This window comes from Chiloscyllium punctatum, chromosome 47, assembly GCF_047496795.1.
Source record: "Chiloscyllium punctatum isolate Juve2018m chromosome 47, sChiPun1.3, whole genome shotgun sequence".
In the NCBI taxonomy this organism is placed as follows: Eukaryota; Metazoa; Chordata; class Chondrichthyes; order Orectolobiformes; family Hemiscylliidae; genus Chiloscyllium; species Chiloscyllium punctatum.
In genome coordinates, this window is record NC_092785.1 from 5,087,917 (window position 1) to 5,160,005 (window position 72,089).

Sequence of the window (72,089 nt, forward strand, 5' to 3'; positions counted from 1 at the left end):
AATGCGTTCGTATGTGAGAAAGAATGCGTGTGTGCATGAGCGAGAGAGAGAATGAGTGTGGGCATGAGAGGGAGAATGAGTGTGTACGTGAGAGAGAGAATGAGTGTGTTAGAGAGCGAAAATGCATGTGTATATGAGAGAGAGAATGAGTATGTACGTGAGAGAGATAATGAGTGTACGTGAGAGAGAGAATGCTTGTGCACGTGAGAGAGAGAATGCATGTATATGTGAGAGAGAGAGAATGAGTGTGTGCTTGAGAGAGAGATTGCGTGTGTACATGAGAGAGAGAATGTGTGTGGGGGGATGGTGGTGGTCCTCTTGAAGATGATAGGGTCTTCACCGTGTTGTAGGGAGAGTTTGAAGATGTCAGTGAGTGCCCCAGCCAGTTGTTCCATTCAGGATCTAATTGCACGGCAGGGACTCCATCCAGGCCCAATACTTTCCTTGGGTTGACTCTCAGGATAACTGTTCTGACGTGTGCAGTGGTGAACGAGAGAGAGTATTCATTCACAGAATTAACACGATTGGGATTAAAACCATCAAAATGAGAGCGAACCACTTAAACCCCAGCCACCTGGGATCAGTAAAATAACTTGACTTTGTTCGACAATACCACTGAAGAACATTGTCAATTATCCTCCCAGGTTGAAAGCGAAAATAGTAGGGAATGTTTTTTGAACAGAGTAGAATGCTGGTTGCAGCCAGAGCCACAGCCAAGTCTTTCTCTGTCCAACATTTTCTCTTCAGTTTCAGACAGGAAATGGCCACAAAACGTTCAAAGGAGAAAAGGACAGTGAACCAGACGGAGCAGTCTGTTGCTGCTCGAGGTAAGGCATAGACAGCACTGCACACAGGAGTCATGTTCAGGAAAGATCCTGGGTAGTAAATGTATTTGAATTGCCACATAATGATCTCAGTGAGAATGAACAGGAGATCCCATGTTGCCATGGCCAAAGAATTGTGCAGTTAGAGAGGCCGCATTTTTCCCATGCGAGAACCAAAACCGCCAGCAAATTAACTGAAAGACACAGGAGGTAAACTGCAAATCAGAAATTAATGATCAAATATTCTCTGCGTCGGTTCAGAGAGCAATAGAAGATCTCAGCACCGAACTGGGCCAGCTGGAAGTGTTAAGATATCGAGTTTGAATATGACATCTTCAATGGCCTGACACATTGGTTGAAGCAGCTCTATCCTGTGTTTGACTACTTGTGGGCAGGCAATCAACAGATGGTAGAGGGCATCTTCTTTAAGATGAAAGGGAAAAGGTTTAGAGGGGGTCTTTGCAAGGTGTTTCACCCAGAGCATGGTGAGGGTGTGGTAATTCATTCCCTGGAGGGTGATAAAGCAGGAAACCTCACAAACCTGAAAAACTACTTGTATGAACACTTGAGGCGTCATTTTATTGGAGACGACGTGCATAGTGCTCGAAGCTGGGGCGGGTGTAGATTTCGTGTCGATTTTATAACACAAACTGAGTGGCACGAAGCACCTCTTCGGTATCGTTGGATTTTATTATTCTAAGAATTACTTTTGGGGGAAGATTGGGAAGTGAAGCATTTTAATGCAATAAATGAAAGGTATTTGAATGCTGAAAACGTGAAACTGAATGAGGTATAACTGGCAAAACCCAACAGGTATGGCAGAATCTGTGGGGAGAGAAACAGAGTTAATGGAATCACTGTTGATCAGAGCATTTTCATCCAAAATGGATCATTGAACTCAAACCATAATCTCATGTTTCTGCGCACGCAATTCCCTATCATTTCAACCAAAAACATAGGGATCTATTTCAAGAGACAATTGTGATTGAAAGTGGTGATATTCACCTCAAAATGGAACATTTGGTAAACTGCTATTCACTTACCAGGCATAGTTCGGGTCAAAAAGATATACAGCACAGAAACAGGCCCTTTCGACCAAATTGTTCATACAGTCCATATATCCTAAATTAATCTCGTCTCATCTGTCCCAACATCTGTCTAAAATCTTTCTAAACGGTGACCCATCCAGATTATTTTTAAATGTAATTATACCAGCTACCATCATATCGTCGAGCAGCTCATTCCACACATGCACCACCCTTTGCATGAAAAGGTTACCCCTTAGGTCCCTTTTAATACAACATAGAGCATAGAGCATAGAAAAATACAGCGCAGTTCAGGCCCTCTGCCCCTCGATGTTGCGCCGACCGAAGCCTACCTAACCTACACTAGCCCAATAACCTCCATATGCTTGTCCAATGCCCGCTTAAATGACCATAAAGAGGGAGAGTCCACCAGTGCTGCTGGCAGGGCATTCCATAATTTTTCCCTTTTCACCCTAAACCTATCCGCTCGAGTTTTGGACTCCTCAAACCCATGGAAAATAACTTTACTACTTACCTTGACCATGCTCGTTATGGTTTTGTAAACATCTATAAGTCACCCCTCAGCCTCCGACACTCCAGGGAAATCAGCCCCAACCTCCTCAGCATCTCTGCATCGCTCAAATACTCCAATCATGGCAACATCCTAATGAATCTTTTCCGAAATGTTTCAAGTTTCAAGATATCCTCCCTTTTGGAGGAAGACCAGAAATGCACACTATATTCCAAAAGTGGCCGAACCAAAGTCCTGTCCAGACACAACATGATCTCTCAATTCCAATACTCAGTGCTCTGACCAATCAAGCAAACTATACTAACCGTCTTCTTCACCACCCTAGCTAACTGAGACATCACTTTCAAGGATCAATGAACCTGCACTCCAAAATCTCTTCGAGTCATAGAGACATAGAGATGGAAAGCATGGAAACAGACACTTCGGTTCAACGTCCATGTCGACCAGAGATCCCAACCCAATCTGGTCCCACCTCTCAGCAACCAGCCCATTAACCTCCAAACCCTTCCTATTCATATACACATCCAAATGCCTCTTAACTGTTGTAACTGTCTCAGCCTCCACCACATCCTCTGGCAGCTCATTCCATACAGTTGCCACAATCTTCATGAAAAGATTGCCCCTTAGGTCTCTTATATATCTTTCCCCTCTCATGCAAAACCTATGCCCTCTAGTATTGGACTCCCCGACTCCAGGGAAAATATTTTGGCAATTTATCGTTTCCATGCCCCTCATAATTTTGTAAACCTCTATAAGGTCACCCCTCAGACTCCGATGCTCCAGGGAAAACAGCCACAGCCTGTTCAGCCTCTCCCTATAGCTCAAAACTCCAACCCTGGCAACCTCCTTGTGAATCTTTTCTGAACATTTTCAAGTTTCACAACATCTTTCCGATAGGAAGGAGACCAGAATTGCACGCAATATTCCAACAGTGGCCTAACCAATGTCCTGTACAGCTGCAACATGACCTCCCAACTCCTGCACTCAATACTCTGACCAACAAAGGAAAGCATGCCAAACGCCTTCTTCACTAACCTATCTACCTGCGACTCAACTTTCAAGGAGCTCTGAAGCTGCAGTCAAAGGTCTCTTTGTTCAGCAACACTCCCTAGGCCATTACTATTAAGTGTATAAGTCCTGCTAAGGTTTGCTTTCCCAAAGTGTAGCACCTCGCATTTATCTGAATTAAACTTCCACTGCCACTTTTCAGCCCATTGGCCCATCTGGTCCAGATCCTGTTGTAATCTGAGGTAACCCTCTTCGCTGTCCACTACACCTACAATTTTGGTGTCAAGTGCAAACTTACTGAATGTACCTCTTATGCTCGCATCCAAATCATTTATGTAAATGACAAAAACAGAGGGCCCAGCACCGATCCTTGTGGAACTCCACTGGTCACAGGCCTCCAGTCTAACAAAACAACCCTCCACCACCACCCTCTGTCTTCTACCTTTGAGCCAGTTCTTTATCCAAATGGCTGTTCCCCATGTATTCCACGAGATCTAACTTTGCTAATCAGTCTCCCATGGGGAACCTTGTCGAACGCCCTACTGAAGTCCAGATCGAGCTCATCGACTGCTCTTCCCTCATCAATCTTCTTTGTTACTTCTTCAAAAAACTCAATCAAGTTTGTGAGACATGATTTCCCACGCACAAAGCCATGTTGACGATCCCTAATCCTTGCCTTTCCAAATACATGTACATCCCGTCCTTCAGGAATCCCTCCAACGACTTGCCCACCACCGAGGTCAGGCTCAGCTGTCTATCGTACCCTGGCTTCTCTTTACCACCCTTCTTACACAGTGGCAACACGTTTGCCAACCTCCGGTCTTCTGGCACCTCACCTGTGACTATCAATCATACGAATATCTCAGCAAGGGGCCCGGCAATTAACTTCTCTCGCTTCCCACCGAGTTCCCAGATACACCTGATCAGGTCCTGGGGATGTATCCACTTTTAACCGTTTCAAGACATCCAGCACTTCCTCCTCTGTAATCTGGACATTTTACAAGATATCACCATCTATTTCCCGACAATCTATATATTTCTTATCCTCTTCCACAGTAAATACTGATGCAAAATATTCATTTAGTATCTCTCCCATTTCTGTGGCTCCATAGGAAGGCCGCCTTGTTGATCTTTGAGGGGCCCTCTTCTCTCCCTACTTACCCTTTTCTCCTTTATATATTTGTAAAACCCCTTTGGATTCTCCTTAATTGTATTTGCCAAAGCTATCCCTTAAGTATACTCCTACTTTCTTTATACTATTCATCTAAGGATTCACTCGATCTATCCTCCCTGTACCTGACATATGCTTCCTCTTTTTTCTTAACCAAACCCTCAAGTTTTTTGTCATCCAGCATTCCCTATACCTCCCAGCCTTCCCTTTCACCCTGACGGGAATATACTTTCTCTAGATTCTTGTTATCTCATTTCTGAAGGCTTCCCATTTTCCATCTGTCCCTTTACCTGTGAACAACTGCCTCCAATCAGGTTCAATACCGTCAAAATTGGCCTTTCTCCAATTTAGAACTTCAACTTTTAGATCTGGTCTATCCTTTTCCATCACTACTTATAAACAAATAGAATTATGGTCGCTGGCCCCAATTGGCTCGCCCACTGAAACCTCACTCACTTGCTCTGCCTTACTTCCCAAGAATATGTCAAGTTATGCACCTTCTATAGGATGTACATCCACATACTGAATCAAAAACATTCTCCTGTCCACACTTAAGACTTTCCTCTCCGTCTTATCCTTGAAATCTATGGTAGTCCCAGTAGATGTTTGGAAAGTTAAAATCCCCTACCCTAACTACCCTATTATTCTTACAGTTAGCTGAGATCTCCGTACAAGTTTGTTTCCCAATTTCCCTCTGATTATTGGAGGGTCTATAATACAATCCCAATAAGGTGATCATCCCTTTCTTATTTCTCAATTCCACCCTAATAATTTGCCTGGATGTATTTCCGGGAATATCCTCCATTTGCACAGCTGTCATGCTATCCCTTATCAAAAATGCAACTCCCCTTCCTCTTTTGCCTCCCTTTCTATCCCTCCTGTAGCATTTGTATCCTGGAACATTCAGCTGATGGTCCTGACCATCGCTGAGCCATGTTTCTGTAATTGCTATGATATCCCAGTCCAATGCTTCTAACCTTGCCCTGAGTTCATCAGCCTTCCCTGTTAGGCCGCTTGTATTGAAATGAATGCAGTTTAATTTATTATTCCTACCTTGTCCCTGTCTGCCCTGACTGTTTGACCCACTTCTCTTCTAAGCTGTTACCGTTTCAGATCGATCACTTTCCTCACTATCTCCCTGGGTCCCGCCCATCACCCGCCCCCAACCGCCAAACACCCACCCCCGCCCTCCCCCGCCCATATCTTGCCAGTTTTAATCCAAGCAGTTCTTGCAAATTTCCCTGCCAGTATATTAGTCCCCTTCCAATTTAGGTGCATTCCGTCCTTCTTTGACAGGTACCTTCTATCCGAAAAGAGATTCCAATGATCCAAAAACGTGAATCCTTCTCCTGGACACCAGCTTCTCCGTCATGCATTCATTTTCTATATCCTCCTATTCCTGCCCGCACTTGCTCGTAGCACTGGGAGTAATCCAGATATTAATACCCTTGAGGACCTCCTTTTTAAATTACTAGCTAACTCTCTGTAATCTCCCTTCAGAGACTCAACCTGTTCCCTTCCAATGTCGTTGGTTACAATGTGGACAATAACCTCCTGCGGGCCCCGCACCCCCGGGAGAGCATTCTGCACTCTCTCTGAGATATCCATGATCCTGGCACCAGGGAAACAACACCCATTGTGTTTTTTTTCTCTGCTGGCCACAGAAAAGTCTGTCTGTGAGAGAGACAAGCCTGAGCCGATCCAAATGTACTGTCTAAAACTATTGGTCAAATCCTAAGCATTTGTACCCCTCTGTTCCCCACCTACTCATGAATTTGTCCAGATGCATCTTCACCGAATCTGCCGTGCCTGCCTTTCCACCTCTGCTGGCATCGCGTTCCAAACGACAACCACCCTCTTTGTGAAGTACTTGCCGCGTGTATTCCTCTTAAACTTTCCACCTCTCACCTTGATAGCATGACCTCTCGTTATTGAATTCTTCACTCTGGGAAAAAGCTTGTCTGTATCCACCCTGTATGCTTGTCTGTATCCACCCTGTCTATACCGTTCATGATTTCGTAAACATCAGTCAGGTCCCCCTCAATCTCTTTTTTGCTACTGAAAATTAAACTAACCTCTTCAACTTCTCTTCATAGCGAGCACCTTCCATACCAGGCAACATCCTCGTAAACCTTCTCTGCACCCTCTCCAAAGCGTCCACATCCTTTTGGTAATGTGGCGCCCAAAACTGTACACAGTATTCTTCATGCAGCCGAACCAATGTCTTGGATAATTTTAACATGACTTGCCAGTGCTTATACTGAATACCCCGTACAATTAAGGCAAGCATACTATAGAACATAGAACATAGAAAAATACAGCGCAGTTCAGGCCCTTTGGCCCTCGATGTTGCGCAGATCCAAGCCCACCTAACCTACACTAGCCCACTATCCTCCATATGCCTATCCAATGCCCCTTTAAATGCCCATAAAGAGGGAGAGTCCACCACTGCTACTGGCAGGGCATTCCATGAAGTAACGACTCGCTGAGTAAAGAATCTACCCCTAACTTCTGTCCTATACCTACCACCCCTTAATTGAAAGCTTTGCCCTCTTGTAATAGCTGACTCCATACGTGGAAAAAGGTTCGCATGTTCAACCCTATCTAAACCCCTAATCATTTTGTACACCTCTATCAAGTCACGCCTAAACCTTCTTTTCTCCAATGAAAACAGCCCTAAGTGCCTCAGCCCTTCCTCATACGATCTTCCAACCATACCAGGCAACATCCCGGTAAACCTCCTCCGCACCCGTTCCAGTGCCTCCACATCATTCCTATAGTATGGCGACCAAATCTGCACACAATACTCCAGATGCGGCCGCACCAGAGTCTTATACAACTGCAACATGACCTCAGGACTTCATAACTCAATTCCTCGACCAATAAAAGCCAGTACACCATATGCCTTCTTCACAGCACTATTTACTTACGATGCAACTTTCAGAGATCTGTGTGCATGGACACCAAGATCCCTCCACTCAACCACACCAGCAAGTATCCGACCATTAGCCCAGTACCCCATATGTCTTCTTGACCACTCGATGCAACTCTGCAGCATTAAATGGACCTGGACTCCCAGATATCTCTGTCCATCAACTTCTCGCAATGCTCTTCCAATCGTTGTATAATTCGCTCTAGAATTACACTTACCTAAATGCATCACCTCATATTTGTCTGGATTGAAAGCCAACTGCCACTTTTCTGCCCAACTCTCCAGTCTATCTATATCCTCCTTATTTTCTGACAGTCCCTTATGATTTCTGCTACTCCACCAATCTTTGTGTCATCTGTAAACTTGCTGATCATAACAACAGTGCCCTCTTCTAGATTATTTATGTATATTACAAAGAACGGTGGGGACAGTGGTTAGCACTGTTGTCTCAAAGCACCAGGGTTCATAATCCCGCCTCAGGCAACAGTCTGTGTGGAGTTTGCATATTCTCGCCATGTCTGCGTGGGTTTCCTCCTGGTGCTCCGGTTTCCTCCCACAGTCCAAAAATGTGCAGGTCAGGTGAATTGGCCACGCTAAATTGCCCATACTGTTAGGTGAAGCAGTAAATGTAATGGGTCTGGGTGCGTTGCTCTTCGGAGGATCAGTGTGGACTTTTTGGGCTGAACGGCCTGTTTCCACACTGTAAGTAATCTACAAATCTATAATACTGACCCCTGAGGAACATCACTGGTCAGGTTTCTCATTTCTTAAACTCCCTTCAATTTCTACTCTCAGTCTCCTGTTGCTCAACCAGTTCTTTACTCACCTCGGTAGAACACCCTGCACACCACGTGACTTCACTTTCTCCATGAGTCTACAATGGGGAACCTAATAAAATGCCTTACTAAAGTCCATTTATATGACATCAGCAGCCCTCCCTTCATCTAACAACTTGGTGACTTCCTCAATGACTCTATTAAGTTGGTAAAGCAGGATCTCCCCCGCACAAAACCATGTTGCCGATCTCTGATAACTCATTCTTTTCTAAATATTAATAGAACCTACCTCTAAGTAACCTCTCCAGCAACTTCCCCACCACGGACGTCAAGGTCACTGGTCTGAAGTTACTGGTCTGTACTACTACCCTTCTTGTACCGGGCGACAACATGAGCAACCCTTCAGTCCTCCAGCACCTCACCTGTATTTCAGTTTTCCCCAAAGATATCTGTAAGGGCTCCAGCTATTTCCTCTCTCACCTCCCGTGGGATAGATCACATCCGATTCTGTGGATTTATCCACCTTGATAACCTCTAGCAAATACAACACATCTGCCCTACTTATGCCAACGTGATCCAGACTCATCAAACGTCTATCTGTAATCTCAAGATTCATCATGTTCCTCACCTCAGTGAACACTGACTCAAAGCAATCATTCAGAATCTCACCCATTCTCTCAGGTTTGGCACGCAGCCTTCCTTCATTATCTTTTAAAGGGCCAATCCTTTCCCTCGTTACCTGCTTGTTTCTTATATAAGAATAAAATACGTTGGGATTGTCCCTAATTCTGCTTGCTAAAGCTATTTCATGACCCCTAATACCCTTGATTGTTGAAGACATGTCCTACTCTTCCAACATTCCGTCAGGGCCCGTTCTGTTCTTAACTGCATCGATCTTTTGTACGCTTCCCTTTTCCTCTTGGCGCGTTGTAAAATTTCTCCTGTCATCCATGGTTCACGAATTGTGTCCTTCCTATCCTTTGCCTTACCACTGGACATGGCTATCCTGCATTGCACTTAACCTGAGACTCCGGTGTAATTTAGCATGGCCAACCAACCTAACCTGCAGATTTCTGGATTATGGGAGGAAACCGGAGCACCCTGAGGAAACCCACGCAGACACGGGGAGAATGTGCAAACTCCACACAGTCAGTTGCTGAGGCGGGAATTGAAGCCGTGTCTCTTGCGCTGTGAGGCAGCAGTGGTGCCACCGTGCCACCCATTATGGGACTTGTTTTCTTTGGAATGGCACTGAGAGTCGTGTTATGTAGAGAGATAAAAATCGTGTCCTTTTGTTTCATTGATACATTGTTTTGAGATTAAAGAGAGTTATGCAATATACTGCGTGTCATTACCTTGTACTCTGTGTTATAGGTGCAAAGTTTGGTTTATTCTAGTTTGCCGTCATTTCTTTTGCAATAAACTTCTGTTTTGATGAGGAAACAATATTTGCAGCGTTGTGTGTTTACTTTCAACAAGAGATCACTTTGTTAAATTAAAACAAATAAGGTTATCATCCATCAAGTTGGATTTCTGACGAGGATCTGGCGTGTTCTATAATTAATCAGCTTGTGCTGGAACAGATGTGAGGCTATTAAACACTAGGCTAACTCCCGATGAACTCATAAACTAACCCCACTCTTCAAATACATTGCGCCCCAACGACATTCATCCAGATCGATTGTATGCCCCAGACACTGATCAGGCATGAACAATGAGATGTAATTCCATATTACCTCTCCCAAAGTTACTACTCCCTCACTCAGCACCAGATCCAATGCAAAACAAATTCCCTCAGCCCCTGCCAGATCTGTAACAATGGAAATACATGAGACACTGGCTGGCTCACACAAATGCGGCTTAGTGCAAATTACTGGTCATCACCGAGGAGAAATTGATAACTGCAGATGCTGGAGATCAGAGTCGTGAGTGTGATGCTGGAAAGGCACAGCAATTCAGGCAGTTTCCGATGAGCAGGAGAAATGACGTATCGGGCATGAACCCTTCATTTGGTTATCAATTTAAAGTTTAATTGCCTCTGACATGATATAACATAATAGAGAGTCAGCGAGATGTGATTTTTAAAATCATATTATACAATGGATTGGAGCTGCTCAATTCACTAATTGCAGTAGTAATCTGCCTGTCTTGTTTTGTATTGTGTTGTTTATTCATTAAATATCAATAAGCACATTCCAAAACGATTTGAGTCAGCTAATGCAGAGAATACAGTAAAAAGTCACATCTCCCTATTTGCATTTTCCATTATTTGCTGACTGAATGTCAGCCAAATTAGAACAGTTGCTAAACTTTACAAGGAATTGATCATTTTCCAAAACAAACTGTGTGGGATTCAATGACTTAACAGAAACTTAGTTTATCACCGCAGAGATGAGTCAGATCGTGGTTTGCACTTTTGATGATGAAACAAGCCATTCTCAGCTCTGTTAGTAATGTCCGCCAGACAATTACATCTTCTCAAGTGCAACAACTCATGGTTTTGTAAGATACTGACCAGACGATTCGAGGTAATCCTAATTCGAGGACGGGAAAAGATTGTGGCTGTGAGAGATGCTCCAATACTTGGGGTATTTTAGGTGTCAGCGCTGACTTCCACAAATTCCGTGAATAATAATTATTGTTTTATGAGCTGTTGCATTATTTTGGAAATTTAGGGATAAAAAGGTCAACCCAACACAATGTAAATAAAGGAGGCGCCTGTATAGGAGAGTTCACAGCACAGGAGTAGGTACATTTATGGTTTTTAAATGTTGTGTTGCTGAGTTCTTTTTTGTGTAATACTACCATTTGAGTAGTGTGAGTTCTTTTTGGTTATCGGCTTGATTGAGAACTGTCACTTGATTAAAATGTAAAAATATAAAGTCGAGGCACTGCATTAGCCGGGAGCATTGTCTTTTCGAGCAGTAAAGCTGTGGTATTTTCTGGGTGTGTAGATTATTAGGGTGCGAAGATGGCCTTTAGTGGAGTGATGTACTCTACCTGTTGGATGTGGGAGATGGGGGAGACCTTCCAAGTTCTGATGATTATGTCTCCAGTAAATATGCTTGGTTGCAAAACCGATCATATCGCATGGATCAGTTGGAGCAGCATTTAGAGACAATGAGCAATTTTCAGGAGCTCGGTGGTCTGATGGATGGAAGCTATAGAAGCAAGTGAACAAAAGCCGACACGGTCAAGTAGTTGTGTTATAGCTCGGAAAGACAGGAGAGGGGTATAGTTACCGCAGGAGTCTACTGTGGCCATGTGTATTTTAAACTTATATGCTGTTTAGGAAATTGTAGGGAGTGATGTAGCACTGACAGCCAAGTTTCTGGTACAAAGACTGGTTCTAATGTAATTAGGGTTATGTCAGGTTCGAAGTGATCAATTGTGACCAGGGGCTCTTTGCTCAGAGGCAGAGAAAGACATTGCCGCGGACAAGTGTGCTTGTTGCCTCACGAGTGCCAGGATCAAGGATGTCTCGGAGAGGGTGCAGACTTTCTCAAAGGGGAGTGCGACCAGCAGGAGGTCTTTGTGTATATTGGAACTAGCAACATAGGAAGGATAAAGGAGGAAATTCTGAAGGGGAAATATAAGACGTCAGGCAGGAAGGAGGTCCTTGGGAGTAGTAATATCTGGATTACTCCAGTTGTCACGAGCTGGTGATTATAGGAATAGGAAGATATAGCAGATGAATTCATGGCTGAGGCGCTGGTGCAAGGCAGAAGGGTTCACATTTTGGAATCATTGGAATATTTCTTGGAGTAGAAGTGACCTCTATGACAAGGACAGATTGCACCTGAATTGAAAGAAAACTAATTTACTTGCAGGGAGATTTGTTCGTGATGTTCAGGAATATTGAAACTAGTAAAGTTGGAGTGGGGGGTGCGGGGATGGTGGAGGTGCGGGGCTGGGGTGGTGTACCAGGGCGATCATGAGGAAATAAATCAGTCTGAGACTGATACAACTGGGAAAAGGTGCAAGTCCAATCGTCAGTGTAGGGTTGCCCAAAGCAGAGAATGAGGGCGGACTGCCAAATTAAATTGCATTTATTTCTGTACAAGATGCCGAACTGGGAAGACAGGTGATTTGCTGTCATAGTTCGGATCATGGGACTGGAATATCATAGCAATTACACAGATGGCTTTCAGGGATTGACAGAACGAGCAGCGTCAACCTGCACGATGGACGTGCTGCAGGAAGGAAATGAAGGTGCACAAGAGAAGGTGGCGGGACTTGCTTTTTGATAACGGATAATTTAACTGCTTCACTTAAGGAGGATATTCCTGGGAATACATACAGGGAAGATATTTGCGTAGAACTGAGAATTAAGCAAGGGCTGTTTACCTTAGTGTAATTGCCCGATAGACTCCCCACTAGTCAGTGGGAAATTGAGAAACAAATTTGTGAAGAGATCTCAGTTATTTGTAAGAATAAGCGTGTGGTCATGGAAGGGGATTTTAACTTTCCAAATATAGACTTGGACTGTCACATTTCTAAGGGCTGGGATGGAGATGAATTTGCTTCGTGTGAAAATCAAAATTTTCTGTTTCAGTGTGTGCATGTACCGAGTAGAAAACCTACAAAATCTAACCTACTCTTGGAAACAAGACAGGGCAGATGACTGAGGTGTAGGTGGGGCAACACTGTGGGACCAGAAACTTGCATTCTGTTCGATTAAAATAGTGATGGAAAATGACAGAACAGTTCTAAAAGTTAAAGTTCTAAATTGGAGGATGGCCATTTGGCAAGATCTTAGAGTATGTTCCTGTTCGGGTGAAAGAAGAGGTTGGTAGGAATAAGGAAGCATAAGATAAGTTTAGACAGCAGTGATCAAGTGAATCTTTCAAAGAGTACAAAGGCAGTAGGAGTACACTTATGAGGGAAATCCGGAGGGCACATACGGGACAAAAGATAATTTTTGCAAATAGAGTTAAGGAGATAGGGTTAAGGAGAATCCAAGGTGATTTCTTACATACATTCAGGACGAAAAGGTATTTAAGGAGAGAAGACCGCTCAAAGATCAGCAAGTCAATCAATGTGTGGAATGGCTGAAGATGGGGCAGATACTAAACGAGCATTCTGTATCATTGTTCACTGTGGAGAAAGGCCTGGAAAACATAGAATGTGGGGAAATAGATTGTGACATCTTGAAAAATGTCCATATTACAGGGCAGGATGAGCTGGTTATGAAATAATGCATAAAGTTTGATAAATCCCCAGGATTTGATCTGTGGCTAGCTCGGGGATTGAATGCTGGACCCTTGTTGAGATGCTTGGATAATCAATCGTCATAGGTGATGTGCTGGAAAACTGCAAGTTGCCTCATGTGCGCCACTATTTAAGAAAGGTTGTAAGGATAACCCAGCAGACTTTAGACAGGTGAGCCTGACATTGGTGGTATGGAAGTTGTTGGAGGGAAATCCAGATTGACAGGATTTATATGTACACTCTATTTGGATAGGCAATGACTAATTAGTGGTTGTCAACATGGCGTTGCTCGTGGGAAATCATGTTTCACTAACTTGATTGAGTTTTTGAACAAGTAACGAAGAGGATTGGTGATGGCAGAGTGGTGGACGTGATCTATATGGACGTCAGTAAGGAGTTTGTCAAGGTTCCTCATGGTACACTGATTAGCAAGTTCAGACCACATGGAAAAGAGGGAGATCTAGCAATCTGGATACAGGATGGAATGTAGAAGGCAGAGAGTGGTGGTATAGGGCTGCTTTTCAGACTGGAGGCTTGTGACCAGTGGTGTTCCACAAGGGTTGATACTGAATCACTGCTTTTTGTCATTTATATAAATGATTTAAATGTGAATATGGGAGGTATAGCTAGTAAATTTGCAGATGTAACCAAAATGTATCTAATAGTAGATAGCAAAGTAAGTTATGTCCGTGTATAACGGGATCTTGATCAGATTGGCCAATGGACTGAGGAGTTGCAGATGGAGATTACTTTATGTAAATGTGAGGTGCTAAGTTTGGAAAAGCAAACCAGGGCAGGACCTGTACACTAAGGTAAGCTCCTGGGGAATGTTACTGAGCAAAGAAACCTTGGAGTGCAGTTCTGTAGTTCCCTGAAAGTGGAGTCTTTGGATGCTAGGATAATGAAGAGGCCGTTTCGTATGTGCTCCTTTATTGTTCAGAGCATTGATTAGAGGAGTTGTGAGTTCATTTTGTACCTGTACAGGACATTCGTTAGACTACTTTTGGAAAAGTTCTGTGCAATTCTGGTCTCCCTCCTATCAGAAGAGTGGTGTGAAACATGAAAGGGTTCATAAAAGATTTACATGGATATTGCCAGGTTTGGAGGGTTTGAGTAATAGAGAAAGGTTGAATAGGCTGAGTCTGTTTTTAATGGAGCTTTGGACGCTGAAGAGTGATCATATAGAGGTTTATAAAATCGTGAGGGGCATAGATAGGATAAATAGGCAAGTTCTTTCCTTTGGGGTGGGGGAGTCCAGAGGCCCGGGGCATAGGTTCAGGGTGACAGTGGAAAGATTTAAAACGTACCTAATGGAAAACCATTTCCATACAAAGTGTGGTGCATATATGGAATGAACTGCCAGATGAAATATTGGAGAGTGGCACAAATGCAACATTTCAAACAAAACCGGATGGGTAAATGTGGAGGAAAGATTTTGATGGAGATGAGGGCAAAAGGGACGCTATTATTACAGATTATCTGATCAGCAAGGACGACTTGGAACAAAGTTTCCTTCCTCTAAATCTCTAAGACTCTGATTTCGCCCAGCATGCTAAGACCAGTAGAACAAATGTTTCATTGTAGATAATCATCAATATGATGAATCTCAATTCCCTTTAAGAATCAACCCCAGTCCTTTGTTTGCAATGATAGGGCCTTGCGTGAGAAGAAAACCGAACTGATGTTTTGAGTTCTTTGACAAATGTTCAGAGAAACGTTTTCAGATGAAGAATGATTGTATTAATTCTGTTTCACTCTCTACAGGTGCTTCCATACCTGATGAGTTTCGCCAGCTGTTTCTGATTCATTTTTATAATTATGGTATTCATGACTCATTTATTTCCTTTATAAAAATGTTTCACTTCCCAGCCTACTTCCCAGAAATAATTATTTGAATTGTGGAACCCGACTGTTCTGAAGAGGTCAGCCGGTCCATCAAGCTTGTGCTATCAAGGCGAAACAAAATCTGGACTCTTCCCAATTAGTTGTTAAAGGTTTTGAGGTTTCCTACATCAATAACCCTCCCAAGCACTGACGTATCAAAACCCACACCCCTCTCTGAGTGAAAGCCTTTTCCTCAAATCCCCTCCAAACCTTTTACCTTGGTTAATCACCTTAAAAATTGCGCCATTCTGCCATCTGTCAATCCCCTGTTCCAGTTAGATATGAAGATCTTCCGTTGAGCAGTCATGAAGAATGTTTGCTCAGTGACTTCTGATTATTTCCCGGTTATTTTGGTTCTGTCATGGCGAAAGTACGGCCTCTATAACTGCATTACGCGCTGCCTGTTGACTATGGCAACAGGGTATCTGCTGTTCATAAGCACTGGGATCATGCTGTGATAATTCAAAGATCATTATTACCGAGAATGTTTCCTGGACATACCCCTGTGTCCAGTGCTATCTTTGTCCTGATTCGTGTAGCCACAGACTGTTCCGTCTGGTTCACTGTCCGTTTCTCTGTCGATCGTTTTGTGACCATTTGCTGCTTGAAAGTGAAAAGAAAATATTGTACAGAGAAAACCTTGGCTGTGGCTCCAGCTGTAACTGGCATTCTGCTCTACTCAAAACGCATTCCCTTCTCTTTTCGGTTGGAACCTTGGAGGATAATTGACAATGTTCCGAGGTTTTGCGTAACAAAGTCAACTTATTTTCCTGACGCCAAATGGCTGGGATTTAACTGGTTTGATATCATTTTAACCCCTTTCGTCCCATTCGTGTTACTTCTGTTGATGCACACTCTGACGGTCAGGTAAATTTCAGTGGCCAGTCGAGTCTGCAAGAGCCTGAAGGGTCAGAGGAATGGAGAGAGTCACAAAGACACAGGATGGAGAACCTGAGGAAGTCGGTGATATCTCTCATCACCATATCAATCAGCTTTGTACTTCTGTCGTTAGCACAGGATGCAAACACCTTGTACTTTAGCACGAAAGAAGCATATCGTTAGAAGAGCTCTCATCTATTCCAGTTTATGTTGATGGCAGAACTGCTGAGGGATTTAAGCTGCAGCACGAACGCATTATTTTATACAGCCACTCTGCCCAAGTTCAGAGTGAAGTGCTGGTCGCGTAAATTCTTCACTTATGATGGAAAGAGGATGGAAAGCGGCTGGAGGAGTGATTCTAAATGGCGGGCTGGCTGCGAGTGATGGTCTCAGCTGCAATATTGGGTCTTCACAGAGTGCCCTTTGGGTGAGTGTTAAAGACCAGCATGATGGGTGTCTGCATTTCTCCTGCAGGGGAGGAGGGTGTTGGGCAGAAGCAGTCGTTCCTGCACAATGATGATTGTCAGATTCTCTCTGTTCAGCTCACATTAAAACTTTATTACAACCAGCAGGGAAAGGTTCCGGGTGCCAGTCTTCACCTAATCTGAGTTGGTTGTTGGACAAGTGCATTTGTTTTTGAGAGCTTATTGGGTCCACCTCCTGTCTAATTACTTCACAGAAATATTGCTTTCTCCCGCTCTCTCTACCTCACCTGTCTGTCGTTGTTCCACTCTCACGCTGAACCCCCCATCTCTCAGTTTCTTGCTGTGTCTCTCTTTCTCTATTTTTGTCTCGCTCTGTGTGTCCCTCCCTGTCTGCATCGATCTGTCTCTATACCTGTTTATCTGTCTGTCTGTCTCATTGTCTCCCTTTGTGTCTATCCTTCTCTGTCTCTCTGTCTATCTCTTTTTCGGTCCCTCTGTCTCTCCCTCTGGAGTTTGATCATCTTCCTTTCTTCTCTCTGTGGCTGTGCGGGAAATGTGTTCATGCGTCTCCCTTTCAGTGTGTGACTGTCTCTGTGTGTCTCTGCATAGGGGTGTACTTCATTGCTGTTATGGGGATCTCACTTTGTTTGTGTGTCGCTCAGTTTTTGTCATTAGATATGTCCCTGAGTTTGAACCATCATGACTGTGTTTATGAATCTATGTGTGGGTCTCCCTTTGTGCGCATTGGAAAGTATTGTGGTGAATTTCCATTCATGTGTTTATATATTTGGATATGTTATTCAATCTTGTATGAGTGTTCCCGAGAAAGTAAGCGTTCTTATGTGAGTGTATTTTATTGTGCCTGTGTGATTGCTTATCTGTGTGCTCTTTGCGCAATGTGAAGCTGTTGTGTTTTTGCTTGTGTGTATGCTGTTTGTGAGGTCACAGTCCTATGACCGTGTGGTTTTGTGTGTGCGTGTGTGTGTGTGTATTACTCTCCGCATGTCATGACGGTTCTATGACACCATGTGTGCGTGTCTCTGAGTGTCATTTTATTATTGTGGGAGTGTGGTGTGTCTCTGCCTGACTGTGTTCATGTAAAATCAGGTGAGTGTGTTGATCAGACTGTGTTTGGCTGTCTGTCCGTGTGTCAAGATCTCTCTGTGACTCTCTGTGTGTGTGTCTCTGTTTCGGACTGTCACTCTGTATATATCTCATTGTGGTTGTGGTTGAGTAACTATATTTGAAACTGCTTGTGTGTGTGCTGAAGAAGTTACTGTCAGTCCTTGCAAGTTGGTGTGGAATGACTCTTACGCTGAGTTCTTTTACATCTGTATGTGGGGCTGTAGGTTTGATTCTTTATGTGGAGATGTGTTCCTATATCTCAGTATGACTGCATTTCTCTGCGTGTGGATATGTGTGCATTTGGCATGTACATAATGTGTTCCTTTCTGTATTTGTGTGTGCGTACGTGTGTGTGTGCGTGTGTGTGTGTGTGTGTGTGCGTGTGCGCTCGCGCACGCACCCATGTGTGACCGTGTGTAGATTTGTTCTGATTTCTCACTGTGCCTGCTAAATTTCACCAGGTGGTGAAGGAGCAGTACGCTGGAATCTAGTGCTTCCAAACAAACCTGTTGTATCAGAATCTGACGTTGTGTGATCTTAAAATTCGTACACCCCAGTCCAACAACCGTATCTCTAAATCATCATTATGACTGCATTTCTTTGCGTGTGGATGTGTGTGCATTCTGTCCATACATGGATGTGTCTCAGTATGCCTGTTTTTCTGGGTGCATATGTGTGCACGCGCATGTGTGAGAAGGTGTGCCCCCTTCTGCACTCTGTTTTCATTCCTGTGTGTTGTGAGGGTGCTGGAATGTTGCTGTAGTCTGTGTGTTGATGTGTTTCCATGTTTCAGACAGATGGTATTATTGTGCATCTGTCCATATGTGTACGTTTATGTGTGCTTTTGTTTGTCAGTATGTTCCTATATCTCACTTTGACTATATTTCTGTGTATAGGTATGTGATCTGCATGTATGTGTAAGTGAGTTTGAGGGTGAGTGTGTGTTTCTACATGTACGTGTACGTTTGCGCGAGATTGTGGGTGTGATTCGGTGATCCTTTGGTTGTGGTTCTGTCCATGTCTGATCATGATATTCCATCTCCTGAAAAGGTTCAAGCGAATCCTTGAGCAGGTCACGGTGCACACATTGGTCTAAATAGCGCATTTCTGGCAAGCTGCGAAATATCTAACTGTCAGTATCTGTACCTCCTGCACCCTGACAGCTGAACTGTTACTTCAGTTCAAGGACCAAAGCCTAATGAACGATACAAGACAGGGAAATATTCAATGAAAGGAAGGATTGCAGTGACTCATCCTGATAACAACTCGTTACCTCAGCCTGTCTTCAGTTTCCAGATCCTCATCTCCGCTCTTTAGTCGATCCATGACCACACCATATTATGGGAGGACTTAGATTAGATGCCCTGATGATGCCATTAGTTTCCTGATTAAGGGTCTTTCCCTGAAACGTCGATTTTCCTGCTCCTCGGATGCTACTTGACCTGCTGTGCTTTTCCAGCACCACTCTGATCTAAACAGATTCGATCAGTCCAATCAAATGGACGCTAGAGAATGACATACTTCCTTCTCCACCTCCAAAGAACCAAGGGTAGGCAATCGCACGTCCTCATCTTCATTTGGATGGAGAAGAAGCATTTTATGGGGAGAACCGATGTTGTCAACAGAAATTATTAGCCCACCCATAATACATTTAGTAATAGCAACGCCATCAAAGAGGTAAATTAAAACAATAACAATATACATGGCCAGACTTATCAACCCGTTGTACCATGAGCCAAAACCAAATCTCTGCATTCCGTGCCTTCTGTCATTTGAGTGAGAAAGGTGTGGATGTTATCTACATGGTTGGTAATATTCTCGATGCGGTCAGTAACCCCAACATAAACTTGCCCTTTACAATGGCAAAAAGCCCACCCACTTTGGCGAGTAGGTACTTCAGGACGTACCGCTTTTGTTTGGAAGTTCGGCATAATTCTGAGAGCATGTCCTAAACCCCTGCCAAGGCCAAGACTGTCTCGTTGCACAAGAGTCTGAGACCACAAATAAGATAATTTCGTTTTAGATAGCTCATCATTCCAGAAGATCCTCCGAAGGAAAGTAGTACTAAGAAATTCATCGCACACAGAGTGAGCTTCAGTGTTGTCCAAAGCCCGAGCACCCCTCCAGTGCACGCAGAGCTCAAATAAAACTGAACTTTGGCAGGGAAACCTCATTCCCAGGTAGTTGGACGGGAAACGTGTCCCTCCGGCTAAAGAAGGGGGAATCCTTGTTTCAGCCAAGAACAAGTAAGTTTGTTGCTTTGAATTGGCTGGAAAAATAATAACCAGGTTTAGTATAGATAATGGAGGGAGCTTGCAATAAAAAAAACAGGCCTGGCTTTGCAACTTCCCGAATATATGTGTCGGCCATGACTCCAAAGTGTGGTTGCACTGAACGCTGATCATGAAAGCTGCACAATGTAAATGTGGTGCGTCCTGTGGTAAGAGAAGTGGTTATTGTCCCAATATGTTTCCTTCCATCCAAGAATGGGGAAGACGGAGATGCCATTCGGGATCTCACAGTGAAGGTTGGTGGTGCTTTTAACCATACCACAAAGGGCCTGAACACCAGTCATAACAGGGTTACAGAGACATACTCCTCCCGTAGGCATATGCATGAGATGCGAGGCCCCACAGAGGATGAGTCGCCATTGGTCAATTTAATCAAGGTGCATGGAATAGTCTTGGACACATTCACGTAAATGTACCCCCATAACATTCTGTCGTTACAATTGGGATAGGCGATCACGGAGCATGTCCAAAAGCAACAAGCAGGTGGGGATAATTAATAGTCAAATGAAATATCATGTCCAAAAAACGATTAAGAAGCGTTCCAGATTCCTATGTTGGGATGGGGTGGTAGGGAGAGGAAAGTGGTCAACGAGTCTTTTCCGATGTAATGGCATAACAGACCACTTCATCCCAGCCATATATTTATTGCGAATTTGAGGAAACATATTGTTCGCGAAATATAATATTTCCCCAATTTCTCTTCTGGGAGGTGCCAATTTAGACCTCTTTGAATACAGGACAGGCTTACTAGGGCCACTCATATCACAACTGAAATCAAACTGCACCTTGACAGGGTAAAGACTATTGAAACTTGTCCAATAAACGAACTGTCCAATATTCTTGATGCAGTTGACCATTGCGACAATCATTCTTGGTAACTTTCCATGCATCGAAAGAATCAGTCTCTCGGCACAAAAAGACACAGTCTCTGGTTGCTCAAGCTCGGACGGGTAAACCGTCCGTTCTTGAGCACCAATGCCGACGAAGATGAGTCCATATAATAGGGTAAGTTCGATCTTCAACATCACCCCGCTTGCATGGGGGTCGTCTGATGACCGGGCAATGATAGAGGTGTCCTGTGACCTTATCAGCAGTCGGGGTCCCTTCCATCGAGTTTAGAGGCCGCGGCGTGTCCATTGTAAGAGAGTATAAACCATTCTCTCCATTCCCAAGGGTATCCAAGAACAAAATCCCCATTTTCAAATAGGGTTGGTTAGACAGACAAAGGCTCGGGATTCCGAGTAGAATCTAAGTTCTTGATTTATAGCGTTTTTGTTTCACCCTGTTTGTATATTCCTCAGCCTTAGTAGACTTACATTTTTCTCATATCCCTTTTATTTCTCCATCTACCCATTCACAACACCTCCCATCTTTTGGGAGTTCCATTTGTTATAAATACATCTATCCCCAATCACATGCAAACTCCACTCAACTGGCCAGTAAAGTATTTTTATATTCTTCAGTTAGCATCAAATTAATGTAGCCATTCTTCAAATTAACCAATAGGCAATGAGATAGGTCACCAATAATGTGTAAAATAACAAGACCAAGTGATCCTGACAATTAATTCTGCGCTTGTGATTCGGGGCTAATCCAATTATTTACATAATAATAGTGAATAAAATAATCATTATCTGTAGTTCAGAGCTGAAAATTGAACAGGTGATTAAGACATTTTATAAGTCATCAATATAAGGTGGAAATTCATTTATTCAGTGTTCAATGTTTAAAATGTAAAATGTATACAATTTCCAACTCGGAAATCCATAATAATTACCTGGTTCTAGTTCTTCAATTTAAATCCCAGATTAGGTTCCTTAAGCAGTCCTGACCAGTCATTGTTCATTTACAATGCTATTGGCCGTGAATTGACCGCTGCTGCATTAGAAGTTCTTGTCTACTCGCATGATAACAAAAAATTCTAATGCTCGAATAATTGGCGAATCCACAGACGCAGGTATTAAGAATAGGATGTTAATTTTGTTACATGATTTATCGCAACTTAATGTTGAACTGAAACTTCAATTGTCATTAAGGAAGGGGAATTGATATCAAATAAAATTATGACTGGCACACCATAATCACCAATGAAACACGGCAGACTCAAAATTAATTGCAAAGTACGAGTCTGAAACAAAAATCAAATCTGCTCGTATCATTTTCTGAAAACTATGCTGTTTATTTGGGATACCTTGGATCTTTCAGTTTTACAAAATGTAACGAAATTAAATAAGGTTCATACAATTCCTCCACTCAATGAGCAAATGTTAAAGTCTGAAGTGATTTTACTCCATGTTAGGTTTAGATTATACACAAAATTGAGCAGACTCCTGCTCTCATCCTTGAACAGAATGATTATGCACGAGAGGCCCAGACGTATTGCTACTGCTATACTTCATTCGGTCAATTCTTTCATTAGTACTACACGTTGGGGTGAGAGTGGTGAAAATGATCTTTGACAGAAGCATGGAATTATGGAGCAATTGAGAGCAAGTTTGTATTGATGTCAAATGATGCAGAATCAACTGAGTCTCTCTCTCTCACACACACACACAGACACGCGCACACTAGTATAATAAATCCTGGCTGTGGCACACAGCTGCTTAACCAAGTATGCGAGAATTTTATAATTTTATCACTGGCCAGCTTTATTTTCTTTAATGCAACGAAAGCAGCAACCACCTTCTATATTCCAGAACCAAAGAACAAACAGCCAAACAAACAGAACAAAACCACAGCGGACAAACAAGACAAAGCAGCAAAGAAGGACAAGGCAAGCTGAACAGATAAAACAGAGAAGATAACCTCGACCTAAAACTTTCACTAATCAACAACCCGACAATGAACAAGAAAAATGATTTCTGTGAAACTTTCTCGACATTCTTAAACAACACCAATCCGACTTATTCTGAGTTCCCGACTCTACCTGAGGGTCCCCGACCTGTTAGTGGGATCCCCCGACTCCCTGGGGTCCCCCAACCCCTCCCTTTTGAGAGTGGCCCACTCTAAGCACTGGTCCCCGACCTGTCAGTGTTCGCCCCCGACATCCTGGAGTCCCCGATAACCTGGGGTCCCAGACACCTTTCTTTCAGTCCGGCTGGAATGAGATGTTAAGCAGCGAGGTATCGGGTGAACCACGACATGAATGAGAAGGAAACCAAACGGGTAAAAATACTCATATCTGGCTGGCTGAATCCTCTGAAGTCAACTGCTAACCGAAATCCATCCATTCCGTGTCCGAGTCACAGCAGCAGACGAAGATCTAGGCCCCTGGTGCCAGTGCCGGGGCGGGGGTGTCTGGTGGTATGTCTGTTCCGCCATCAGTCAATAAATACAAGCAATCGGTCTGGTACTTGATGACTTCACAATTATCTTCCTCACGGCTGAGCACAGATCATCCAGAAACACAGAGGTTAAAAACTCCTGTGTTGCTGAGAGGAACTGGCTTCAAACGAAGACATTTTTACACTTTTCTTAAAGAGAGGTACAGGCGACAATCGTACAGTTCATTTAAACAATTCCCGATCAATTTAATGAAATGGATTTATTGACAGCAACTTAAGCTAATGGTATTTCCTGGGAACAAACTTTATTTCTCAAAATTCAACCATTCTTATCTCACGCACTGAGTTTTTGCCCTGCACTTGAAGGTCAGTTAGGATGGCCAGTAACTAGTCTACTTATTTCTATGCTGCAAAGGAAGCATTGTCTATTAATCTTTGTTGAGACAGATTGTGGGCAAGTCAATTATGCAGCTTTAGTGGGTTAAAAGCCATTTTATGCAGCTTTAAGCAGAATTGTCAATTTGCAGCCTCGAAGCCATTGTTATGTTGTTTGTGTTATGAAGCCATTTTAATTACACCAATGTTCGTAAGAATATGTGTTAAGTAGTTCTTCCTGACAACAGCTCGTTACCTCAGCCTGAATTCAGGTTTCAGATCCTCAAGTGGAGAGGATTAAATGAAGAGTAATAGAGATACGGATAATTAGAGAGTGAAAGGGAGAATGATGAATACAGAGTGGAAGTTAATGATTATCTTGTGTCCTGTTTACATAGATCTGGTGCAATGGAGAGTAATTCTGACCAACCTCAACGGAAAGTATTAGCGACAGGGTTAAACAGAGAGTAAAATAGAGGGCTGAATACAAAGGAGGAGCGATGGGTAACACAAGGAAATACAGAAGATCAAATGCAGATAATGATCGTATTGTGCAAATAATCATTGTAGAGGCTAAATGCAGACAGATAGGGAAAGGAGTAAATACAAGGTAGTGAACAGAGAGTTGGAATACGGACAAAGGCTTAAATCCAGAGAGAGAGAGAGAGAGAGAGAGAGAGAGAGAAATTGAAAGATAGAGTATCAGGAGACTATTAAACACTGGGGAAGACAGTGGATTGCATAGAGAAGAATATTGATGATTAAATACTGGGGACGAGAGAAAGGATAACATGCAGAGTAAGGGAGACGATTTCCATCTTTAGTCAGTGTTGGGGGGAGGAGCACTGCCTTTCTGTAAGCAATCAACAAATGGTCTCATCCCTGCAAATTCAATAATGAGCCTTGTTCACACTCTGTCCATTGACAAAATTAGTTGATCCCTGTTGCATTGCCTTAAAGGGTCACTTCTTTCCATCTCAACGACTGTTCCTCATTCCCAATACAATTGTAATTGGACGTCACACAAATTCCCTCTCCTCACACCGACCCTTTCCCGCGTGCCTTGTTGTTTTTTCAAGTCGAACAGTGTGGGCTGATGTAATGCCCATCGACTGTTCTTACCCACTTGAGAGGGGATGAATGGCCTTCTGCTGGTCCCCTTTCCAATTTAAAAAATGGGTGGAATTGCCTCCTCCAATTCCTCTGTTACAGGTTCAAGAAGGGGCTTTGTTTTTCTTCATTCAGGGATAAGGGCGTCGCTGGCTAGCATCAGCATTTATCACCCATCCCGAATTGCCTAAAGGGCAGGTCAGTGTCAACCACATTGTTATGCGTCTGGAGTCACACGTAGTAGTGAACTGGAAAGGATGGCAGTTCCCCTCTCTGAACCGGTCATCATGAGCCTCTTTAATTTCAGACTTTTATTGAATTCAAATAACACAATCTGCTGTGTCTGTGTCTGCAGAACATTACCTGGGTCTGTGGATTGACAGTCCAGTGATAATTCCACTGGGCCATTGCCTCCAACTTCTAAATGACCTCCTCCTGTGCAACAAGCTAGAGAAGGGGCTGAACAAAACCAAAGTAACTGCAGACTCTGTATATCAGAAACACAAACAGAAATTGATGATCATTCAACCAATTCATTTTCTGCATAAAGCTTCGACTTGATCCCAGTCAGACATCCTGACAACCCAGGCCATCACGTGAGCCATACTTCCATCGATGGACTCCATTAGACCCCTGCCGCCTCGGTAATGATACCCAACAAATTCTTCCATCAGGCAAAAGGGACAGAAACCTGACCATACACAAACAGGTTCAGAAACAGCTTCTGCTCAGACGTTATCAGACTATTGAATGGACTCTCTTGACTCTAGTAATGCTGATTTTTCTAACGCTGGCCTGTGTTGTCCGCCCTGCGCAATATAACCCGTATGACTCTGTCAAAAGCTTTTGTTCTGCACATCGTTGCCTCGTCTGATCGCCCTGTACTGCTCATACACAAAGCTTTTCAATGCATTTCCGTACACGTCACAATAAAGCAATCAAATTGAATCAAATCAAACTCATCTGTGTCGATCAGATACACGAAATTGTCTCATTTGACCCATATCCCTCCAAACTCTTGCTGTTCATATACCCACAGGTACTTCACAAAGGAGAAGATGAACACTACAACAGAAATGATGGGGATTGGATGTGATAGGCCCCTCACTGACTTTTTGTGTTTTGCATTTTTGTAATGAAATGGGCTTCGAGCTGTGAATTGGGAACTGTTTGCTGAGAGTAACTTGTGGCCTTTGGTACAGCTTGTGGGTAAAAGCACACACCAAACAATCTTTGTCTGTTTGTGGAGCCAGGCCTTGGGGCGAATTGTCCGATCAATCTGGATTAAAAGGTTTTCTACTGACACCACGACCACCAGGAAGAACATTCTGAAGATCAGCAAATCCCTTTTTGCCAGTCGATATGATATGAAGTGCGCAGACAGCGCAGCCGCACAGTTGTTCCTGTCCTGTATCACAGAGGTCTTAGACAACAGCACACGGGAGAGTCTGGACCAGCCGTTACCTCTGAAGAAGCTGACCAACACCCTCAAGTCCTTAAGAATGAGTACAACTTCCAGAAGTGATGGCTGCCCACCTGAGTTGTTTTCACCTCTGTGGCACTTGATTGGCCTGGACCTGCTGGAAGTGGATAACTGTATGCTTCGAACAGGTCGCCTGTGTGAATCGAACAGGAAAGTTGCCATCCCTCTCATCTAAAGTTAGAAGGTGCACAGGGAGGACTGACGACCGGTTACACTGCCAAAAGCAATTGACAGAATCCTGTCTGAGATTATCATCAACTCGGTCAGGTCTGCTGCGGGATCAATGATTCACCCTGACAAAGCCTGTGGTGTACTTGGCAGAACGATCTCTCAGAGTCTCGCACTCCTCAGCGATCTAAATGTCTATGTGTGAAACAGTGAGGTTGGCAACTTGCCTTACCAGCCTGGACTAGGAAAATGCCATTTACAGGAAATTCCATACCAACAGGTGGGATGTACTCTCCAAAATTGGCTTTTGCAACGAGACCTGCAATTGGATGCCAATGCTCTGCATCAACCGCGTTAGTGCAGTCTGAGTAAATGGGTGGGAATCAGAAAGTTTCCCGATCAGCCCTGGAATCTGGCAGCCCCACCCATTGTCACCTATCCTGTTTGTTATTTGTCCGAGAGGTGACTGAATTAGTGTTGTGATTCATTAAGATGTTTCATACTCTTTAGCCATTGCCTATCGAAAGAAAACTGAGTCCACGTTTGACCATTTATGCATCAATTCCTTGTTGTTCTTTTTAGTTAGCTTCAGGGCTCTGAGGTTCATATTCTATTTCTTCGTTCTCCAACTTAATAAACAATTTGAGCATTTTATGGGCATGCTACCAAATACAACAATATTGTGACATAATGCTATCTCATTGTTTTCGTAATTTGTGGAAATATATAACAGATTACTGCATGCTTACATCTGTGCTCCTGTGTCAATCCAATGCTGTGAGATGTAATAAATTAGTCCTTCCAATGTGCATTCTGGCTTTAGGTTCTTGGGCGGTAGTGAACTATTCAAAATATTGATGTATACTTGCAGTCTATTTCAGAAAAAATATCACACACATCATCACAAAGACAAAATAAAATCTTTCGATAGTAACTATGTTATTGAGCTTCTGCCGAAAATGCAAAAGAAACGTGCTGGAAATGATTCTGTCCCGAGAAATGTGAGTTCGTGGATGGAAGTTTGATCCTGAAGACCAGAATTCAGACGCACAACATCTTAACAGATCCAGATTGTGATTCTGCTGCTTTTCTCTTTCACTCACAGATTGTCTACTTCCAATGACCAGCTTCATTTCCCTCCTAAATGAGTTTGATCCCAGATTCCCAATCCTCTGACAGGTCTGATTAAATATTCTCCAACAACAGTCGTATATCTCCCCAGCTGGGTAGCAATCCCCATCCAATTAAAACAAATCAATCACAATGTATTCAGGTCGCCCCAGCCTGAGAAACATTTCCAATGAATGAGATGCCCAAGGCCCTTCCTCATGGAACCAGTGTTTCCAGCCACACCTTCTTCGTCTTAATGAGCACTCGGAGTCACCAATGGATCAGCTTTTTAATTTCTTGCCTGATTGTTAATTCGCACTTTCAGAAACTCATTGTTTTTTTCACCCTGGTAACGATTGCCATGAGATGGGGTAGCTGGATTATACTGTATATCAAATCCCTGACTGGGGCCATTACTCTGTATCAGTCAGGGAGACGAGGCTGACTCTGAAGGGTAAATGTCAGGAATACTGAGATGCCTAGTACCTGACTCAGTGACAGGCTTCCGTCAAAGGCTCTTTCTTTGTAAATAAAGAGTGATTAATGGCAGGATGCAAGATCTGAAGGGTTGGCGCCAATGTGGATGAGGACCTCCTTATTTTCCACACTTTCCCTCTCCCTGCCCCACTCCCATTCCACTCCACCCCAAAAATATGCTGAAGGTGTTATGTGATATTCTCGACCCACGGCACTTTGAGACGATAGATTTTCCTGGACTCTGTCGAGTCAGGACCGATGATTCTGAAAACGTCAATCAATTTAGATTTGAACCCTGCTGCACCTTGATGTTAACACAGAACCAAACTGACTTTATAAGTGGGGAAAAATGAAAAATATTAACCAAGGTTTGCGTCCATATCTGTTTGAGTGCAGCATCATTTGACCAGAATGATAACTGAACTAAAAGGGATCAATTTGAGGGACCGCAAAGACGGAAACCCCGGGTGGAATTCCTCAAATTTGGAAGGGTCTGAGGAAAGTAAAGTTTTCAAGAGAATAATAGAAACTACTGGCACTGAATGGAACGGAAGGATTCCTGTTGCCTTTTGATTTACGACTGGAGTAAGCAACGAAAAGTTACTGGTGGCCTGAAATCTTTCCAAGATTGAAATGGTTGAAGATTTATTCACATTTCTTGACAGTATATTGCACAGACTATTTTTGTGCTCAATCACTCACTGAAGCTGTCCTTCACTTTTTCATTCTTCCTCTCTCCTCCTTTACTGTTCACCTAACATTGTGTTATCACCAACGTTACACATGATCCTATCACCTCAGTCATGGCTACAGATCATAAATGGCACGAGGAATGATAATTGTGGTACTCACTAACATCAGCCGAAGAACATGAATGTGACAGTTTTATTCCTGCTCTCTGTTTTTTGTACTTTATCAGTCCTCGCAGCAATTCCCATTTCCCCATCACTGCAGGGCTCATTGACAACATTTACTACTTCTCAAACATTTCCAGAATTTGAAATTTCTTCATCCTTAAGTGCGCAAATCCATCCCCAGCTTCATTCCTACATCTCACTTGAAAGTGTTCAAATCCACCATTAGTCAGATGTTTGAAGTTTCTTCTCTATACATGCTCAGTACACTGCAGGGAAGAGAGAATGACTCAGGCCCATGTGCTTCTGCATAGGTCAGGTGTGTCTCAGAGTCAGCTCTGCAAAATGTCCAGGACATTCGTATCCCAGTAGAAGGATCTGTATTGATTGGAGTTTGCATAGCCTTTGAGGGCAATTTTCAGTGATTATTTTATTGATTTCAATTATTGCCTGCACTGGAGGAGTTATATTAGTTTCAGACGCTGTACCTGTGGAGGGAGAGGAATTCGATCACGATGTTTGATTTATTAAAACGTACAATGTGTCGTCTCCATTAACCAACTATCATCCTTTTGCAAAGCAGCCGCTGATAACCAGGAAAGCCACATCCCAGTGTTGAGGAGAACATTTCTCAGAGGGAGACGTTCAACAACTGGAATTTAATTTCCAAATGGACAAAGGCAAGGGAAGGGTGACATTAAAGTAAAATGAGTTTTCAGTGTTCGAGAGATGGTGTTGGGGTGTCAATGCTGGTGGACAGGTTTGCACAGTGGCTCAATATTTAGCTCTGCTGCCAGACAGGGACAGTGGGTGGGTCTGGGTGGGATAGACTTTTCAGGGTCGGTGTGGACTCGATGGGCCCATTGGTCTACTTCCACATTGTAAGGATTCTATGATTTTCATCAACATGCATTTTCCAATGTTTCCTCTCGACGATTTGAGATTTGCATCATCCAATAAACATCAGTTCTAAAAATGCTCTGTGACAACTGAGAGTTAACTCACCGCTGTCACCTGTTTGTTCAAGTTTGCAAATAAATTGATTGAACCATATTTTAATGTAACAGTCCCCTAGACGATGCCAGCAGACATAAATGAAAGGCTTTGAGATGATATCACCACGGCATTGAGTACAGTGAAATTGACATCACAAAGTAATTGAGGAAGAAAATGACGTTTTCACTTTATGGTGTGAGGAAAATATTTCTCACGACCCTTCCGTTTGTAACAATTCCTGGTAAGTGCCTTGCACCTATGAATTTGTGTGAATCTGTTTGAGGATTCTCTGCGGGTTATCTTCTGCCACTGGCAATGATACCTGGCCATATTGTGCCCAAAGGTCACACAGTAGCAGACAATCAGTAATTTAGTCTCAGATTACAGGGACTGCGTGGAATCCACATCTTCGCAGATTCCACAGGAATTGCTTGGAAAACTATTCCTCTCTTCTGGGAACCATCCAGAAATCTCCATTTCAGTCGAAGACTATAAAGATTTTCGGTGGAATTAATAAACTGAATTACTTTGCAAAAATATAAGCCGTGGTATTTTTATGTCGAGTTTGCAAAATCAGTTAATTTGCATGTTGTTCTTGTTTGTTGAGTGAACAAGCAGTAGGCTTCTCTGTGCATCTGAAGTTGAAGTTATGTATGCAATAACATAAATTTGTTTTAAAAATTGCGTTTGAGGTTTGGCTTTCGGCTAAATGGCTTTGTTCATGAGTGAATCTGTGTTTATTTTTGATGATTACAAACCAGCATGGTGTTAATGGAGACTGTAAGATTTGTTGAAGAGTTCTGGAATAAGCGATGGAGGAAGAAACACTTAACTGAGAAAGATTTGCTTTCACTGATATCATTTTTGTCATTGCTTTTAGTTCCAGTCAGACCTGGAAATGATTGGATGTGTAGCTCTATGCTCATGCGAAGGAAATGAGGGCTTCAGTAAATTGCATTGCCTTCGAATGAAAATGTTGTCCCAGGTCGAAGTGTTGGGACAAGAAAAATCTCTGTAGCGATGGTTTAAAGCTGAGTACTTTGACACTCAGTTGTGTGGTAGCTCCATGAAGAAATCCATTGCAGTTCCAGTTTACAAGTGACAATCACAAGCATTTAACCAATTGTTATATAAATGGATTCTGGTGTGAATATTATGTGAGGGTTGTTTCTTTCGAACGACACTGGGAGTCGTGTTTTACATAATATATAAAAGTCATGTCCTTTTGCTTCATTTTTCTATTGGTTTGGGGTTAATGAGAGTTATACATTTCCTCTGTGTTCATTGCCTTTGAATCTGCAGAACAAGTACGTAGTTTGGTTTATTGTGTTTTATCGGGGTAAAAACAAGGACTGCAGATACTGGAAAGCAGAGTCTAGATTAGAGTGGTGCTGGAAAAGCACAGCAGGTCAGGCAGCATCCGAGGAGCAGGAAAATCGACGTTTCAGGCAAAAGCCCTGATGAAGGGCTTTTGCCTGAAACGTCGATTTTCCTGCTCCTCGGATGCTGCCTGACCTGCTGTGCTTTTCCAGCACCAATTTAATCTAGATTCTCATTCTATTTTATCGTCACTTCTTTTGAAATAAATCTCTGTTTTCTTGTGGAACCATTATTTGCAGCATTGTGTGTTTATAATTCAGCAATTGATCACTTTATTAAATCAAAACAAATAAATTTATGATCCATCAGGCTGGATTTCTTCGACGATCTGGCTTGATCTTTAATTAATCTGCTGGTGTTAGAACAGACGTTAGGCGATTTAACACTTAGACTTACTCCGGAGGAACTGATACACTACCCCCACACGTCAAATAGATTGCGCCCTACTATATCCATTCAAGTCTATTATATGTCCCAGATCCTGATCAGATATCCACACTGAAATGTAATTTAATATTACGCCTCCCAAACTTACTCCTTTCTCACTCTGCACCACAGCCAACGCAAAACAAATTCCCTCCCTCCCCACCACCAGACCTGTAATACTGGAACTACATGAGACACCGGGTGGCTTCCAGCTGTGGGTTTGTGCACAATACTGGTCATCACCGAGCAGCGAAGATAGAATTGCACTGTGTAGAGTATAGAAGAGATTTACAAGAATGGTGTTAGTTCGTGGAAATTAATGCAGCATTGAGGAAAGATGGATTTTAACGAAACAGATGTGAATGAGATTTGACGTGATTGAGATGTGCAAAAGAAGCAGGGTCTTGGATGGAGACTTGTCTCCCAGAATGCAGGACCATTTACGAGGAGACACAGAGTGAGAAAAATTAATGGGAGGATTATCAAGAAAATTTAGGCCTATCATTTCATTTAGAAGATGATGTTGTAACTGGAATTCACTGCTCAGTTTTGATGGTGGCTTGAGGTGTCAAACCTTAACTCATTCAAAGGGAACTTGGATCTGCATGTAAAGTGTACAACCCTTCAACAATGTGGACAAGATGCTGGAAAGTTGTATCAGAGCAGGTAGCTAGTTTATTCAGTTGATGCAGACATGAATGACGTCTTGCAGTGCCATAACTTCCGAGCATTTCTGTGAGATTGCAGAAAGACTGAGGAGTGTGAAAGTGAATTCGCTTGGTGCCTTACATAGCCTGTTTCTGTATTGTCAGTTTCCACCACTGGGACATGGTGAAGTGTAAAGTTGAATTTCAGTAGACTGCGGCGCCCTTCCAGTTGTTCACTGAAGAAGTTTTTGTTGCTTCATAATTTTTGCAGTGCATAAAGTGATTTCAACATGGGGAGGAATAATATTAACTAGGTTTGGAACTTCAGGATTTAATAATTCATTAGGTTAGTATTGCTTACCTTGCTTAGTTACTCTCATTAAAAAACTAATATTTTTTTTAATAGGAGTACTGTGAAATCTTGTACTGTTTATGAAATGCTGAGTATTTGGATTATCACTTCAAATGTTAATTTCCCTAACGTAATCAAAACACAATAGAAGTCAGAGAGACTGAATTTTTACCACATTATATTTTCATTATACAAAGGATTGGATCTGTCACACCCTGGAATTGCAGCACTGAATTGCCTGTTTTCTTTTGCATTATGTCGTATATTCAAAAAATATCAACAAGCACAGCCCCAATCAATTTGAGTCAGATAACGCAGAGAATGTATCAAAAAGTCACAGTTCTCGATTTGCATTTTGCATTATTTGATGACTGAGTGTACAAAAAAAATAACAACATTTGTTAAACATGACAAGGAATTGTTCACTTCCCAAAACAAAGTATGAGGGATTCAGTGAGTTTTCAAATCCTCAGTTTATCCTCACAGAGACAGGGCTTCTATCGGGGTTTGTGCCTTTAATGATAAAACAAACCTTTCTCAGATCTGTTAGCATGAGCCGTCAAATAATAACGTCTTCTCCAGTGCAACAACTCATGATTTTTGAATTGTAGTGACCAGCCAATTCTAGGTAATTCTATATGGGGACGAGCAAAGATTGCAGCCTTAAGAGCTGCTCCTTTTTTGGGGGATCTTCGATGGCAGAGCTGATTTCCATTAACTCCAGGAAAAGTAATTATTGTTTTATAAGCTATTGCATTGTTTTCGAAATTTGTGGAAAAGAAAGACCAAAGAAACGGAAATTTAAAAAGGAAGGAGAAAGACAAAGCTAGAGATCACATGGCCAGTGAAAGAGAGAGACAGAGACACCTACACTGCTGACTGACACAGCAGTGAAGTGCTGAAAATGGACAGCATGTCAGACAACATCCGAGAAGCAGGAAAATAGAAGTTTTGGGCAAAACCCCTTCATCAGGAATGTCCGAAACGTCGATGTTTCTGCTTCTCGGATGCTGCCTGATGTGCTGCGCTTTCCAACACCGCACACTCGGCTCTAAACCTCCATTATCTGCAGTCCTCACTTTTGCCATTGCAGTGAATCTGCACAGCGACTGCCTTTGCTTTTTGAGTTCATGTATTTCTGGTAATCAGAGTGCATCTACGAAAAAGCAACAACACGACAATTGCAACTGACCTTGGAGGAACCTGTGTGGACGAATTCATGGCACAGGATTTACTTGTAATCTTGCAGACATTTTTTTGTGTAAATGTACCAACGTGAGTAGAGTGAGTGCTTTTTGGTTTTATGTTTTATTGAGGTCTGTCTCTTGACGAAAATATGAAAATAAAAAGCATAGGCAAAAAGTTAGCCTGGAGCTGTGCCTTTTAGCGCAGTAAGGCAGTGATATTTTCTGGGTCCGCAGATTGCTCAGCTGCAGTGGTGGCCTTTAGGAGAGTGATATAATCTTCCTGTTGGATGTAGGATTTTCTTGACAACTTCCATGTTACCGATAATTAGGATCCACAATTAGTATATTTGGTTGTGAATACCATCAGATCGTATGGATTGGATTGGAGCAGCAGCTTGAGGTAATGAGGAATTTATAGGAGGTCGGGGTGTGATGAATAGCACTTATAGGATGAGACAATAACCACAGATCCAATCAGTTTGATGGGTTTCCACCAGGAAAGTTCGGAGAGGAAGGTGTGTAGTGCAGGAGTCTCCGGTGACTACACCCATTTTAAACAACCGTGCTCTTGTGAAAAACATAGCGGTGATAGACTGTCAGGGGAATGCAACACGAAGAGCCACGTTTCTGGTACCAAGTCTGGCTCTAATGTAACAAGCAGTACATTAGTTTCCAAACGATCAGTTCTGGTAGTCAAAGGCTCAGATAGATGTTTCTGCGGCCAGGAGTGAGAAATCAAAATGGAGTGCTCTCTTTGTGCTACCAGGATTAAGGATATCTTGGAGAAGTTGCAGAATATTCTCAAAGGGGCGTGGTACCAGCAGGAGGTCATTATGCACATTGGAACTAACGAAATAGGAAGGAAAAAAAGATGAAATTCTGAAGGGAGAGTGTAAGAAGTTAGGTAGGAAGTTAGAAGGAGGTCCTTGAGCGTAATAATACCTGGATAATTCTCAATGCTACAAGGTAGTGAGCGTAGGACCGGGGGATAGAGCAGATGAATGCGTGGGAGGGGTACTGGTGCAGGGGGCAAGGGTTCACACTTTGTTATCACTGGAACCTGGGGGAGAAATGACCTGTAGAAGGAGGACGGATTGAATCTGAATTGGAAGGGGACTAATATACGAGCAGGATGATTTGCTCGAGCTGCTTGGATTTAAATAATAAGGTCGGTGTTTGGTGCGGGCGGGGAACCAGGGGACTGGGTGGGGCCCAGGGAGATAGTTAGAAAAATATCAGTCTGAGACTGGTACATTTGGGAAAAGGAGGCTGTCAAACAATCACGGCAGGCAGGGACAGAGCAGAGAACGAGGGAGGACTGATCAATTAACCTGAATTTATTTCAGTGCACGATTCCACACAAGGAAGGAAGATGAACTGAGGAAATGGTTTAAAAAAATGGGATTTAGAAATCATAGCAATTATGGAGATGTGGCTTAAGGTGGACAGGACTGGCAGCTTAATGTTGTGGGAAGGAAAGAAAGGGGGAGCAAGAAATGGGGAAGAGGAGAAGTTGCGTAATTGATAAGGAATGGTATTATGGCTGTACTTACAAGATGTTCCTCGGAATAGGTGCAGGGAAGTCTTTCTGGCTGAACTGAGAAATAAGAAAGGAATGATCTCCTAATTATGATTGTATTACGGACCCATTCCCCACCGTCAGCGGGAATTTGAAGAGAAACTTTGTCAGGCCATCTCTGATCTCTGTAAAATAATAGAGTGGAATGGTCGGGAATTTTAACTTTCCAAACATCGACTGAGATGTCCGTAGTGTTAAGTGTTTAGATGGAAAGGAATTGGGTTAGTGTGTGCAAGAACATTTTCTGATTCAGTATGTGGATGGGTCTACTAGAGAAGACACAAATCTTAGAAAGGAAGGCAGGGTAAGTGACTGAGTTGTGAGCTGGGGAGCACTTTGGAGCCAGTGACCTTAATTCCCTTAGTTTTAGTACACTGATGGAAAAGGATAGATCGGATCTAAAAGCTGAAATTACATAAAAGCCAATTTTGATAGTCCCAGGCAAGAACTTTCAAAGTTTGAATGGGGACAGTTGTTCTCATGTAAAGGGACAGGGGAGAATTGGAACTCACAAAAATGAGAAAAGGAGAGTCCAGAGACAGTACCTTCCTGTTCGGTTGAAAGGCAAAGCTGGTACGTGTAGGGAATGCTGGATGATGAAAGAATTTGATCTTTTGGGAAGAGAAAGAAGGACACATATGTCTCATATAGATCATAGAGGTCGAGCGAATACTTAGAAAAGTATAAAGATGTATACTTCGGAGGGAAATCAGGAGATCAAAAAGGGGTCATGAGATGGCTTTAGCAAATAGGTTTTAGAAGATAACAATGGGGTCTCTTAAATATATTAAGGACAAAAGCCTAACTGAAGAGAAAATCGGATCCTGCAAAGATCAGCAAGGTAGCCGATGTGTGGAAATGGTGGGGATGGGGGAAATATTAATTGAGTATCTTTGCATCATTATGTACTGTGGCGAAAGACATGGAAGATACAGAATTTGGGGAAATAGTTGGTGATTTTGTGAAAACTGTCCATATTGCAGAAGAGGCGGTCCTGGATGTCTTACAACGTATAAAGGTGGATAAATACCAAGGACCTGATCAGATGTACCCTAGAACTTTTTGGGAAACTGGGGAAGAGATTGCTCGGCACCTTGCTGAGATATTTGTATAATCGATAATCACAGGTGAGATGCCAGAAAATTGGAGGTAGACGAACGTGGTGCCACTCTTTTAGAAAGGTTGTAAGGAAAAGCCAGGGATCTATAGACTGGTGTATCTGAGGAGTTATTGGACGGAATCCTCAGGGAGAGGATTTACATGTATTTTAATTGGCAATGATTGATTAAAGACAGTCAACATGGCCTTGTGCGTGGGATAATATAACTCACGAACCTGACTCTGTTTTTTGAAGAAGTTACGAAGAGGATTGTTGACAGAGAACAGCGCATGTGATCACTATGGACTTAGGGAAGGCATTCAATCAGTTTTCTCATGGTAGCGTAGTTAGCAAGGTTAGATTACATTGAACTAATGGAGACACAACCATTTGAAGAGAAGTCCCTTGAAGGCAGAAGACAGAATGTGGTAGTGAATGGTTGCTTTTCAGATTGGAGGTTGATGACCAGTGGTGTGCCACAAGGTTCGGTGCGGAATCCACGGCGTTTCCTCATTCATAGACATGCTTTGGATGTGAACATTGGAGATACAGTTGGTAAGTTTGCAGATGCCACTAGAATTAGAGTTGGAGTGGTCAGCGAAAAATGTTTCTCAGTTTACAACGGGTCTTTATCAGATGGGACAATTGTTTGAGGAGTGCCATATATATTTTAATTCAGATGTATGTGAAGTGCTACATTTTGGAAAGGCAAACCAGAGCAGGACATGTACAGTTAATGGTAAGGTCCTGGAAAATGTTGCTGAAAGAAGAGGTTTTGGAGTGCAGGTTCATTGAGACTTGAAAATGATGTCTCAAGTCGATAGGATGGTGAAGAAGACGCTTGGTATACTTTCCTTTAATGTTCAGACCACAGAATGTTGGAATTGGGAGATTATGTTCTGTCTGTGCAGGACATTGGTCCGGCCACTTTTGGAATATTGTGTGCATTTCTGGTCTTCCTACAAAATGGAGGATGCCTTGAAACTTGAATCGGTTCGGAAAAGATTCAAAAGGATGTTGCCCGGATTGGAGTATTTGAGCTATGGGGAAATGCTGAGTAGTTTGGGGCTGTTTTCCCTGAAGTCTAGGAGGCTGAGGGCTGAATATTAGATGTTAACATAGCCATAACGAGCATTGACAAGGTAGGTGGAAAGGTTTTTTTCCATGGGTTGCGGGAGTCCAAAATTAAAGCAGATAGATTTAGAGTGAGAGGAGCAAAAATTAAAAGGGACCTAAAGGGTAACCTTTTCAAAGGGTGGTGCATGTATGGAATGATCTGCTGGAGGACGTGATGGTGGCTGGTACAATTACATTTAAATGTTATCTGTACGGGTAAATGTTTAGAAAGATTTTACAGGAAGATAGGGACAAACGAGACTAGATTAATTTAGGAAATCTGAACTCTCTGAACAATTTGGGCAACATGGCCTGTTTCTGTGTTGTGCATCTTCATGACTCCAAATATGTAAGTGAAGAGCAGTTTACCAAATGTTCCATTGTAGTTGAATATCAACACTTTCAACCTCATTTCCCTGTTAGAAACGAATCGCTGTGTTTTTGGTTGAAATGATAGGGTATAGAGTGGGCAGAAACCTGATATGATGTTTTGAGTTCAATGACCCATGTTTAGATGAAAATACTCTGATGAACGGTGATTCCACTAACTTTGTTTCAGTCCCCATAGATGCTGCCCTAACTGTTGGGTTTTGCCAGTTATATCTGATTCTGTTTCATGTTTTCAGCATTCAAATCCCTTTCAGTTATTCCATTAAAATGCTACACTACCCAATCTTCCCCCAGAAGTAATTTTTAGAATAATAGAATCAATGATACCGAAGAGGTACTTCGTTCCATCGAGTTTGTGCTATCAAAGCTGCGCGAAATCTACACCCACGCCAGCTTCCAGCAGTGTAAATGTAGTCTCAAATACTGTGACGCTTCAAGTGTTCATCCAGTTTTTGAAGTTTGTGAGGTTTCCTGCTTCCACGAATCACCCAGGCAATGAATTACCACGCCCTCACTACTCTCTGTGCGAAAACATCTTGCTCAGACCCCGTCTTAACCTCTTCCCTTTCATCTTAAAAATGATGCCATCTGCATCTGTTGATTGCCTGCCCACAATTAGTCAAACACAGGATTGCGCTGTTTCAAACAATGTGTCAGGCCATTGAAGATGTCATATTCAAACTCGATATCTGAACACTTCCAGTTCCCTCAGTTCGGTGCTGAGATCTTCTATTGCTCTCTGAACCGAAGCAGAGAATGTTTGATCATCAATTTCTGATTTGAATTTTACTTCCTTTGTCTTTCAGTTAATTTCCTGGTGGTTTTGGTTCTCTCACGGGGAAAATGCGGCCTCTCTAACTGCACAATGCGCTGCCTGATGGCCATGGCAACATCGGATCTCATGTTCATTCTCACGGAGATTATTCTGTGGCAATTCAAATTCATTTACTACTCAAGGTCTTTCCTGAATATCACTCCTGTGTGTAGTGCTGTCTATGCCTTCGCTCGAGCAGCCACAGACTGTTCCGTCTGGTTCACTGTCCTTTTCTCCTTTGAACGTTTTGTGGCCATTTCCTGTCAGAAACTGAAGAGAAAATATTGGACAGAGAAATCCTTGGCTGTGGCTCTGGCTGCAACCAGCACTCTATTCTGTTCAAAAAACATTCCCTATTATTTTCGGTTTCAACCTGGGAGGATAATTGACAATGTTCAGTGGTATTGCCGAACAAAGTCAAGTTATGAGACTGATCCCAGGTGGCTGGGGTTTAAGTGGTTCAATATAATTTTAACCCCTTTAATCGCATTCGTGTTAATTCTGTGGATGAACACTCTGACGGTAAGGCACATTTTAGTGTCTAGTCGAGTACGCAAGAGCCTGATGGGTCAGAGGAAGGGAGACAGTCCCAAAGATGTAGAGATGGAGAGCCGGAGGAATTCGGTGATTTCCCTCTTCACCATATCCATCAGTTTCATACTTCTGTGGTTCATGCAAGGTGCAGCAGTCTTGTACTATTTCATTAATGGAGGGAAGCAATGGAACAACAGTTCTTTCATGATTTTTGTATACATTGGAGAAATGCTGAAGGATTTCAGCTGCAGCACAAACACATTATTTTATGCAGCGACTCTGCCCAAGTTCAGAGCGAAGTTCAGGAATGCAGTGCACCAACTGGTCATGTAGATTCATCACTTAATAAATTAGCAAAACAACTGAGAGAGCTCCAGAGGCAGCCGCAGTGTTCCCAGTGCAGGAATTGCAGATGTACGGCCAGGATTCCACCAGCACAAGCACAAGAATTTGACTATAACACCCAGTGCAGGATGCGGGGGGCAGTAACAGGATGGATCACCATTCACCATGCTCAGGAGCATGCTTCTATCTTTGATTGACTGACGGATTGACACACACGGAGGCACACAATGAGCAGCAAGAGGCCATTCAGCCCTTCTTTTCTGATCGCCCAGCCAGCCCAGAAACTCGTGATTGATGCAACTGTACCATCAAACCCGCATTTCCTTGTTCACCCGAGCGCTCCTCCCACATCATCCCTCAAAACATTAGCAATAATTTATCTGCATTCCCCTTCAATGATACTGAAAGTTACGAAAAATGGACAGCAGGTAATGGAGCAAGAGGTGACTGTCCGGGGCAGGGTAGGATGGAAAGAGGCTGCACGATTAATTCCAAGTGATGGACAGGTGTGAGTGATGGGTTCACCTGGAATATTTTGTCTTCATGGACTGCTTTGCGGATGAGTGTTAAAGACTATAGCAGGAGGTGTCTCTGAATTTTCCTTGCAGGGGAGCAGGGGGGAGGGACTGAAATAGTCCCTCCTGCACCATGATGACTGTCAGCCTCTCTCTCTTCAGCTCACAATAAACACTTTATTACAACAAGATAAAAGGTCTGTGTACCGGTGATCTGGTCATGTGAATGGGTAATTGTTCAATGCACATTTGTATTTGAGTGTGTTTATTGCGTCCACCTTCTGTCTACTTCATTCATTAGGCTATTTCTGTCTCTCCCTCTCTGTCTCTTTCTGTCTGCCTTTGGCTGTTTCTCTCTTGCTCTGTCTCTCTCTCTCTAGCTATCTGTCTGTCTGTCAGTCTCTCTGTCTTCCTCTATGTCTATCCTTCTTGTCTCTCTGTCTCTCTCTCTGTCTCATGCGCTGTCTGTCTTTATCTCACATTGACCATGTCAGACAAATATTGTCTCAGTTCAGCACATGCTCACTTGCATTGACTTTAATCCCTTTATTCACTGATCTTTCCCCAAACAGTGATTTGTAAAATACAAAGTGTACGGCTCCAGCCAGCAATACTTTGACACATTACTGTAAGTAAGTCGGCTGGAGTTTGGTCATCTCCCATTCCTCTTCCTGTGGCTGGGCGGGAAGTGTGTTCACGCGTTTGCCTTTCTGTGTGTGAGGGTGCCTGTGTAGCTGTGTGTGTGTGGGAGCGGAGTGGGGCTTCATTGCCTTTGTGGGGATCTCTCTGTGTATGGGGGGAGGGGGCTTCATTGCCTTTGTGGGGACCTCCTTGTGTATGTGTGTGTTGTGGGGGGGGAATGGGCTTCATTGCTTGTTTGTGGGGATCTCCCTGCGTGTGGGTGGGTGGAGGGAGCGCAATTCATTGCATTTGTGGGGATATACCTGTGCGCATGTGTGTGGGGATGGAAGGGGCTTCGTTGCATTTGTGGGTGTGTGTGCGTGTGTGTGTGTGGGGTCGTTGTGGGGTTTAGGGGGCTTCAGTGCCTTTGTGGGGATCTCCCTGTGTGTGTATGGGGCGTCTTTGCCTTTGTGGGATCTCCCTGTGTTTTGGGTGGGGTGTGGGTGCATATTTCCTTGACTTTGTGGGGATCTCCCTGTGTGTGTGCGTGGCGGGGTTTCTTCACTGTCGTTGTGGGGATCTCCCTTTGTGTGTGGTGGGGGGAGGGTGCTTCATTGCATTTGTGGGGATCTTCCTGTGTGTGTGGATGGGGGAAGGGGGCTTCTTTGCCTTTGTGGGGATCTCCATGTGTGTGTCGGGGAGGGGAGGGTGCTTCATTGACTTTGTAGGAATCCAACTGTGTGTGGAGGAGGGGGGCTTCATTGCCTTTGTGGGGATCTCCCTGTGTGTGTGTGGGGGGGGGGGAAGGGGCTTCATTTCCTTTTGTGGGGATCTCCCGGTGTGTGTGGGTGGTGGGAGGGGGATTCGTTGCCTTTGTGGGGATCTCCTGTGCGTGTGTTTGAAGAGGAGGCATCATTGCCATTGTGGGGATCTCCCTGTGTGTGTGGATTGGGGCAAGTGGGCTTCATTGCCTTTGTGGGGATCTCCCTGCGTGTGTGTTGTGGGGAGGGAGTGGGCTTCATTGCCTTTGTGGGGCTCTCCGTGTGTGTGGTGGGGAGGGGACTTCATTGCCTTTGTAGGGATCTCCCTCTGTGTGAGTGTGTGTGTGTGAGGGGTGGGTCTTCATTGCCTTTGTGGGGATCTCCCTGTGTTTGCGTGTCTCTCAGTATTTGTTCTTGGACATGTCCCTGAGTGTGACACATTATGATTGTGTTTATGAATGTCAAAGTGGCTTTCACTTTGTGTGTGTTGAGAAGTATTTCAATTCATGCATACATCTATTTGGGAATGTTATTCAGTCTGCCTGAGATCGTTTCTGTTAAGGTGGGTGTTTTTATGTTGGCGTATGTTACTGTATCTGAGTGATTGCGTATCTGTCTGTGTTTTGCACATGTGCATCTGTGGTGTTTGTGCCTGTGTGTATGTTGTTTTTGGCATGGCAGTTCAATGACTATGTGGTTGTATGTGTACGTTCTGTGAAACGATGTATGTATGTCTCTGAGTGTCATCACATTATTATGGGTTTGGGGAGTGTGTTTCTGCCTGGCTGTGCTCTTGTTTAAGCAAGACAATATGTTGTTCAGACTCTGTTTGACTGTCTGTCCATAAGTCATGAACTTTCTGTGCCCCCAGCAGGATCTCTCTGTGTTTGTTTCTGTGTGTCACTCTGTCTATTTCTAGTTATGGTGATGGTTCCGTAACTGTGTTTGAATGTGTTTTTACATATGTTCAAGAAGTTGCTGTCATTCTCGCAGGTTGGTGTGTAATGTCTGTTACTTTGAGTTTGTTTATGTAAGTGTGCGAGGGTGTGGGTGTGATTCTGTGCCTGTCTTCCTGTATCTCAGTATGACTGTATTTCTGTGAGTGTGGATATGTGTGCATTCGGTATGTACATGGGTATGTTCTTTTCTCCGTGAGTATCGCTGTATGTAGGTGTGTGCATGTATGCGTGTGTAGTTTTCTTCAACTCTTTCTGTATGACTGTATTTCTTTGTGTGGGAACGTGTATGCATTCTGACCATACGTGGGGGTGTTCCTATCTGTCTTAGTTTGCCTGTTGTCATGTGTTTGCGTGCGTGTGTGCATGTGCGCGTACATGCTCACGCCTATGTGAGTAGTCCTACCCCACTCTTGACTTTGATTGTATTCCTGTATGTGTTGTGAGGGTATGGGCATATTTCTTTAGTCATTGTGTAGGTGTGTTCTCACATTTCAGTTGGAATGTGTTATTGTGCATGTGTGCATTTTTGTGAGTTGAATGTGTGCACGTACATGTGTTTTTATTTGTCAGTATGTTCCTATATCTTAATTTGCCTGCATTTCTGTGTGTGGATGTCCTTCTGCTTGCATGTCCATGTGCGTACGTGAGGGTGTGGGCGTGTTTCTGTGTCCCTCTCGGTGTGGTTCTGTCTCTGTCTGATCATGAGACTCCGTCTCCTGAAAAAAGACATGTGAACTCTATGGCAGGTCTCTGTGCACATATTGCTCTCAAAGGTGCATTTTGGCAACCTGGGAAAAATCAAAATATCAATATATGTACCTCCTGCACCCTGATTACGGGACTGCTACGTCAGTTCAAGGACCTCATACTAATGAAAACAAAAATAACACAGGGAAATATTCAATGAAATGTAGGATTCCAATTGTTTCTTCCATGTTTAACCAAGGAAGAGTTACATACACTTTTTCCATGTTGGAGCTGTTTGTGTCCGTCCATAAATGTTGTCATAGAGGGGATCATTCCGCTATACAATGTAGCAACTGAATAGGGCCATTCAGCCCATCGTGTCTGCTCTGTCATTTGATCATGAATGATCTGTTTCTCAATTCTATTCTCTGGCCTTATCCCCACAACGTTTGATTCCCTTATCAACCAGGGACCCATATTGCACAATTTTTAATACGATTGCTTTGGATCAGACCCACTAAAAGTATTTTAAGATGGTAGCCCAGATCCTAACTTATCTGCTGATTTTATGCATGTGTAAAGTGGATATTCTAGGATTGTTGGAGCAGATAAATATTCATCGGTTTAAATAAAACAGAGTTTATCTACAGAGTATCGAATCAAACACAAACAAAAGAGAACAGAAGACTAAATCAATTCACTCATCTGAAAACCCAACAGACTGTCCCAACTTAACGATTGTTCAAAATTCCTCCAATAATCTCCATAAGCACCCAGTGTCAGAACGGGTAAAATCAAACACAGGGTCTTGCAGGAGAGATGTCAGAGAGAGTTTCAGCATTGAACAACTTCTTCCATGTCGCTGTTCCTTTTACCAGCAGTTTAAAAATCTGACAATTGCAAACACCTACCCAAACTAAAACAGACCAGAGATAATCAGAGGTGGGAGAATTGGTCACACCCCTTTCATTGCAGATGATTTTACATTTGAAAGCATTTTGGCCTGAGGCAGTTTCTGTTAGCTATCATGAAATTGGCTCTGCAACCCATCCAATCTCAACATCCTAGAACCATTGCATTTACAAACACACTAAGGAAAAAAAACGAGGAAACACAACCTTGGTAAAGGGGCAGCACCATCATGCACTCAATGTTTGACCTCCACAACACTCTGAAGCAATGATTTCCACAGATGAATCACCTGAAGAAATTAATTCCAGTCTCAGTTCCAAACGTCGCCCCTACACTCTGAGGCTGTGTCCTCCGGTATTCGTCTTTCGACATGTGGAAACAGCTTACAAGCAGAAGTTGTAATGGGAGGACCCTTTACAAAATGAAATACAATGCTGGTCTGAGGCTGTGAATGACAGTCTCTGGGACTGTTTGGAATTGGTGAACTGGACCGTGTTGAAGTACTCAGTGGAAATCCTGGATGAAGACAACACCACCATTGCAGACATCATGGGCAAATGCATCGAGGACTGTGGAGTGAAGAATACAATCCAATGTTCCCCAAGCGTAAACCTTCAGTGGATCAGGAAATCCACTCCCTACTGAAGACCAGATGAGCAAGTGGGAAGAGCCTGACTTATACAGGGAATCCTGATCTGACCACCACTGGGCCATCGGGGATGCCAAGAGGGAGGACCAGACCACATAAGAGGGTCATACAAACGAAACAGACTCCCGCAGCCTATGGCAAGACCTAAATAACATTATGGGATGTAAACTGAAGCCGAGAGGGATAGCGGACAAAACACGTCCCTCCCTGATGTGCTCAATGCTTTATCTGCTCGATTTTAGCAGAATCCCAGTCGCGCATTCACTCCTGCTCCAACAGCCCCAGGCACGCCTGGTCCATCGTTCACCACCGCACATGTCAGATCAGATTTCCTGAGAGTCAACCCAAGGAAAGCGACGGGCCTGGATGGAGTCCCTGGCCGTGCAATTAGATTCTGTACGGCCAAACTGGCGGAGGTACACACCGACATCTTTACCCTCTCCCCCCAACAAGCTGAAGACCCTATCTTTTTCAAGAAGACCACCACCATAACCGTACCAAAGAAAGCACATACAATGTCCCAACTTGCCATTCCTCCTATTTTTGTGTCATCTGCAACTTTCACAGCAGTGCATTCATTTTCTTCCTGCAAGTCATTCATATGCACATTATTACATGTTTATGTGTCTAATATACATTATGTATTGTGATATGTTGGAGCTCTTTGTGTCTGTACAAATATCATTGTGCATTAGAGCTGATTGTGTTTACATGTAATATTATTGTGCATTGGAACTTAAATATTGATTGTGTTGGAGATGTTCGAGTTTATAGATATATATTGTTGCATATTAGATTTGTTAAAACTTGTATGTATATGTTGTTGTGTATTATAGCTGTTCCTATTTTTACATCAATACAGTATTAGCTCATGTTAAAGTTGTGCTTTTCTTCTTCCAACCAGCGACACCCTCTCTGACCATGTTCCTCCAGCACTCTGGGATAAATCTGCAGTCCCAGCGTTGGCCAGACGGGCGGCAGCATAGAGCAGCAGTGGTTACAGTTTAGCGGCTGTGGGCAATGTTCAGGCAGGGATACTCAGTCTCTGATTATTGCAGAGGAAAAAACACTTAATCCGGAATAGGGGGAGTGGATGGAGACATTGATTAAAGAGCCCTGGAGAAAGAGACAGGGTTAAATACAGATAGAGAAAGGGTTAAAGATTGTAATATGGAGAGAATTCAGTATAGAATGATGGGTAGAGGAAAAGATAGACAATAGGAGAGGGTTAAGTGGAGAGTAATACCGAGAAAGCTGGAAACAGGACAATTGGTGGGGTTTAAAAACAGAAAGGGTGAGGATTTAATAGAAAATAACAGGGGAAGAAGTCGATAAAGAATAAGTGTGGCAATCCTGATTACAGGGGTACAGGGAGAGGGTTCGTGCAGGGAAATTTGGAGAGATTGTAATTTGGTCAGCCAGATGGATCTCATTAAAGATGAGCTTCCTGAGTGGGGCTATTAATCTGGTACGAACAATGAGTCCTGGCTGACAGGATATCAATGGGAGTGTCAAGGGTTCTGCTCACTTCAGGAAACAGCTTTGTGCTTGCTGGGTGAATGTCATGGACTATGCAAGTATAAATGCAGAGTGACTTGATGAGGGGTTACCACATTTGTGGAACTTGAGAGGAAATAATACAGAGTACTAAGGAGATTGTTCAATACAGGGGAGTAACGTGAGTGTTCAGTTAAGGGGAAAAGGAAGGAGAGATAAGACAGAGTGATAGAAAAAGAACGAAATAGAGAGTAATGAAGAGAGAGTTGTATACACCACAACTGGGACAGGGATAAATGCATGGGAAGGGATAAGGTTAAGTCCAGAGTACGGAGGATTAAACGAAGAACAATAGTGAGAGTACTAATTAGAGAGTAACAGGGAGAATGTTGAATACAGAGTGAATGTTTAAGCAGAGTGGCTGCAATGGATAGTAATTGTAAATAGATTAAATGGAAATTATGAGGAAAATAACGGGTATTAGAGAAATGATGAAATACAGAATAATACAGAGTAATAGTGTTTAGATGCAGAAGCATTTGTTAAGTGTGTACAAGAAAATGTTCTTATTCAGTATGCGGTCGGACCTACTAGAAAAGGTGCGAAACTTAACCTACTCTTGAGAAATAAGGCAGGGTAAGTGACTGGTGTGTCAGTTGGGGAGCACTTTGGGGCCAGTGACTATAATTTTAATAGTTTTAAAATAGTGATGCAAGAGTGAAAAAGTTCTAAATTGGCGGAAGGCTAATTTTGATGGTATTAGGCAAGAACTTTCAAAAGCTGATGGAGGCAGACGATCACAGGATCGGGTCGGATGGAAAATTGGATGCCTTCAGAAATAAGGTAATGAGAGTCCAGAGACAGGATCTTCCTGCGAGGGTGAAAGGAACAGCTTGTAGGTACAGGGAATGCAGGATGACTAAAGAAATTGAGGGTTCAGAAACAGAATGAAGCATATGTCAGGCACAGACAGGATAGATCGAGTGAATCCTGAGAAGATTTTAAAGGCAGTAGGATTATACTAAAGAGAGAAATCAGGAGAGCATAAAGGGGACATGAGAACAGTTTGGCAACCAGAGTTAAGGAGAATCCAAAGGAATTTCACAAATACATTAAGGACGAAAGGGTAACGAAGAAGAGAATAGAGCACCTCAAAGATCAGCACCGTGGCCTTTGGAGCCACAGGAGATGGGGGAGGTACGAAACGAGAATTTTGCGTCAGTGTTTACTCTGGAAAATGACTTGGAAGGTATAGAATGTTGGGAAATAGACAGCGACATCTTGAAAAATGTCGATAATATAAAGGAGGAAGTGCTGAATGTCTCAAAACGCAAAAAAAGAATATAAGTCCCCAAGACCTGAACAGGTGTCCACGGAAACTTTGTGGGAAGTGATTACTGGGCCTCTTGCTGAGATGATTGCATCATCGATAGTCACAGGTGAGGTGATGGAAGGCTGGAGTTTGGCAAACGTGGTGCCACTGTTTAAGAAGGGCGGGAAAGACAAGACAGGGAACTATAGACCAGTGAACCTGACGTCAGTGGTGGGCAAGTTTTTGGAAGCTTTCCTGAGGGTCAGGACATACGTGTACTTGTAAAGGCGAGGACTGACTAGGGATTGTCAACATGGTTTTGTGCGAGGGAAATCATGTCTCACAAACTTAATTGAGCTTTTTGAAGAAATATCAAAGTGGACTGATGATGACAGAGAAATGGGCTTCATCAATATGGATTTCAGGAAGGTAATGAGGTCAGCCAGCTGCACAACTTGGGGCATGAGTTCCCTGACTGTGGCTGTTAATTGGAACCGATCAGGGAAGCATCGCTGATGTCAACGTGTGAGTATCAGGGATATTGAGATGCTGACGGCATGGCTCAGTGACAGGCTTTTGTCAAAGTTTATGCACTTGTATCAAAAGCGTGCATAATGATCGGATGCCAGCTTTTGAGTCGCTATTTCGCTGTCAAGTATTGTTTTCGTCAATGTGGACCAGGACCTCTGTGTCTTCACTTTCCACACTATCCAACGCCTGTCTCTGTCCCACCTGAAGCCCATCCCACATCCAGGAAGTGCTAAAGTCGTTCTGGGATGTGCTTGACAGTGGGAACTGTCGAGGCAACATACCATTCTGGATCTGTCAAGTCAGGACTGATGATTCTGAGTCAGACAGCCATTTTAGGTTTGTGCACTGCTGCCATTTGATTTTTAACACTGCACCGACACTGACTATATAAAAAAGGAAATCAGAAAAATATACTGGGGAGTTGAGGGTCGATGTCCTTTTGAGTGCAGCATTGAATGACCATAATGAAAGCAATAGAGCAAGGCTTCCATGATGATGGAGTGAAATGACACAAACCAATGTTTGTACCTCAAATTTAGAGAGATCTGAGAGAAGTAAAATGTTCAAGAGAATAATGCCAATGGCAATCATTGAATGGACAGAAATGCTACTTTCTGGCTTTAGACTTATGACTAGGTTAAGCATCTATTAGTTTATTGACGGCCTGAAATATTTCCAAGACGGAAATGAAGGAACAATGTCTCACATTTTCTCCATTACATTACACAATCTCTGTGGTGCTTATTCATTCACTGAACATGTCTTCCCTCTTTTCAGTGTTCCTATGTCATCCTTGTCTTTTACTGTCCCACGTAACATTATGCTCGCCAATGTAACACATGATCGTATGATCTCTGTCATTAATAGAAATTTTCAATGGCTGTATCTCAAGTAATGCTCCTTGTGGACTTACTAATACCAACCTGACAAACTGAGTATGTCATATTTTTCTTCTGCTCGCTGTTTTCTGTCCCTTATCAGTCTTCACACCAAGTCCCATTTCACCATCACTACAGGGCACGTAGACAATATTAACTACCGAACACACATTTCTGGAATTTGACATTTTTTGCACCCTTGTGCGTGCAAATTCCCAACTGTGCTTATAACGGTTGAAGGTAGTTTTCTGTGAATATTTTACTTGTTTCAAACGTTGCCTTCATTGAAGAAGTTATATTTGAGTGAGACACTATATCCATGCAAGGTGAGCAATTCTATTTCGATGTTGCATGTGTTAAAACCTGAAATGTGTCGTCTCCATTTCTCAAACAATATTTCTTCACGGTACCAGCTGCTGTTAAACAGGGAAGCGACGTCACAGTGTTGAGGAGAAAGTTCTCAGAGAGCTACTTAACAACTCGAATTTAATTTTCAAATGGTCAAAGTCAAGGGGAAGATGACTTAAAAGGATTTTCAGTTTCAATCTCGGAGTGTAGTTGACAACGTTCCATGGTACTGCCGTGTGAACTTAAGTTCATTACTGATCTCAGGTGACTGGAGTTTAACTGATTTGATAACATTTCAACCCTTTTCATCCAATTCGTGTTAACTCTGTTGATGAGCAGTATGGCTGTCAGATACATTTTGGTGTCTAGTCGAGTCCGCAAGACACTGAGGGGCCCGGGTACGGAAGAGAGTCTCAAAGACGCAGAGATTGCGAGTCAGAGGAAGTCGGTGATTTCCCTATTCACCATATCCGTTAGTTTCATCTTTCTGTGGACACTGTACGTTGCAAACAACTTATACTTCCCCATTAATGGAACAATTCGCCGGAAGTATGGCTTTCTCGTCATTTTTATGTGCATCGGAGAAATGCTGAAGGATTACAGCTGCAGTGACACATTAACTTATGCAGTGACTGTCCAATTTCTGAGCAAAGTTCGGAAACGCGGTGCAACAGCTGGTCACGTAAACCGTTAACTTCATGACTCTGCAAAACAACAAAGAGATGTTCAGACATGGCCAGAGTGTTCCCAGTGTAGGAATTGTTCATGTATGGCCAGGATTCCATCAGTGCAATGACATGGATCTGACGATAGCACCAGGTGTGGATGGGAAGGGGAAGCAGTATGGGTTACCAATCACTATGCTCAGGAACATGCCGTTATCCCTGATTGATTGACGGTTGGAGGCACACGGGGACACCCAGACAATGAGCAGCAGCAGGCCGTTCAGCCCTTCATACCTGGTTCGGCCACTCTTCCAGAAAATCGCAGCTTATTCAGTTGTAACATGATGATAATTGTCAGATTCTGATTTTTCTGGTCGCAATAAACAGGTTATTCCTACAAGTGAAAGGCTCCATGTGCTGTTTATCCCCTCACCTGAATGGGTTACTACTTCTTGCACGTTTGATTTTGAGTGAGTTCGATGAGTTCATTCCCTGTCTACTCCCATCACAAGGATATTGCGTTCTCTCACTCCAACTCTTTCTGACATTGTCTCTGTCCCTCCCACCCCATCTTGCGCACTTCCCCATATCTCATATTCTTGTTGAGTCTCTCTCTGTCTCTCTCTGTCTCTCTCTGTCTGTCTCGCTCCGTGTCTCTACTGTCTGTATTGCTCTGTCTCTCTCTCTCTATCTGGTTATCTGTCTGTCTCTCCATCTCCTTCTATGCCGAACTTTCTTTGACACGCTGTCAATCTCATTCTCTGTCTCTCCCCCTCTTTGCGCACTCTGTGTCATTTTCTCACATTCAACATGACAGACATTTGTGGTCTCAGTTTAGCACATGCTCACTTGCATTAGCTCACAACCCTTCACTCCCTATGTTCAGTGATATTTTTCTCCCCAGGAGGTGATTTTGAAAAATACAAAACGTGCAGACACCACTGGCAGTACCTTGATCAATCATTGCATTTCTCTCAATGAATCTCCCTCCATCTCCTGAACATTAATAGTCTCCCTCTTTCTCTCTCTTTCCCCCTATACCTGTGACAACTGTGTTCTACATTAAATTCCCTTTCAGTTTTTGTGGGTCCTTGTATGGCTCTGTTGGTTGTGCTCCATTGCTTTTGTGGGAATGTTACTGTATTTGTGTCCATGGGTTTTGTGCTTGGATGTCTCCCTGGGTGTGCCAGTGTGTGTGGTTGCACTTATGTGTGCTGCAAGTATTTCATTGATTTTACATTACTGTGTTTATTTGTTTGGGCATGTTATTCAGTCGGCATGATAGTGTTTCCGTGAATTTGAGTGTTTTAATGTGTCAGTTATGGTGCCTGTGTGATTGAGAAGCTGTGTATTTTGCACATGTGTGTTTGCTGTGTTCTGCCTGTGTGAATGCAGTTTGTTCAGCTTTCAGGGTTACAATGTTATGGCTGTACGACTGTGATTCTGTGTGTTACTGTCATATTGTCATGATGGTTCTGCGACTCCTTGAGTGTTTGTCATTGAGTGTAGGTGTATTATTGTGGGATTGTGTGTGTGTTTTTGCCTGGCTGTGCTCCTGTTTACGTAGGTGATAGTGTTATTGAGATTGTGTTTGGCTGTCTGTATGTGTGCCGAGATCTTTCTGTGCCCCAAGCAGGATCTTTCTCTGCCTGTCTGTGGGTGCATCACTTTGTTTCTGAATGTCAATCAGTGCCTGTATGTATTTACGTTTGTGGTTCTGTAACAAAGCTTCAATGTGATCATGCATGTATCTCAAAATGTTTCAGTCAGTTCTTGCAGTTTGATGTGTCATGTCACTCACTCTGAATTCATGTCTACATGTGCGGACGTTGATGTGAATCTGTACCTGTGTATACATGTGTTCCCATGTCAAAGCATGACTGTTTTATGTGAGTGTGTGTAGATTTGTTTCTATATATCAATATGACTGCATTTCTGTGTGTGCATTCTGCCAGTCCATTGGTATGTTCCTATATCTCTCAGTATGCTTGTTTGTATGGGTGTGTGTCTGTCTTTGTGGGTGTGGCTGCATTAATGTGTCAGTGTATTGGTGTGTTCCCAAACTGCAGTCTGATTATTTTGCTGTGTGTGTTTTTGAGGGTTTGAGAATGTTTCTGCAGTTGGTGTTTAAGTTCCTCTATCTCACTTTGACTGTATTTCTGTGTGTGGGTGTGTTTGTGTGTCTCTGTGTTGGTGGGTGTGTGAGGATGTGGGTGTGGCTCCGTGGCCTCGCAGTGTGGATATATTTCTCGATCAGCATGAGATTGTTTCTAATGAAAAAAGGCAAGTGAACCATTTAGCAGCACATGGTGCACAAATTACGCACAGTGGTGCATTTCTGGGAATTTGCAAAAGATCCAAATATCATTACCTCTACTTCCTTAACCCTAAAAGCTGAACTGTTACTTCTGTTCAAACACCTGTGTTACGAACTGAACAAGACAGGGGAAACCTTGAAAAAGGCTGGAAGTCAGCATTTTTGTGCATGTTTCAACCACACATGTAATATATAAATACTGTTTTATGTTAGCGCTGCTTGTGTCCATACATCAATATTTTTATGATGTTGGAGCATAATTAGGGCATTCAGCTCATCGAGTCAGCTGTGCAATTTAATCATGAAAGCTCTATTTCTCCATCCCATTTTCCTGCCTATCTCCGCAGTCTTTGATCCCCAAATCAATAACAAATCCATATATCTCTGTCCTAAATACATTCAATGACCTGGTCTCCACAGGCGTATGTGACGACGATTTCCATTGATTTTCCACAGATAGGCTGAAGAAATTCATTCTCATCTACATTCCAAGGTCTGAGCCAGTTTCCCCCGCTCCTCGTCTCTCCTATGTGCGGAAACAACTTACAAGCAGAAGTAGAAATGGGATAACACTTCACAAAGGCAGTACGATGCTGTTTCTGATGCGTTGGAATACGGTTCCGAGATCAGATTGGATTTAGTGGACGAGACGTGCCCAAGTACGCAGCAGAAAGCCTGGTTGAGTACACCACCATCGTCACAGACTTCAAAAGCAAGTATGTGGAGGATTGCTTACCAAAGATATCAATCTGAGAGTCCCCCAGTCGTAGACCTTGGTTAAACTAGGAAATATACTCTCTACTGAATGCCACACAAGCAGCATTCGAGTCGCAATCCAGAATAGGGAAAGTGAAGATTACCTCCCCAAAGCCATCAGGGATGCCAAAGGAGAGTACCAGACCAAGATAGAGGCCCAAACCTACCAAACAGAATACAGCCACCTCTGGCAAGGCCAAAACAATATGACGGGATAAAAACTGAAGCAGAGCAAGACAGTGGACGAAGACACATCCCTCCCTGAAGCGATTAATGCTCTGCTTGGTTTAATCAGAATGCGAGTGGTGCAGTGATGTCTGTCCCAACATCTGCTGACGCATCTACTCCCTCTGTTACCACTGCAGACATCAAAACAATCTTCTTGAGAGTCAACCCAAGCAAAGCGATGAGCCATAATCGAGTCCCTGGCCATGCACTTAAATCCTGCATGGACAAACAGGCGGATGTGTTTACTGAAATCTTCCAACCGTCTCTCCATATAGCTGAGTTCCCCACTTGCTTCAAGAACACATCTGCGCACTGACACATTGACACAACCCCTCGCACTCTCTCTCCCTCTCTCGCTCTCCTTTCTCTCTCTCTCTCTCTCTCTCTCTCTCTCTCTCTCTCTCTCTCTCTCTCACACACACACACACACACACACACACACACAGACATAGAAATACAGACATATTGTGAAAAAGAAACAAATCTACACACATACAAAGATAAATAGTCACAGGAATATCGCAACTGGCCATTCAGCTCCCTCAAACCTAATCTGCCATTCAATGGTTGATCTGAAAGGTAACTTTATGCAGCTATTTTTGCGACTTATCCCAAGATACGTATGCATAACAACAAGCATCTATCTCAGATTTCAAAGACATGACTGGTCCAGCATTCACTACCATTTGTGGAAGAGACTTCCAAACATCCGCTCCCTTTTCTGTGGGAAAGTGCTTCTTAATATCTCTGCTGAACGCACTGACCATAATTCATAAACTTCTTCCCTTTGTCCGCGAACTACCATTTGGGGAGAAGGTTTTTCGTTATCAGACCTGAACTCTCATTTCGAAAGGAAATGGGCTCAATTCGTACAGTCTGTCCTCATGTCTAACCCTAAATGTGCAATTATCATTCTTGAAAATCTAACATGTACTTGCTCGAAGGGCAATATATCCTCCTGAAAGTGTGATACTTGGATCTGCTCCCTGTATTCGCAGTGAGATCTAAGCAGGGCCATTCAAGCTGCAGCATAACTTCTTCGGCTTTATGATAGATGAGCTACTCCCGATTTCGAAAGCATTAATTACCCTCTGCAGAGAGCAGTTAAGAGACCACCGCATTGCTGTGGGTTGTGAGTCACATCTCGGCCAGACCAGGTAAAGATGGCGGTTTCCCTCCCGAAAGGACGTGAACGAAACTCTACTTGTTGAATTATTTTTTTCCTCTTGGACATTGCTGAGGCAAAACGATTAATCAACGAGTTGACCATTTCCCTGCAGACATCGACAGAGTCCCCTGCTGGCTTCCTTTTCGTATGGTCTGATCGACCTGCTTACTTAGTGGGTCTGGTTTTACACTTATAAAGAGATATGCAAATTACTTTTGCAATACAGATAGATAAATATACAACTTTACAAAAGCAGTCTTTCCCTTTCATATCCAGAGTAACCTTACAGTTCTGAAATATCTACATCCATACACTAGCTTAAGATATGTTCGTGCTTGATGCGTATTCAATACTGTTTATGCACTTGAAATGCACAGCTTGTCGAACTAGAGTTGGGGCTGTTTTCCTTCTCACATGGTTCTGCTTCATTGTCCTAATGTTCTCTGGAGTGCATTTGGGAGCTCTCTGATTTGAATGGCTTCTTTCTCCTTTGATGTGGAGGTGCTGATGTTGGACTGGAGTGGACAATGTCAGAAGTTACATGAAACCACGTTCTCGTCCAGACGGTATAATTGGAATAACAAGATTTCGCGTGAGATCTGACAATATAGTTAGTGATCCAGGACATGTCCGACTGCTGTGGCTAAGCAGTAGTTTGATGTAACAATGTAATTGGTATAATTTAAATTCAGCTTCTATGACAGGAAGGGTGTTACATGAGACAGCATTCGATATTTAAATATCCCCTTTTACATGGACAGGTCTCAAAAGCAAATCTACAGAAATTAAGTTTTTTATTCCATCCGAAAGCTTGTCGCAATGTCTCGTTAACAACCCCTCAATTATCAATCAAGGTGGAGGTTTGCATATCCCTCTGAGTTGATTCAGTTTGACAGAGGATGCTGCAAGCTTGCTGGCTTAATATCTCAGTTCCACTATCGAATTAACAATGGTTCAATGTGATCAATCAAATCAATTAGCTGGCGTACCTGGGTCTATCACACCAACACCACAGTCGACACCAGGATTTCTCTTACAGGTTCACAAAGCTGCTGCCGGAGACACCAGTGATGCTATCTTCCCCCACCATCACCACAAAAAGCACGAGAAGACAATGATGAGGATGAGAATAAAGAAGATCAAAGAATATGACTGACCTGGTGCTGGAAATCGAATCGAGCAAACAGCATGAACATGGCCTGCTCTGCCACAAGGAACAGTGTAGGAAAATGTACCAGGACGAGAACGTTTCTGCTGTAAGGTGACATGAGAGTGTCTGTGATTGGTTTCATTCAGATCCACTGACATCAAGCCGGTGTTCGTCTCTTACCATTGCCGTCTGCTGGCCAGCAAGGGAAGGTGGAGTCTGAATGTGAAACTGCCAAGCCCACAAAACAAGGAGCTGGTCAAAACGATTAGACTGGTTGGAGAAGGGTGAAGGTCCAATTTGAGTCTTCCTCAAATATCCAGGAACCAGTCAAGGGCTGCATCAAGAGGATCATTCGTTTCAAATGTCTTCTAACAATAGAGTAACAGGGATAACTGGCGAATGTACACCAGAGTATGCAGAACCAACCCCGCTCTCCTGAAAGGGGCTCAATGTCACGGAGGAAACCCAGGTGGTGAAGGGGCAGCAAGCCTTGCCCTTTTCTTTGGAAGCCTCTGAGATTATCTACCGGCCCAGGGTCCATAATGTGTAATGGAATGAGACGTACTCACTTTTGATCCACAGAAGGAACAAATGGAGATCTCTGTGCTCAGCCACCAGAAGGAAGAAGATGGCTCCCTAACCTCATTCCAGTCTAACATCCTGAGGATCAACAATTGCTTTTATGCTGGACTCTATGATGCAAAGCCCACTGACACTGCGACCTCCCATTAGTTTCTGTCCGCTATCGTAGAGGTCTGAGATGGCAGCACAATAGAGAGGCTGCATCAGCTGTTATCTCTGGATGAACTGACCACAGCCCTGCAATTCTTAAAAACGAGTAAATTTCCTAGAAGTGATGGCTCACCAGACAAGTTATGAGCAACTCTGTTAGATTTGTTTGGCGATTACCTGCTGGAAGTGAACGACAGCATGCTGCCGACAGGTAACTTGTGTGAATCCATAAGGGAAGTTATCACCCCTTCACCTGTAATCACAATGTTTAGATGGATGACGAAGGACAAATTTTACGCTGAATGCAGATAACGAAGGTCTGACTGAAGTCATCGTCAACCTGATCAGGTCCTCATTGTGATACGTGATTCACACTGACCAATTGTTCTGTCTTGTGCAGAAAGACACCCGAGAACCTTGCACTCCTTCAGGATATGTTCACCTTTGAGCAGGACAGGTCTGCGTCATCAAGCTGGACCAGGAAAAGGCCTTTGCCAAGATATCACACACCTACATGTGGGATGTGCTCTCTCAAGCGGTCTTTGGGAGCAAATCCGCACATGAATCCAACTGCTGCGCACCAACATCGGCAGTGCAGCCTTAATCAATGGGTGGCAATGAGAAATCTTCTGGATCAGATCGGACGGACTACAAGTCCACAGCACTGACTACAAAATCTTCACCAGGGTGCTGTCTTCTTGCCTGGCTTCCGGGCGGGCCCACATGATTCACCCGGACCAGTCCTACATGGTCCCAGGCCAGATGATACACGACAACGTCCACCTGGTCTGGGACCTGATTCATTTCTGTCGACGGTCTGGTCTGTCGAGTGACTTCCTGTCTCTCAACCAGGAGAAGGCGTTTGACAGGGTCAATCACGAGTACCTGCTAGCGACACTGCGGGCATTCGGGTTCGGGACTCTGTTCGTCGACCTGATTCGAATTTTGTACGCCGCAGCAGAGTGTCTGGTAAAAGTTAACGGGTCCCTGACGGAACCCCTTCGCTTCGGGAGACGAGTACATCAAGACTGTCCCCGGGCGGCCACCTGTATTCACTCTGCATGGAGCCTTTCATGCGCCACTTGCAGAGGAGGTTGTCAGGGCTGGTTCTGCACGGCGCGCACGGGGGGTGTTATCTCGGCCTACACCGATGACAGGCTCCACACTTTCACCGACCCGGCTGACCTGGGGAGGATGCACGAGTGCCATGCCATGTACTCAGCAGCATTTTCCACCAGGATCAACTGGGCCAGATGTTCCGGACTACTGGTCGAACCGTGGCGGTATTCTCTCTGGCTGAGGAGTTACGAGATTTCAGCTGGAGTTCCACCCATCTCCTCTGCATGGGAGTCTACCTCAGACTGGCGGAGGAATCCTGGCCGACCAACTGTCAGGAACTGGAGGCCAAAGTCTCAGCTCGCCTCGGCCGCTGGACAGGACTGCTTCGAGTGCTATCTTACAGGAGTCGAATGCTGGTCAAAAACCAGCTGGTGTCCGCCATGATGTGGGACTGGCTGGTCACTTTGGTACCTCCTCGTGGCTTTGTCGCTGACATCCAGAAAACGTTGATCGACTTCTTCTGTAACAAAAAGATGCACTGGGGCACTGCGCAGGTCCTGAGTCTCCCGATTGAGAAGGGCGGTCAGTCGCTGGTGTGCATCCGCACCCAGGTCGCGATGTTCTGCCTTCAGAACTTGCAGCGATACCTTTACATCGAGCCTCCTCCTACGTGGTGCACCCAGGCGATGTATTTTTTTCCGCCAGGTGTGGAACCTCAACTTTGACACGTAGCTCCTGCTCATCAACCGTGATGGTTTGGATGTCGCCCTCAAGACGCTGCCTGTCTTTTACCAGGACATAATCACTGCCTGGAATGGTGGAACTTCGCCGTGCCGACCCTCCAGCAGAAATAGCGGATGTCGTCAGGGAGCCGTTTCACAGGAATCCGCACCTCTATACTCACAGGTTCGAGTAGCTGTCCGACGGGAGGGCCATGGTGGTGAGGGTGAGCAGGGTCGGGGATGTGCTGGGTGCCGGGGGCCTGGGCTGTACGCTGACGCAGGACAATTCGAGCAGGCAGCGGGAGACATCCGGTACGTGGCCAGAGCCATCCGGCGCCTTAAAACGGCGGTGCTTGGACCCGACGTAGTGCACCAGTTGGAGAACGCTCACGTGTGCGATGGGATCCCGTCCGCGCTCACCCCATCCCGAACGGAATTTCACATTGGCCCCAAGATCCTGTACTTCCCACGCGACCCTGTGTCCCACAACCTGAGCCACCTCCGGAATTTTAATTTTGTTCCCTTTCAGGGGGTAAAATGGCGGGCCCTGTATAGACTGCTGCTGCACACCGTCCACCTCATCCCGTCATCCACCGTCCGGACAAGCCTTGGAGTGCCCATTTGCGACCAGATGGTCGGAATCTCCAGTGGAGCGCTCTCTACGCGGGATTCCTCCCCCTTTCTCTCGGGGATCTGGGGTGGAGAGTGCTGCACGCAGCATTCCCCTGCAACCACAGATTGCGGTGCTTCATGGACGTCAAACCCAACTGCTTGTTCTGTGGCACTGTGGAGTCCGTGGACCACGTGTATATTGGGTGTGGACGTTTGAACTCCCTTTTTGATTTTCTTAAAAACCTCCTCCTCTGCTTTTGATTCCACTTCAGTCCGACTCTCCTGATCTTCGGGCACCCGGTGCGGAGGAGGGAGGGCAGGTCTGAAGACCTCCTCGTGGGTCTACTCCTGGGCCTGGCCAAACTGGCCATAAACAGGTCCAAGCAGCGGGCCGTGCAGTGGGTCGTTAGGGCCGACTGCCTGCTCCTCTTCTGCGGTTATGTTAGGGCCCGGGTGACCTTGGAGAAGGAGCACGCAGTGTCCACCAACACCCTGGAGTTTTTTCAAGGAGAGGTGGGCGCCGCAAGGAATAGAGTGCATTATTTCACCCACCAACTCTATATTGATTTATTCTGTGCCCTCCCCTTCACTGTTTGATCACACAGCATTGCCCTTTGATGTGAAGGGCACTGCTTGTCATTGGTCACTCGGGTGTTTCTTTTCTTCCTGGTGGTGTAAATTGAATAAAGATTCGTGCACCTTGTGTAATTCACTGTGTCTCACACATGTGCACACACAACATGGGGGCTGGGGAAAAGTAAACCCGACTGCAGTTAGCGCAAAGTTTAAGAAAAAAAAAATAAAAAAAGGGAAAACTGGACTTCTGCTCACTCGGAACAAGCTTTGTGTTAACTGGGTCAATGTCATTACTGTGCAATACAAACACAGTTGACTTGATGACGGGTAAACAGCATTTGTGAAAGGGGAGAGGATATAATGCAAAGTAATAAGGGTAGTGTTGATTACAGGGTAGTAGGGCTAGCATTTCATTAACAGGGAAGCGAGGGTGTAAGGACAGTGTAATAGAGAAGGGACAAAAGCGAGAGTCACGAAAAGATAGTTGAATACATGATAGCAGTAAGAGGGGTAAACACGGGTAAAAAGAGATGATTAAAGACAGAGTGGACAGGGTAGATTAATGAGACAAGACTTCCATTTCACAATGCCATCCTGAGTCTGATTGCACCTCTGCGATGAATCATTCCTCATCTTCCTGTTTCCAATTTCAACCCCAGTGCCCGTCACCTGAGCGACAAGATTGTTAAACTACAAAAGGTGTCTATTCCTGTCTGGCAAACAGAACCATGGCCAAGACATGGCTTACGAGGGGAGTTAGAGGTAGTATTCGATGCAAAAAAGGAAGGGCTGTAAGGACTGGTGGCACTTAAAAAGTCAGCAAAGGAGGGTCAAGTGTTTCATTCAGAAGGGGAAAATAGCATATGAGATTAAGGTTGCAGAGGGCATAACCACGTATAAGTTTCCATATAAGTGTCATAAACAAAACAAAATGGTGAAATCTGACAGAAGCCCCTTTCAGTCACAAGCAGGCAAATTTAAACGGGGGAGAATGGAAATTGCTGAAAAAGTAAATGAATTCTTTGTGTCACGGAGTCATAGAGACATACAGAACTGAAACAACCCTATTTTCCATGAAATTCGAGAGTCCGTAAGAAGCCTCAGCAACGTCTACAAGTACATTTGTGAGAGAATTCGTTCTTGGCTCCCAACAGCATAGTACGGGAACTGCTCCACCAAGGACCAAAAGAAACTACACAAGGTTGTATGCACAGCCGAGTCCACCATGGAAATCAAGCTTCCAAGCATGGATTCCTTTTCCGCAGCCCACTGCGATGGAAAGGTTGTAACCATCATAAAAGACCGTCCACAACTCGGTAATGCTCTCCGACAACGTGTTTCGTCATGCAGAAATACAGAGGCCTGAGCATGCGCAACAGCAGATTCATAAACAGCTTCTTCTGGAATGTTATTAGACTATTGAATCGACTATCCTGCCTCAAGTAATGCTGATCTTCCAAATGTTGATTCTGCTGTACACACTGTGAAATGTAACCTGAATGCCTTTGTCTAAATCTTTTGTTCTGAACACTCTCACATCCGATGATCTGCTTGTACTGCTCATAAACAAAACTTTTCGCTGTACTTTGGTGCAATTGATAATAAATCCATCAAATGAAATCAAATCAAACTTATTCTGCAAACCAGCTATCCAAAGGAATCCAGTCCCATTTACCAGCATTTGTCTCGAGACCCTGTAAACCACTACGGTTGCTCATTCAGATGCCTTTTAAATATTGGAATTGTACCAGCCTCCACCACTGCGTCTGACAGTTCAATCCAAGCATGTGTGAAAAAGATGCCTGCTGGGTCCCTTTTAAAACGTTCCTCTCTAGCATAAACTTATTATCTGTCGTTTTGGACTCCATTATGCTGGGGAAATGTCCTTGGCTATTTCCCCTATCTCTGACCCTCATGATTTATAATATTTGACATGGTGACACCTCAACATCTGACTCTGTGGAGAAAAGAACCTCAGACTATTCATACTCTCCCTTTCGCTGAAACACTCCAAGACTGGCAATATTCTTATACTTTCAAGGAGTTAGCATGTGTAAATGCATGCAGAAAGTTTTCTCCACAACCCCACCATTCGACAATTCCAAGGGATGAGGGAAGTCTGTTGACCAGTTTCACTGCTGAATGCAGATAACACAATCGTTTCTAAGGTCATCGCCAACCACTGCTCTGGAAGTGGTGATGATGCCGATCAACCTGCGCTTTACTCAACAGAATGATCTCTAAAAGCCTCACTCTCCTCAGGGACACTATCGTGGGAAACTGGACCTGGTGGACGCCAACTTCATCGGCCTGGAGCAGGGGCAGGCTTTTCACAGGATATCGCACAATTACATGTGGAATGTATTCTCCAAGTCGGCTTTGGGGAGGGAATCCACATTTTGATCTCACAACTCTCCACCAACAAGTGCAGTCTCAAGAAATGGTTCAGAATCACAAAGCTTCCTGATAAGATTGGGATTCAAGCGATGCTTCCCACTCTTTCCTTTTCTGTTTTATTGTTGCACAAGGGAGGGGTGATTTATTGTAATTAATTCAGGCATTGCTTACTGTTTCACCATTACCAATCAACTAACTACATTTTTTAATAAGATTGCTTTATCATTCATTGCCGATTTCTGCACGAAGCCTTCATTGTTGTCTTTATTTCAATTGAGGAATCACGTTTCTGCTTAATTTCTTCATTCTCCACCTGATTAATTAATTCAAGATTTTATGGTCACTGATCGCCAGTTCACTGATATTGTTCAATAATGCTAACTCATTGTGTCCGTAATTCTTGTGGAAAGCGTCAGAAATCACTGCATTCTTACATCTGCGGTCTTGTGTCAGTTCAATGCTGCGAGATGTAATTAAATAATCCTTCAAGAATGCATTGTGGCCGGTTGCAAACAGTTCAAGATACTGACGTACTCTTCCAATCTGTTTTTGAAAAAAAACATCATGCATCATCAAAAAGGCTAAATGGAAAAGGTGAGGTTTCGACAGTTACTGCATCACTTCATGCTAATGTTACTGAGGATCTCCCAAAACTCAAAAGTAATGCTTGAGAAAGAACCCTGTACCTGAATGTGTGAGATGCATCAGTGGAGTGTTTGATCCTGAAGGCCAGGATTCAGAACCAGAATGACATGACAGATCTAGGATGTGTTTCAGCTGCTTTCAATTCTCACTCAAGATTGTCTAGCTCCCGTGGTAGCTTCCACAATAATGGCCGGCATATTGCTCCAGTACGTTAACAATCACCATCCAACGAAAAAGAAACCGATGTTTCCAATGTGTTTAGATCACAACAGTCCAAGACACCTCACCAACGAGCAAAACGTCCAAAGCCTTTCTTCCCAGCACCAAAGTTTACAAGCGCAGGAGACTGACCGTAATGCAGAGTTACATTGTACTTTGCTCAGAAATTGCATGAATTAATGTTAAACTCTGTGATTTCACTTTTTTAGTTTACAATCAGTCTAAACATTACGACAAAGACAGAGAACACGGGGGCTAACACCTTCAAAATTTTGTAGCTAACACCCATTGTTACAGTTATCCAGAGAATGCAACTTTAAAACAAAGGTTTTGTGATTTATACATGAAAGAAGTGAAAGTATCACAGTGTTCTAACAGATGAAAGCCACAATAAATTATTAAGGTTTTTTTCAGTGTATGATGTCAGTAACATCACACTGTAAACATTTGCTGTAAATTCTGTGTCTTAAAATTGTGTTCTCCAAAACCGCCTGATGAAGGAGCAGCTCTCAGAAAGTTAGTGCTTCCAATTAACCCTGTTCGGTTATAATCTGGTGTTGTGTGATTTTTAACTTTCTGTGTGTGTGTACATGTGTGTATCTACGTGGGTGTAGGCGGGGCGGGGTTTCTGTTTCCTGCTGGTTGTGGTTAACTCTCTGTATTATCATGACACTCGCTCTCCTTTACAATGACAATTGAAGTCTTCAGTGGGTCACGGTGCACTGCTTTTTCTCAATACAGTATTTATGGGGACAGGAAAAGATGTAAATATCAGTATCTTTACCCCAGGAACCTTGAAAGCTGAGCTATTATTTCAATTCAAAGACCTAAGTCTTACGAACTAAGCAAGGGAGGGAATTCTCAGTGAAATGCAGGACAGCAGCTCTTTTCTCCATGTTTGAACCAAGGCTATAATATATTATTATCGTTTGAGGTTAGAGCGGTTTGTGTGCATTTACAAATATTGTTAGAAATTGGATCATTAGACCATACGATGTAAGAGCAGAATCGGGCCGTTTAGGCCATCCAGTCAGCTCTGTAATTTAATCATGAATGATCTGTTTGTCAATCCCACTCTCCCCTTAACCAAAGGCCGCATTCCAAATCCCATGTATCTCTGTTTTAAACCACTTGATGGCCTCGCCTCCACAGCTCTCTGCGTCAATGATTTCCATCGATTCACCACTCTTTGTTTGAAGAAATTCATCCTCATCTATGTTCCAAATTTTGTCCCTTCACTCAGGTCCTAGTCTCTCCTACATGTGGAAACCGCTTACACGCAGAAGCTGAAATGAAAAGACCATGCACAAATGGAGGTCCTATGTTGGTCTGAGGCTGTGGAAGACAGTCTCCAGGACTGCTAGGAATCAGTGGTTTTGACCGTGTTTATATATCGGCAGAATACCTGGATGATTATGACACCAACGTCATAGACTTCATTACCTAATGCATGGAGGACTGCATGCCAAATAAGTTAATCCGAGTACTTCCCAATCGTGGACCTTGGATGAACCAAGAAATACACTCCCGCCTAAATACCAGATGGGCACAATTTAAGGCGGACAACACCGACTAACGCAGAGAATCCAGATATGACCACTAAAATGGAGGGACTACTGGATCAAGTTCAAGGCTAATGCGACCAACCAGACACCAACCGCCCACGGCACGGCCTAAACAACATTACGGATACAAAATGATGCAGAGCAAGATAGCAGATAAAGACATATCCCTGCCTGACAAAATCAATGCTTTCTATGCTTGGTTTGAGATGAATGCCAGCGTTGCAGTGACCCCGGCCCTAACATCCCCTGACACTCCTGTTCTTTTGGTCACCACCTCAGATGTCCGATCAGTTTTTCTGAGAGACAAACCGAAGAAAGCAGTGGCCCTACACGGAATCACAGGGTGAGCACAGAGATGCTGTGTGAACAAACTGGTGGAGTATTCACGACATCTTCAACCTCTCCCTCCAACAAGACGAAATCCCCACGTACTTCAAGAATAGCATGACTATCCCTACACCGAAGAAAGCGCATGCAAAGTTTCAACTTGCCTTCCACCTATTTTTGTCTGATCTGCAAATTAGGGAAAAGGACATTCCCTTTCTTCATTCAAGTTATTCAAAAATAGAGTATTTGGAGAAAGCGATGACTGCAGATACTGGAGTTCAGAGTCGACCGCGTGGTGCTGGAAAAGCACAGTAAGTCACGCAGCATCCAAAGTGCAGGAGAATCGACGTTTTGGCAGAAGCTGTTCATCATGGACGATGAAGGACCTCTGACTGAAACATGATTCTCCTGCTCCAGGTGCTGCCTGACCTGGTGTGCTTTTCCGGCACAACACTCTTGATATAAATACAGTTTTATATTTTATAATGTATAATCTATGTTATGTAATGTTGCATGCTGAAGCTGATTGGGTCTGTACAAATATTGTTGCGTATTAGAGTTGATTGCGTTTACACGTTCGTATCATTGTTCAAAGGAACTTTTTGTGTTAATGTAAAAATATTATATTGCGTTGGATCTGTTCCAGTGCACATATAAATGTTGCCGTCTATCAGAGCTGCTCATGTTTATATGTAAATACTGTTGTTTCTTGGAACTATTCATGCATCAATATAGTATTGTTCATGATGATGTTGTGCCTCAATCTTACGCATTAGTAATACAGTGTCTGACCGTGTGGGGCTGATGCAAAGCTCCTCCAGGACCTTGGAATGGATCTGCAGTCACAGCACCAGCCAGAGCAGTGGAAGTACAGAGAAGCGATGGTTATGTGTTAGCAGGTGTGAGGAATGATTACGCAGGACACCCAGGTCTAGTTATTGTTGGGCGGACCTCATGTTCTGGAAGGGGTGGTGACAATAATTGAAGATCACCGGGGACAGACAGTGTGTTAAATAAAGATACAGCGAACTTTGAATATTGTAGCAGACAGAGAATTCAATTGAGAAGAATGGGGAGACGATTAAATGGACATGAGGGCAAGTTGAGAAGAATAAGGAGAGAGCAATATACAGGGGAATGGGGGAATGTTAAAGACAGAAGAAGAAGAGGGATTTGACAGAAAATGACAGGGTAGAAATGTGTCGGCAGAAACAGTGTTGACTACAGGGGTCCAGGGAGAGGGTAAGTACAGGGGCATCTGGGAAAAAAAAATGTGTTCAGCTAGATGGCTCAAATTGAATGAGTTCCCTGACGGAGGCTGTAAACATATTCCCATCAGGGGGTAGTGGCTGTCAGATACAAACAGGAACATTGGGGATTCTGCTCCCTCTAGGAAGCAGTTTTGTGGAAGCTGGGTCAGTTACAGATACTACGTCAGCGAAGATGCAGTGACTTGATGACGGATTCCTGGCCTCTGTGACACGTGAGTGGATTAAATACAGAGTAATACGAACAGAGGTGATTACAGGGGAGCAGTGTGAGAATTATGTTAAGAGGAAGATGGAGAACAGTTATTACAGCGTAATTGAGAATGAACTACCGAGAGTGCTATGAGGAGAAGGTTGAATACAGGATAGCAGGGATAGGGGAAACACAGGGGAAAAGCAGACGTGTACACACAGAGCGCAGAGGCTTAAATGAAGACTAATAGTATGTGAGTTAATTGGAGAGCAATGTGCAGAAAGTTGAATGCAATGAGAGGACTAAAGATTGTCATGTGTGCAATTTAAATAAAATTGTGGAGTGCAGAGTAATTGTAAGAATATGAAATGTAAAGTAACAGTGACAGGATTGAATAGAGAGGAATAGGACGTAGGTTAAATATAGTGGAAGAGAGAAATGGTTAAGTACAAGGGAATAGAGAGAATCAAACGCAGAATAACCTTTGTGCAATTAAAGATGAATTGGGGAGGATTAAATGCAGCCTAATAGGAAGAGGTTTAAATACAGGGAGTGGATAGAGAGGAGTGAATTCAGATAATGGCTTAAATACAGTTCAAGAGAGAGAGAGCGAGAAGGTGAAAGACAGAGTATCCAGGAGAGAATTAAACACCGGTGGAAGAGATTGGATTGCATAGAGAATAAGAGAGTTGTTTAACTACTGTGGATTAGGTAAAGGATTAAATATTACTCAACAGAAATATGTTCCTGTTTTAGTTATTGTTGGTGAAAATGGGCATAGCCTTCCAATTAGCTTCCAATAAATGGTCTGATTTCTTCAGAATTCCAAACCACAACATTAAGTCACTCCTTTCATCTGCACAATTACTGCCCTCCTACACTGCATTGTCTCACAAGATCACCTTTCTCCACATCACTGACTACTCAGTCTTGGCACCTCACACAAAACCTACTCCTCACTCCACCCTCTCCCACCTGCTCTCTATTTTTTTTAGAGCAGTGTGGACTAATGTAATTCCCTTCTGGTCTTGTACTCACAGGAGAGGGAATGAATGGCATTCTGTTGTTTCTCTTTACACACTCAAAATGAGCTGAACGACCTCCTCCACTTCCTCAGTATCATTCCCAAACGGGGCTTTTTAAAATTAATTCATGGGAATGAAGCAGTCACTGGTCAGAGCCAACATGTTCTTGCCAATCATTAATTGCCTAGAGGACAGATGAGTGACAAACACATTGTTGTGTGCCTCGAATCATTGTCGTCCTGACAAAATGAGAATGGTCATTTTTCTCTGTAAAGGACACGAATCAACCGACAATCGGACTTTTGGTCATTAGACTCCTCAATTCCAGAGTTTTATTGAATTCAACTGTCACCATCCGACATATAGTAGCATTTGAATCCGGTTCCCCAGAACATTACCTGGATCTCTGGATTGACAGTCCCGTGATAATTCCAATATGACACTGCGTCCACATGCTGAATGGCTTCCTTCTATGTAACATGCTGGAGGTGGGGCTGAACAAAACCAAAAGAACTGTGGATGCGATAAATCAGCAAGAAAAGCCGAACTTGCTGGGAAAAAAATTCAGCACTTCTGCCAGCAATTGCGTCGAGAATACAGAGCTGAATGCCCTCCTGCTCCAGTACTTTTGGCTGGAGAAGGGGATGAATGGCCTCCTCCAGTTCCTGTGGTACACGCAAGCGAAGGAGTTGAATCGTCTCCACTTATTCTATTGTTCCTGGGTGTGTCTATGACAGCAGCACACTCATTGAAAACTGAGCAATGCTTTATCTATTGAATTAAAAACAAAATCCGTCAGTGAAGTGTTCAATTCTCTGGCTAATTGTTCGAAAATTTAACAATATTTTAGATAACGGCTGCTTGCAGTATTCCAAATATTTCAGCTAATCGCTGTCCATTAGTGGGATCTTTCTACACACATTTTATACTGTAAACCAGTGAAGGAGGCAGAGAAATAGCAGATAATGTAAGAATGAGAAACCATTAAACTTTCTGGACAAGAGATATGCTGTAAATTAAATTACCTAATTCAGGAGGTGACATAAGAACATCAAGGCTTGGAGATGTACAGTTTATTTCTCTGGAAAGTGTCTGGGCAGTTTGAACAGGCTTGAAAAAAAACTGTACAAAGTCGAGAATGAATACAAAGTTAAGGAAAATATTATTAAATCTTTACAATTCATTGTTTCAGACACAGTTGGGGGGGGACACCGATCAAATCTGAACTCTTGAAAAGTGAATGGATTGTGATGGGTTGAAATGTAGCTCTGCCCACTTCTCAACGCGACACCTTTTGGAAGGAAGTCAATGCCTTTGATAAGCTCTGGGCTAATAGTCATAGGAACGTAGAAAAAGATCAATCAGCCCCCGCGAGCTAGTTCGACCATGCAATGGTTGATTTGCAGCAGAACGCCATGCACCTCTATTTGTATCTTTCCCTTAATACCTACGTTTAACAAAAATGAAAATCCACCTCGGATTTAAAATGAACACCTAATCCACAGTCGTTTGTCGTAAAGATTTCCAAAAACCCTCTCTGTGTGCAAATGCTTCCTAACATTTCTCATGATCACACAGGCCTTAATTTGCAGCCTTTGTACCTTTGTGCTTGAATCCCCAACCAATGGCAACAGTTTACCTTCATCCACCCTGTCTTCAATTTCGACAGAAACAAGGCCACATTTGTCCGGCCTCTCCTTATAACTAACCCCCTAAAGTTAAGCTCTCATTCTTGCAAAGCTGTACTATATTCCCTCCCATTGTATGCCATTGCATCCAAACTAAGGTGAGGTTGCTGGATCTGTTCACATTTCACCAATGAGATCTAATCAGGGTTTTTTTTTTCATTCCAGCCGTAACATATGTGGTATTTTGTGAGATGACAGCATCACTGGTAAAAACAGCATTTATTGCCAATTCTTGGCAGGTCAGAGTCAACCATGTTGCAGTCGGTCTGAAGTCACGTACAGGCCAGATCAAGTAAGGATTCCATTGTCTTTCCCTCAACGACATGAGTGAAATTTTACTTATTGGTTTTTCCACCTGAAAAATTCTAAGGCAAAAGGATAAATCGTTGTGTCGGCCATTTCCCTATAGAAATTCAGAATTTCACCTATCAGTTTTGTTCTCATATGGTCTGGTCGATCTGCTCACTTTGTGGGCCTCGTCATACACGATTAACGAGACGTGGTTTATTATCTTTGATATACAGGTTCGATAAATATTCAGCTTTACAAAACCAATTTTTGCCTCTAAAAGCCCGGGTAATTTTTCAGTTCTGAAATGTCTTTGCCCAGGCACGAGGTTAGAATCCCTGATTAGGGCTTGTTGAATTGGAGTTGTAACTGTTCCTCCCACTCCAAAGGTCCCTGCTTCTTTGTCCTGAGATTCTCTGCAGTGTGTGTGGTAACAATATGATTTGAGCTGCCTTTTTTTTTAGCTATGATGCGAAGGTGCCTGCATTGAAATGGGGAGACAATGTCAGAGGTCACACGATACCAAGCTATTATTAAACAGGTCCAGTTGAAATCACAAGCTCTCGTGTGATTTCTGACCTTTTTTTAGCCAGTCATTCAGGTCATGTTCGATCAGAATTGTTTAGTAGCCATTTGAAGTATCAATGTACTTAACGTAATTTAAATTCAGTTTCTATCATAGAAAGTGTGGTACATAAACAACATTTAATATTTTGATGTCATCTTTTTAAAGTAACCATCTCTGAACAGTTCTATTTAAACTCAGAAGTATTTTTCAATCCGAAATCTTGTGGCAATATCTCATCACCAATCCATTCAATTTTCAGTCAAAATGAAGACTTGCATATCTGTCTGACTTGATTGAATTTGACAGGCAAAAGGGCAAGTTTCCTGGTTTAACATCTCAGTTCCATTGTCTCATTAACACCCAGTACAATGTAATCGGTCAAGATAATGGGATTGTGTACCTGGGCCTACCCCGACCAACACCAGGATTCATGTTCCAGTTCATAAAGCTGCTGCTGTAGACACCAATAATACCATATTCAGCAACCGTCATGGCCAAAAGCAAACGAAAGTAAAGATGAAGACTAGAGAGCAAAGAAGAAAGAAGTTTACAACCAACCTGGAAGCAAATGCGCACAACAGCATGAACGCTTTTGAAACTATCACAAGGAAGGTTGAAGGGGAATTGCGCAAGCTTGGAACGTTTCAACTGTGAAGTTAGATTGGAGAGACTTGGATCGGTTTTGGGCAGATTCGCCGACGTCAACCCGGTGTTCCTCCATGATCACTGCTTCCTGCTGGCCAGCAAGCGATCGTGTAACCTGATGGTGAAAATGCTGAACCAAGAGAACACAGAGGAGCTCAAAATGGATTCCACAGTTTGGAGAACTGTGACATCCTCTTTCAGTCTCTCTCGGACTAGTGGGAGATTGTCAAGGGGAATATAAAGAGGATCTTTAGCAGGGAGAACTGTCCAAAATCCAAAAGAGCATGCAGAACCTACGCCTACTGCAGGCGATGGAGTGGATGTTATGACCAATCTTTAGTAAGCCTTGCTCTTTACATCAGAAGCCTTCAAGGTAACTTCCTGGTCCATCATCCACAACGCCGTGTAGGGTGAGTCCTGTGCATTATTGTTCTTTCAGAAGATGGACAGCGGGAGATCAGTGATCAGCAGCTTGAAGGAAGAAGATGGCTCGGTGATGTCCTCTCAAAATGACATTCTGAGGATCAGCAAATCCTTTTCTGCTGGACTTTACGACATGAAGCCAACTATCACTGCAAATCTCCCAGTCATTCCTGCCCAATATCACGGAGGTCTTAGATAACAGCACCGAGGGGGAGATGCGACAGCAGCCATTCTCCCTGAATGAGCTGACAAGGCTTTTGAGTACTCAGAAATGTGTAAAATTCCCAGAGGTCACTGCTTTCCCACCAAATTGTGGTCAAATCGGTGGGACATGATTGGCCAGGACCAATGCATAATGCACAAGAAAAGGTATCTCGCCCCTCATCTACAGTTCGAAGGACAAGTTGGAGGACTGACAACCTGTTTCATTGCTGCCTGCACATTAAAAAATCGTATCTAAGGTCATAACCAACCAGGTCAGATCTCCTCTGGGATCAGTGATTCAAACCAATCAAACCTGTCCTGCAGTGGCAGCACTAACGATGAGAGCATTTTTCTCCTGAGGGACATGATCACCTCCGTACAGGACAGGGGAGATGGAGGCCTGCCTCATCAGCCTGGACAAGGAGAAGACCTTTGACAGGATATTGTACAGCTAAGTTTGAGATGTGCTTTCCACATTCAGTTTTGGGGAGGATTCAGCAAATGAATTTGACAGTTCGTAGAGTCATAGAGATATACAGCATGGCAACAGATATTTTTACTGCTTCTGCTGTCAATGGATGGGAATCAGAGGGCTTCCTGATCAGATCCATAGTCAGGCAGGGCTGCCCATTCTCACCTATCCTTTTTCTTGCTGATACCGAAGCACCTGAATATTTGTTGCAATGCATTCAGACATTTCTCCCTCTTTTGCCATTGCCAATCAACTGAGAACGTCTTTGTTAATGCTCCTCAGTCCAGCATTGCTCATTTATACATCAACTCTCTATTTAGATTCAGGACGCAAGTTTCTTCATTCTCCATGTTGGCAAATAATTCGAATACGTTGAGATCACTCTTCCACAATACAATAAATTTGCAAAATCATGCTTTTGAATTTTGTACGTCCTATTTGGAGAAAGCATATTTCATCGCTGCGTGTTTAGATCTATGGTCTTGTATCAATTCAAGACTGTGAGAAGTAATAAGTTAATTCTTTCAAAGTGGTATCTCTGTCCAAATACCGAACACATCATCATAAATAATAAGTTATAAAGGTGAGGTTTCAAAACTAACTTATCACTTTAAGATTAGATTAGATTACATTACAGTGTGGAAACAGGCCCTTCGGCCCAATATGTCCGCACCGACCTGCCGAAGTGTAACCCACCC